This window comes from Mixophyes fleayi, chromosome 7 (assembly GCF_038048845.1).
Source record: "Mixophyes fleayi isolate aMixFle1 chromosome 7, aMixFle1.hap1, whole genome shotgun sequence".
Taxonomy (NCBI): domain Eukaryota; kingdom Metazoa; phylum Chordata; class Amphibia; order Anura; family Limnodynastidae; genus Mixophyes; species Mixophyes fleayi.
Window position 1 is genome coordinate 126,863,163 of NC_134408.1, and position 72,089 is coordinate 126,935,251.

General features: G+C 41.5%; 1 protein-coding gene and 1 long non-coding RNA gene across 2 annotated transcripts in view; both read left to right on the forward strand.

Annotated features, from left to right (window-relative positions):
• Window positions 1–4,371, forward strand: part of LOC142097068 (uncharacterized) — a 5,586-nt gene extending 1,215 nt beyond the window's left edge. The window contains exon 3 of the long non-coding RNA XR_012678110.1: window positions 2,993–4,371. This is a non-coding gene — a long non-coding RNA (uncharacterized LOC142097068). The remainder of the gene's footprint in view (window positions 1–2,992) is intronic.
• A 26,796-nt stretch (window positions 4,372–31,167) lies between these two features.
• LOC142098558 (protein kinase C delta type-like) lies at window positions 31,168–47,301 on the forward strand. Its single transcript, XM_075181394.1, has 9 exons — window positions 31,168–31,626; window positions 33,991–34,091; window positions 36,950–37,120; window positions 38,557–38,648; window positions 40,396–40,458; window positions 42,032–42,170; window positions 42,867–43,010; window positions 43,595–43,723; window positions 47,137–47,301. Exons 1-9 carry the CDS (start codon window positions 31,212–31,214, stop codon window positions 47,299–47,301), a joined length of 1,419 nt encoding a protein of 472 aa, XP_075037495.1. The 5' UTR covers window positions 31,168–31,211.
• Window positions 47,302–72,089: the final 24,788 nt, after the last annotated feature.

The following is a 72,089-nucleotide window of genomic DNA, read 5'->3' on the forward strand; positions in this document are numbered from 1 at the left end:
TAGGTCATCGCTGGTGATCTTTGGGTCTCATCCTAATTGTTTAATGTAACCCTTTTGTCCTTAAGTTGCATTTTGAGCTCCACATACTCAAAGTTGTCATATATAATATAGTATTTTAGAAGAAAAACTGAAGAAACAATGAAAGGGGTTTTAGTAGGTCGATCATGTTTACACTTTTGCACAGTGACTTCTAGAGATTAATTAGCCTCTCTGCACACAGAGATACACATCTAGTTTATGGAAGCGTCTCTCTAGAGCACAGAGTAGTGCTCCGGGTGGAACATCCATAAGAGGTGATGGAAAATCAAGGCATTTTATAGTAAGCACTGGGAGCAATTCATAAATTACCTCCACTGTGTAATTACTTTTATCTGACCAATGGCATATAATTCACATAATACACATGATTTACAGCTATACTGCATTAGCTTAATATATTTCCATACTAGAAAGACAGAAATCTCCCCACTAAATGTATTGGTTGTATCTGATGATCCCCTCACAAACCCGTGTTGTCCTACACTTTGAAAAAAACCATTTAGGAATCTGTGGTCAGAAAATAGTGATTTACAATTGTGATAGACTTTACAGTGTGTCCTTCCAACATTTCAACCTGTTTCAATATATTTTGCTGCTGTGATGTCATAACAGCTGTTGTTATTTTTTACATCACTCTGTGATACTTGTATATAAATATTAGAGATGCTCAGGCTCGGTTCCCCGAGAACCGAACACACCCGAACTTAGCATATCCGAGTACTGAGCCGAGCCGGCTCGGTACTTTCGCGCTTTTTCGGAATCGAAAACGAGGCAAAACGTCATCGTTATGTCGTTGGATCTCGGATATCAAGATTTTTGAATTCTATAAGTACCGCCCTCAACTGCGATCTAGCGCCATTTCACAGAGAGACACAGAAGGGGTAGCACAGTCTGTAGAGCAGTTGGGAGCAACACAGATAGAATAGAAAGAGGAGGGGTAGCAGTGTTCAACAAAGTCTACAGTGACATTCAGGATAGCTCCATTGATCCATTGCTAATTGTCATTGCTGAAATACAAATACTAGGGCTGGAAGGCTTTCTTCTGAGTTTGCAGTCAAATTGTCTGGTGTTATATAGGTTACACACAAAAAGGAGCGCTCCACTGCTAATTGTCATTGCTGAAATAGAAATAATATGGCTGACAGTCTTGGTCTTCTAAATCTGCAGTTACAGTGTTATACAGGTAACCCTGAATTTGTCTGGGTCTGATAAATGCATACATCCTTGGGGAGGGGGGGGGGGGGGTGGCCAGCGCTAGTCGCCATGTATTAGCTGTAGAAATACCTCAGTTATCCAAGAAACGGTTGGAGTGATCAAATGGACCATAACTGGTTTCATGATCCAAGGACAATTCCATCTTGCAGCACTTTTCTATTCTGCCACTGCTGTGTGCCAATGTTTCCTAGATGTGCTAGGAACTGCTGTGTGTTTGAGTCATTGCTCTGTTGCTTAGCTTCAGCCAGGTCGCTGCAGTATTTGTCCGAAAGTGTATGAAAATAATATTATGACCTGTGAGGTGGTCAAATTTGACTGCAAATGACTTGAAATTAGTGTTATTGAGGTTAATAGTAATGTAGGAACAAAAAAAGAGCAAAACTATGTGATTTTAATATATTTTAGCAATTTTTCTAAAAAATACAGATCCATAACCAAAACCAAAACACACAAGGGCGGTGTTGCCAAAAGCAAAACACAAACCTAATCCAGATCGATCCAAAACCAAAGCCAAAACCAGTTCACGGGGTCAGTGAGCATCTCTAATAAATATATGCTGCTTTCCTCTAAATAAACTCTTCTGACCTGAGTCATTAAGGGCAAAGCATAAAAAAGGAGTAACGTTGCACCTGGGCAAATCCATGTTGCGTTGGAGGGGGAGGTAAATTTAAAATGTGGGGACAGATTTATAGTTGGGGAAGGGCATGTCCTAGATCAACTTTAAATTTCAGTGTAAAAATAAGCTAGCGAGTATTTGTGTACTAGATGAAAAAACACCTAGTATTTAACTTATGTGCAAAATAATAAACTAGTTTGCACCACTTGCATTGTAACATGGCTTGTCCCGGAGAACATTTACCCCTTTTTTTGCCTTACTTTCCTTAATGACTCAGGCCCTTCTTATTCTTCCAGTACCACTGTAATAGTGTACGAGGCCAGAAAGCTCACATGACACAATTGGATGATTTGTGCAATAATATAGAGACCTCTGTAAAACTGTTATTCTGAGCGATAACTTTCTATATTTGCGCCACTTTTCTGATATCTCATTCAGCGATCTGCAGAAATGTTGCAAGAGCCAAAAATTTGCACCAACATGCATAAGGAGCCTGATTCATCTTTAGACGTAATTCCCTTTGTGCGCCCTATCTTGTGTGAAATAGCTCTGAGCATGCTCAGAAGTGTACCTTGCAACAGTGAAAGCAATTGCATGCAATTACTCTCTGAACACAAATGATCTCTGAACACAAACGTTCATTCACCCCTTCCTTATCCTATTCCGCCCCTCAAGTCGTAGGCAGTATAAATGCCTACGACTTGAGGGGCAGAATAGGATAGGGAAGGGGTGAATGAACGTAAGCAATGCACAGTAAGGCCATGCTGTGGGAGTGACAACACAGATGTGGTTGATTCAAGTCCTGGTTTTCTCTTCAGTACGTGTTTTTTAGCCACATCATTTGCACTAGCTACAGAATAGGTGTAAGTGCTGACTGATACTGACGACTAAGATACAGCAGTCTACATACAGCTAGTAATGTGAGATACGCTTGTATTTGAATAAGGTCAGAACTATGATCATGTTATGTGACCGTTATATAAACACAAGATGCCTCCGATGATGAGTCAGGCCCAAACTGCTCAAAAAGCAGAACAATTGGCAGCATCATAAATGATTTCTGTATCTCCTAAAAAAAATACAGTTATAGCTAAAGTACACTTTTGTTTTGCTTTTCTATAGGTAACGATCACACACTCACCCTCCAGAGAGATGGATTTAAACTGGATGGAGAAAGCAGAGGCCCAGAGACCATCAATAGCAGCCAAGGACCAGGCCATATTTAGAGGGTTCACATTTGTGACCTCCAAGTGGAAAACTCTCCCAACAGCAACGAGCCCGAGATGAGAGCAATGCTGGTTAGAGCAATGGTTTCTCAAATGTATATATTTTATGTGTTTGAATGTTCATGTCTATATGTCTTAACCCATGAACTTAATCTTAACAGAAAGTAATTCCGATAGACTGGTGTTAAATTTGGGCTGATGAGGCGGCTGCGCCCCTCCTGGACTCGACATTGGCGACCGCTCAAAGCCAGCCAAGGGGTCCTTGGCAGGGGATGATGCAACAGGCAAAATTAAAGGAGCCTTAAAGGGACTGAACGCGACGAAGAGGCCTCAAAGGGGCTGAAAGTACCTCCCCAGTTAAATCCGATAGCTTCTTGACCTTATCCATAGGTAACCTGCAGCACCCGGCATCTGTGTCAATCTGAATGCCCACATAAGACAAGCGGGTTGCCAATCAGGAATATACGGTACCAAGGGGAATCCGAAGGAATAGTCGCCAAGCCGGGGTCGCAGTACAATATGGGTCACTCAGATAACGGGATAGTCGCCAAGCCAGGGTCAGAACGGGAAGCAGGAACTGTAGAAACACACAGGAGAGACTGGAGCAATGGAACCAGGAACACAGGCTAGTAGACCTGTTACTCTGGCACCCTAATGGCGCCAGAGCCAGGTTTAAATAATGGTCAGAAGGAGCTGATTGGCAGGCACAGGGAGGCGGTGATCAGCGCCTGACAGCAGCAGAAGAGATCCGGAAGCGAGAGGACTGCAAAGGAACTCCGGAGAGCAGCCGCAGCGGGAGGTCAGACGTCCGTTCCCCGTCTGACAGGGAATCAGCGGGGACGGCGTCTGACAGTACCCCCTCCCCTCCTCCCTCTCGGAGAAGGATTAGCTCTCTTCAGAAATTTAGCAAGGAGATGAGGAGCATGAAGATCGACCTCCGGAACCCAGGATCTTTCCTCAGGACCGTAGCCCTTCCAATGTACCAGATACTGGGGTTTGCGCTGGAAAAAACGTCTCTTCAAAATCCTCTCAACCTCGAATTCAGCACCTAGAGAGGTCTTGACAGGTGGAGGAGAAACAGGTTCCTTGAAGAATTGGTTGAGGATTAGAGGCTTCAACAAGGAAATGTGGAAGGCGTTATGGATCTTGAGGGAAGGAGGTAAAGAAAGCTTGTAGGAAACAGGATTGATGACTTGTGAGATAGCAAAAGGACCTATAAACTTAGGGAGCCAATTTCATTGATGGAGCTTGAAGTCGGAGGTTGCGAGTAGCCAACCAAACATGGTCTCCCACTTACAAGACTGGAAAATTTCTCCTATGATGGTCAGCCGCTCTCTTATGTCGTTGCACAGAAGTAGAAAGTGCTGTTTTAGTCTGAGTCCAGATTTGAGAAAGGTCATGGATGAGGAAGTCAGCAGCTGGTACTTGAGAAGAAAGAGCCTCGGATAGGAGAGGAGGCGTGGGATGTCTCCCATAGATAACGAAGAATGGTGAATGGCCTGAGGAGGAATGCAGGAGATTGTTGTGGGCAAATTCAGCCCAGTAAAGAAGATCACTCCAGGAAGTCTGATGATCAGAGGCGAAGCACCGCAGGAGACATTCTAGGTCCTGATTCACTCGTTCTGTTTGTCCATTCGTCCGAGGGTGATAGCCGGAGGAGAATTTGAGTTTAACTCCAATCTTAGTGCAAAAGGCTCTCCAGAACCTAGCGACAAATTGTACCCCATGATCGGAGATGATCTCCTGGGGACACCCATGGAGACGAAAAATATTCTTTAAAAACAGGTCTGCGAGTTTAGGAGCTGAGGGGAGACCTTTACAAGGGATGAAGTGAGACAACTTGGAAAAGCGATCTACCACGACCCAGATGGTATTGTAGTTGTGTTTCCGAGGGAGATTGGTGATGAAATCCATTGTGATGCTGATCCAGGGAGAGTCAGGAATGGGAAGAGAAAGGAGAATACCAGGTGGACTTTGTCTAAGAATCTTGTGGCGTGCACAAACACAACATGCTGATACAAATTTACGAACATGAGAACCTAGAGTAGGCCTCCAGTATTATCTGGAAAGGAATTCCTTTGTCCTCTTGTAGCCAGCATGACCTGCAAATTTAGACTCGTGGGCCCAGCATAGTAATTTAGGGCAAAGATGTGGTTCCACGAAAGAGCGTCCAGGAGGGGGAGAGAGAGATGAAGAATTGGTAATGGCCACCACCTGCATAGGATTCAGAATCATTTTGTTGTCTGAGAAGGCAAAAGAATCCGTATTATCAAAGGACCTGGATAGTGCATCAGCCTTAGAGTTCTTGGAACCAGGACGAAAAGTAAGGATAAGTTAAAACCAGGAAAAGAAAAGAGACCAGCGAGCCTGGCGGGGGTTTGGACATTGTGCCTCCTGGAGGTAGGTAAGGTTCTTGTGGTCTGTCATCACGGTCACAGGATGTAAAGCACCTTCAAGCAGGTGGCGCCACTCTTCTAGTGCCATCTTGATGGCCAATAGCTCCTTGTCGCCGATTCCATAATTAAATTCACAACCGGAATTTTATTTAGACAGGAATCCACAGGTCTCTAAGATGCCGGAAGAGGATCTCTGGGACAGGACAGCCCCAATTCCTACAGACGAAGCGTCAACCTCAAGAAAAAACGGTCTCTTCTAGTCTGGCTGTTTGAGTATGGGAGCCGAAAGAAATGCCTCCTTAAGAGTCTTGAAGGCCAATATTGCTTCGGTAGGCCATGATTTGCAGCAGACACCTTTGCGGGTTAAAGCTGTGATGGGACAGATGATGGAAGAAAATCCTTTAATGAACTGATGGTAATAGTTGGCAAACCCGATGAAACGCTGCATAGCTTTGAGGCCAGTGGGGAGTGGCCAGTTGATAATGGCTTCTACTTTTGTGGGGTCCATTTGGAGGCCGGTGCCAGAAACTAAATAACCAAGAAAAGGGACTTGAGAACATTCGAAAATACATTTTTCCAGTTTACAATATAAAGAATGTCTCTTGAAACGAGAGAGGACTGTCTTAACATGAAGACGATGAGAGAATATATCGGATGAGAATATTAAAATATCATCCAGGTAGACAATCATGAATTGATACAGAAGATCCCTGAAGATCTCGTTGATGAAATCTTGAAAGACGGCCGGGGATTGCATAACCCAAAAGGCATCACTAGATACTCTTAGTGCCCGTCACGGGTGTTGAATGCCATTTTCCACTCGTCACCTTTCCGAATGCGTATCAAGTTGTAAGCCCCTCTGAGATCCAGTTTGGAGAAGATCTTAGCACCCCTAATACGATCGAACAGCTCTGTGATAAGGGGGAGAGGATAACGATTATTGATAGTAATAGCATTTAGGCGACGGTAGTCTATGCAAGGTCTTAATGAGCCATCTTACTTCTTTACAAAAAAGAATCCAGCCCCTGCAGGAGAAGTAGACTTCCTGATGAATCCTCTTTGAAGGTTGTCAGAGATGTACAGGCACATAGCCTTCGTCTCTGGTAGGGAAAGTGGATAGACTCTACCCTTAGGAATAGTTTTGCCGGGTATCAGCTCGATGGGACAATCCCACGCACGATGTGGAGGAAGACTCTCAGCGGCAGTTTTGCTGAAGACGTCAAGGAACTCTAAGTACGGGTTTGGAAGCCTGACCTGGGAGTCAAGAGAGAGACAAGGTAGGCGGGTGGGTGGGAGTACCTTTGAGAGACACTGGTTAAAGTATGAAGTACCCCAGGAAGATACTTGGGCATGTAGCCAATCAAATTGCGGTGAATGCGTCCTAAGCCAGGGTAACCCTAAGATGAGAGAGTTGACAGACTGCGGAATGACCAGGAACCTAATCCACTCATGGTGAAGAACCCCTACCTGCAACCGAACTGGAGAGGGGATACAGGTGATGGAACCGTTGCTGACTCGGTTACCGTCAACTGCGGTTGGGACCAATGGTTGCGGCAAAAGAGAACAGGGTATGTGAATCTTGGACACCAGAGTGGCGGAGATGAATTTCCCTGCGGATCCAGAATCCACAAAGGCAGAACATTCCAGTCGGTATCTTTAGGAGGACAGGGAGTATGGGGACTGGATCCTAGGACAACCTCCCTTTCATTGCCTAGGAGGTGGAGATTCCCGGCCTCTTTAGACAGAAAGACAAAAGTTGACCGGATTCTCCGCAATACAGACACAAACGGTTCCTAATCCGACATTCCCTTTCATCCCGGGACAAGCGAGAGCGCCCAATTTGCATCGGCTCTTCAGCTGGAGGAACTGGAGACTGAAAGCGGGGAGCCAAACGAACAGAACGGCGATCCTGGTTCCTTTCAGCAGAGCGCTCTTGATGGCGGATGTCCACTTTGATACTAAGAGAAACCAACTCGTCGAGTTTGGTAGGAAGATCTCGGGAGGCAAGAGCGTCCTTAATGGGATCAGACAAACCTTGCCAATAGGTAGCCGTTAGAGCCTCATCATTCCATCCTAATTCAGAGGCAAAGGTACGGAATTAAACAGCGTATTGACCCGCTGTAAGGGAACCTTGACGAAGAGCTAGAAGACTTGATGCGGCAGAGGACACACGGCCGGGCTCGTCAAATACCTTTCGGAAGTTCTCGATAAAGGTGTCAGAATTATAGAGGGACCCATCTTTCCTCTCCCAAAGCGGGGAGGCCCAGGCCAGGGCTTGTCCAGTAAGGAGGGAAATAATGTAGGCTACTTTAGCTCTCTCGGACGAGAAATTTTCCGGTGCCAATTTCAAATTGGATGGAGAACTGGTTAAGAAATCCGCGGCATCCCTTGCGATTACCGTCATTCTTCTCAGGTGTGGGGATCCGTAGAGTCCTGGAAGTAGGGACATTCCCACTGGGAGGAGCAGAAGAAGCAGGAGCAGCTGCCTGAGGGATGTTCAGGGAATCCAGACGTGAAATAACCCCTTGTATACACTGTAGGAGTTGCGCCTGGTTGGATTCTTGCTGTTCCACCCGCAGTCCTAAATGGAGGAGGAGGTCTCGAGCCGAGGGTTCTCCAGTACCGTCGGTCATGGCCAGAGTTAACTGTCAGGCCGTAGGCCTTCTGAGGAATGTAATAGAGCAAAACACTAACTGGTATTAGCACTACTGAACTAGTAGGTGCGGAGTCTATCATACCCCTGGAACCAGGAACACAGGCTAGTAGACCTGTTACCTGTTATGCACCCTAATGGAGCCAGGTTTAAAAAAATGGTCAGAAGGCGCTGATTGGAAGGCACAGGGAGGCGGTGATCAGTGGAGAAAGCAGCGTCCCGTTGCCCAGCAACGGGACGGAGGAAGGGTGCATGCGCCCGACAGCAGCAGAAGAGATCCGGAAGCGAGAGGACTGCACAGGAACTCCGGAGAGCAGCCGCAGCGGGAGGTCAGACGTCCCTTCCCCGTTTGACAGGGAATCAGCAGGGACGGCGTCTGACACGTCTATGTTGGCCTGTGTTCTGGTCTCTAAGTAGCGTACCGCAAACATACAAAAACCTATTAACCAGTTAGGGAAACAACGAAACGCCTCTAAGCCTATGCTTCCTTTGGAGCATGTTGCTATGGCTTCCTTTCTCGTCTTTTCTGTGAGAGAGAACATATCCACATAATAACTTTTACGAATCTTATCCTTTACGCTAGGGCGAATTAAAGTGAGAAGTGTTTTCACATTTAACTAGGGGTCCGCCTAACATTACCGGACTAACAGTTTCCGGATCTGCGTTTCTATATGAACTCTTCGCTCTCTTAAAGTGCTGGCTTAAAATTCTTACAAGCTTTCACGCTCCCTGCTTTGAGCCTGAAGAGCCATCACTCGTTGTTGATCTAGGTGGACTGAGTGTTTGCGTTGACTGCGTGGTGCAAATTTCATGCTCATCCACTTGCCCCGCTTGCTTTTCCGTGTTTTCTTCTTGTGCTGCCAAAGTTGCTGCCACTGCGGACTCCTGATTACTCTCCTCCGACTGTTCCTGACTGGGCCCGGGTCTGACTTCTGTATTGATGGCATCTTGAGAAAGTGAGACAGAGGAAACATTCAGCATATCTTGAGAAATAGTTAGAGAGGTAACTCCTCTATCCTGACCTGGCGATAGTGACAATGTCTATAAAGCAGATTGTAACTGCATGTGCCTGTGGCGGCTAATCGGATTGCGGGTGCTTTATCTAGGTTTGATTGGCAGAAGTTTTGCTTGCTAGCCCAATGCTAATGATGTTGGTGTTTCATTCCCTGATTTTGTCTGGCAGATTATAAGGCCGGTATAAAGGACCTTGCTAAACATTCGGTAGCACCGGGCACCGTGAAGAAATATCAGCACGCTTCATAGTCCTGGGAAAGGTTTTGTGAATCAAGGGAGGTTCGAGGTAAGACTGAGTAGCAGTGCATTCTGTCTTTTGTGTGGCATTGTTTTCAGGCGGGTAAATCTAAGCCCTGTATGGTGTTCGCTCTGTCAGGTGTTTCCTTTTTGCTTCAGCTTAACGGTAGTCGTGATGTTACTAAGCATGTTTTGGTTTGTAAAGGTTTAAGAGGTTGGGCTAGAATCTCCCCTGCGGTGGAAGACATGCGTAGACCTATTGACAAGGGATTGTTAGTAGGTCTGATGAATGTGATTTTGTTAGTTGCTAACGATGAGTTTGTGGCTGCTTTGTTTCGGGTGGCTTTTGCAATGGCTTTTTTCGGTTCTTTTAGAATAGGTGAGTTGTTAGCTTTCTCTAGATTGGCAATTGGTTCGGGGTTGCTTCACAAGATTGTTGTGTATTAAAGAATGACAGCATAGCTTGTAATATCCATAGATCAAAGACTGATCCATTGGGTAGGGGGTGGAGGATTAGCTTGAATCGTAGTCAGGATATTGTAGTTTGCCCGGTTGAGTTAACAAGGTTGTATAGAGATATGGCCCCTGCCTCTGGTGGTAATTGGCTTAGGCATCGTGATGGGTACCCCCTTACGAAGTTCCAGTTTTCCGCTGTCTATAAGAATTGTGCTGCTAAGCTCGGTTTGAATAAAGCAGATTATGGGACTCATTATTTTAGAATAGGAGCTGCTACAGTAGCGACAGGGGAGCAGAATATCATGGCCTTGGCTAGATGGAGATCAAAGTGTTTTAGACAGTATGTTAGGCCATCCTTTGCGCTCTAGGCTTAATAGATGCGAATTGGTAAGGCTGACCCATGACATGTGTTGCTTGTCTTGTTAAAAGGAGGCGCGGAGGGATTTTTCCATTTCTTTTCCTCGGGGCCTGATTGGCTGGTGGCACCCCGGGGTTTCCGGTTTTACCTCCGCATGGGTCACCCTGAGTTGCGCGCGACTGTAGTAGTGTTTTTCCTTCATTATTATGTATTATTACTATTAATAAATTTGTGACCTTTTATTTTGTAAAAAAAAAAGTCTCTGTGTCTTTATTTTATGTTGATAAGTTAACTCTTGCAGAGGTAAAGGTAAAAGAAGTCAACAGATAAGCGGTTTAGATTAACAGAGGGCTGGAATTAGACCAAAGTAATATAAATGGTGAGGGTGCATGTTGGTCAAAAATATGAGGTGTGAAGATACCGTGTTTATCTGGCCCAATACACCCACGGATGCCTTCCTATGCCAGGAAAGTCTACCCAGTACCTTCTAGGATTCGTATAGTCACTCAGGCAAATGCAGTTATAAAAATACAACAGTATATTTATTGTCATACAAACAACAATAGAATATTATGTACACACAGTAAATAAATGCCAGGCAGGTTTACCACATCATCTATCCCTTACCCCACTAGCTTAAGGAGTTATAGTCACCTGGCTGTCCAAACTTAATGACTCATGGATCTCTCTCAGCTGCAAATATAGACTCTAGTAGAGAATGACAACTCAAAACCCAGACCCTGGGCAAACCCCTGGGTCTATTCTTCTTAACCATTGGTCAGTGCAGGACTAGGGGGTGTTGGAGAGGGCAGTGAAAATAAGCTGTCCTTCCACAGAAGCCCCCTGCTGGGATGCAGACAAAACATCTGGACTAGCCCTAAGGAGAACAATTGATACTATTTGGCTTCCCCTACTTCCAAGGATAAGGTAGCAGTGAGCCTCTCCTAAAATTAACCACTTACACTACTTTGTGATGTTACAGTGTTCCCAGCATTTCCATGCTTCCTATACAGGAAGGCGGGGGGGGGGGGAGAATGAATGCAGATCCAGCCCTCTCACCTGTATCCTGGACACCACCTGATCTTTACCCATAACCCTCCTGGCTTCACTTTAAGGACAATGAATAACATACTCACTGCCACATCTTCAATAAACAATACACAACATACATATTTACACTGAGCTACAATGTCCCCTTAGCCACATGTAATTAGACAATGCAGTTGTAGTCTGGTGAGCTGGGGAACAAAAGCAAGGGCTATAAAATTACTTGATATAATCCACATTATGTGAGCAACGAGAAACAGAATGGTTACAGGGTTATCACACTCGTTTCGTCACATGAGGTATAGCAAGAGTTAACTTAGCTGGGTGTAGTGGGAAGTAAGTCAGCCAATCAGAAGGGATGTAGGGGGAAGGCTTATATGCAGGAAGGCTTATAACGTATGGGAAGAACAGTTTACTTCCTCTTGCCATCCGGAGAGTTTACCCTCCCGCCCAGTCGATATTTTTAGTCTCAGGGTGTGTATTTGTTTGTCTTGTATGTCGAGTGATTTTCATAATTAAAGGTTAGTAGTGGCAGTAAGCAACCCAATCAGTGGCCAATTTGGTTACATTCGAGGCGTGGTAAGCGCTCTCCCCTAAAGGGATTGGGCAATTAGTCAGAATAACCCTTCAGGTTATGGGGCTCCGCTTAGGTGGGCGGGTCTCAGCTTATGTGCCAAATGGGGAAGATTGGCATTTAACGCCTAGATTTATCCAAATAATTTTGGACAGAGATTGCAAGTTACAGGTATGGCCTGAGGGCTGATTGGTCTGCTTATAATTGCCACCTCTTTTCAGCATATTTATCTTTCAATAAATTTTGATCTTTCATTTTGTCAAAACAAGTCTCTGTGTCTTTATTTTATGTTGGTAAGTTAACTCTTGCAGAGGTAACCATGGTAAAGGTAAAAGTAGTCAACCGATAAGCGGTTTATGGAAAATATATATTCACCAATAGAAATAAACTAGGAGGGCATAAAATCACAGATAGAGCTTTATTACCAATATGACAACTGGATAAAAATACAGACAAACAAAATACATTCCTTAAAAATCAATCCCGGATATCGGTACACATGGATCCTTACCACATATAGATGGTAAAACAGCATATAATCAAATACATGAATCCCCGCTAGGTGACTCCGGGATGCCGGCTTACTGTATCTGAGAATATCTATGCGGTAAGTAATCTCCGAACCTGACGTCAACATTTCAATTGTCACAATCTTTTTCAAGAAATGGAAAGAAGCATTCCTCTAGGTATTTAAACCTTTCTTAACCAATCCTCTACTTCAATCAGCAGGATTCAGGTGTAATCGGAATTAGAATAAATCACATAAACGTTCTTAAAACATACAGAAATAACATAAAACAACCTGCATCTAACCTTCTAATAGTATGTATACCATCTTTCAAACAAAACTGTGCATTTCAATTGATAAATAAATGGTATACGTGTTCTTTCACCAGCGCCGATGTTCATCAGATGTGTGTGAATAGCAAGATCAGTGCTGTCTTACATTTCAAACACTGATCTTCTATCAAGCTGTTTCACACCACTTATGTATATCCAAATGAATATTACTGAAGTACAAATGCTAATAATGAAATAAAAGATATAAACCAATTAAGCAGATGCCCCCCTGTCCCCCAGCCCATCCTGCATCTGCTGGCGACTGTCATCACCATCATCAGAATGTATTTGCACCAGCCCTCAGCCATCCACAATGTATGTAGTTACTGACAAGCATATCTGCGTCTCCGTGTGGGTCCTTAGTTCATAATAATGTGAACACGCCCTTAGTGTCCTCGGTCTACATTCTGCCTCTCCAGATGTAAGGAGGAGCAAGTACCACAATTGTATATGGACGACGGAGAGCACTTTATTGTGAGCATGTGCAGGTTTGTGTATTTTATGCTAAGCAAAAGGGGCATACACCCCACTCACAATGAGCCCCATAGTTGATAATGTTTTAAGATAATTTCCCAGGGCACATTGCTGCTGAGCAGTTTCACTTATACCGGTTACACAGAATGCAGTATAAGCTCACCTCGCTGCACTACAATCCCAATCATGACAAGTCTGCTAAATACTCTTCTTTACTAAATACTAACATTTCACGTTCCTAAATTAAGAATAGATGGTAAAGATAGCATCTTATATCTAGAATAGGATACATTTTAAAAGAAAAATAATACTCCGCCTCTAATGACCGTTTATATTCCCTCAACCTCCTCCTATTGTTGCCTGACACAATTGGTGGGAAAGGGAAGATTTCCTGTCTGTATTAATCCATACTCACTGATAGAGATGCTCTGTGGATTATGCAACTTCAAACAAGCTTGATCTTGTTCTCCTTTTTTCAAATTTAGCTGCAATTTAAAGTTGTAGAATTTTTGAACTCTAGAAGAGGTCTGATGAACCAATTTCGAGCATCTCTACCCACCAACAAAATACAGCTTAGTATGATAAAAGTCTCCTGTGCTATTAACACAATAATGGTGGAAAATAAAATGTCTAACAGACTGCATTGGACTACAGGTATCTTAGTAAGATCCCAATTAGGATACCACTAACTAAAAGGATAAACCACAAATGTAACCGGCCATTAGGTGAATTATACACAGAATAGTACCATGCTGTACAGCATCGGAATAAAGAGAATGAGCGACTAAGTGTTTTACACCTGTTTGGAACTTGAGGACTCCCAGGACTAGGAAGAGTCTGTGTGTTCCACAATAGGCATCCCACTGCCTTGTGACTCCCCGAGCAACTGGCGGTGGGCACCAATGTCACAATTTGGGGCATGGCTTGAAACAGATCTGTGTATGACCTGATGATCAGGTGGCCTACTTTGCAGTAACACTGAGGCTTCCACACATGTATCATGAATAGGCCATGATCAATTTCAATTTCCCGTAGAATCTTTTATTTCATACATAAGTGACAAGGTTTCCATCTGATGTTGGCGAAGGCTGCAAATGTATTATATGTGTGTGTGTGTGTGTGTGTGTGTGTATATATATATGGATGTCATTTTTGACACACACAATGGTTTGTCACAATATCCTCTTTGGTGATGTGCATATGGAAATGATCAGAAATTTATAATGGCCAATGGGAGCAGTTGGACAGAGTAGCACAGCCCTTCTTCAACACAACATTATTTTGGAATGTGCTTATCAAGATAACACCTTCCCTGCTGCCTAAACTAAAGGCTAATTACCATGAGCATTCCATCTGTGTGCAGATTATCTTTTATAAAATACCTCAATATAATTACTGCATTACAATACTAAAAATAGGAATAAAGTTATATTTACGAACCCACCTGGCATCCTTTAAGAATTGAACAATGGACAGTTTTGGATGAGAAGGGTTGTCCAGCACGATCAACCCCTAGTTTTAATGACCTGACTCACCATCTCATCCCACATAGACTTATACACACATACATATATAAATACGGGGAGAGGCCAGCCATGTGGTTTTAATCAGGCAAAGCGTGTGCAGGACCCAGAGCTAAAGTATTCATATATTCCTAGAGTAGGGAGCAGACTAGGAGACTGATCTATAAGATATATCTATAAGAAATACCTCTACTTAACCACTTTCCATTGCCATGGCAAAAGAGGACACAACTGCCCAAACATGAATTGGGTGATAACTTCTGCCACGGCAATAATGCTGGGTGGAATTTATCTCTACTGGAGAAAGACAACCAGTTTTCTTAATTAGTGGCAAAAATATATTATCTTTTGCCAGAATGGTGCTCTGAATGATAATTACGCCTGAAAGAGCTGCAACTATTTGCTCAAATGTGCTGTAACACAAATCAACAAATTTTGCATTGGCTTCGAACAGTCTAGTGTAGGCTTCTATAATTGTGGGTTCAACAATGCAGCACTATTATACAGACATATCAAATCTCCTATGATAAGAATGCAGTAACATACAGGTAATGATTTTTACACAGTACACATTGTATGTGTGTGTTGTGTTTGTGTGTGGGGGTTAGGGACTGGGGATTTTAAATGATCAGAAATTAACCTTTTATTAATTAAAACAAAGTATAAAACTTTAATACGCATTCATGAATTCATTATGGAGCAGTGTGCCTGAAACTGTTTAGTTAGCTCTGTGAATCGAGGCCACTGGAAGTAGAAGAGAGAGGCATTTTAAATCTTTCAAAAACGCATGAACATTTTTAAAAAGCAATCCTTTCTATAATTCTACAGTAAGGAATGCAAGTTTAGCTATACGTGTAATTAACCCTTTCAGTAGATAAAATTGCCTTCCCTGCTGGAGCAAAGATGGCAACCTGTGACTCTTCAGCTGTTGTGGAACGCCAAGGGTCATCCTGGACCGGTCTTCGCAGGGCTGAACCAAGACATGGCCGTACCGAGCTGTTTGGGTGGCTCAGACATTGCTTTGCTTCCTGGAGACCGGCCTCACCCTTCAGTCACGCCAGCCTGAGACATTTGTTCCTTCCCTCCGTCTTCTCATCCTCTCTCTTCCCTCCTAACCTCCGTGTCCGTGGAGAGTTCACTGCTGCACCAGTCCCGTGTGGCAGACTCTGCCCCCCAATAATATGTAGAGCAGGACTGTCTAACAACTATCCCAATTTTTGGAGACTTTATGATCTGTCAACACTTTGTCCTGCAGGGGCAGTCCGGAGGTGTGTCCCGATTCATGCTGCTCTGCTAATGAAGGGGAACCTAACAGTGTCTGATCAGCTTGAATATTAATCTGTAATTATTTCTCTCTTCCACCACACAGCTTGCATCATCGGTCTGGCCATAGACCTGGGGATAAACGTACCAAGTTGCGAGTTTCTGGTGATTCTAGCTGTCATTTATTTAGTACATTCTACAAAATAATAGCTAGAATCTGATTGGTTGCTATAGGCAACATCACCACTTTCAAATCCGCCGGAAACACGCAGCTTGATACATTTACCCCTTGGACTTATTATACCAAGATAAGACCACACTCATATATCGTCATTTACAGACTCCTTACTATTGACTTGATGAGTAAGGATATTTTCTGAAAGCGTGCAACGGCGGGACTGCAGTGCAAATTAGGTTTTGACTTGATATGTGACCTTTTTAAACAAATGTGCTCCACATGAATATGAAGCATGATGGGGTGCAGCATTTAGCATGTTCTAATGCGAGGAGCTGGGAGGACTGTGCCTCATGTTACATCCACATGCAAAAATAATTATTTATTTCAGAAAGAGATATTAGAATTATATTAAACAGGTGGGATGATGGATTTATGAATGTATTGCCTGGTTTTTGAGTGGTCACAGATCAGGGGGCGAATAGAGAGGAAGATGTTTGAAGCCTTGTCATTCATTTTCTGGAGCTGGCACACATAGGACTACTTGATTGTATTATATGCCACAGCTAACATCTGTTAGCCAGCCCCTGTTTCCCAGGCAATAAACTTTGAACTCTAAGCTATTAAAAATGTTCCACATATCTTATGGGCTGAATGGGACCCTATAACGCTGCTCTTCTTAGCAGAAATTCAATAAGCAACACAAAAAGATTTGCAGCGCTACAAATTGTTCATTCAAGAAACGATCCACCTATTATTCTTCTAGATCTTCTAAAGCTAATATATCTCGATCTCCAAACAGATGAGAGGATTTGTCTAATCAGAGAGAATCTAAGACTCACAATATGGGGCAACTCCATACAGGAGCTCGTCCTAAAGATAGATCTTTTCAAAAGAAAGGTTGTTTAGACCGGAACTACCCATGGGAGAAAAAACTTCGACATCCAAACCCCTTTCAACCACTGTATTCTCTGACTCCAAAGAGATCCAGAGATGTTACAGAGGTAAGAGAGGAGGAAGAAGATTGGGGCTTCATAAAGAAAAGGAGACCACGTTAGCTACAAAGGAGTATTTAATCTTTCTGATAGACAACTTTCATTTGCTGAAATTTCATTACTCAGTAAAGGGTTAAATTTTGCACCTTTAAATACCCCAAATATTTTTTAACTTTTTGATGAGCTGAATAGATTCACGAGAACTCTTGGCCGCAAGAAATATTTTGCGTTTAAAGAACAAAAGAAAAAAAATGAATACCATACTTGTATACTGTTAGATAAAGAAGATAACAAAGCTCTCACTATCTTAGAAGATTTATCGGAAGAAAATCAAGTGTTGGAGGGTACCACCATTCGTATTTTTGACATCAATGTTACCAGTGGCCCTTGTTTGAGTAATATTGATACCCACAAATTCAAAAATAAATCTGAATTTTTCCCTACACAAGTTCGGGACTCAGTATTGATATTTTTTATAAATTGACATATAATAGCTTTAATTCAGGAAAAAAACACTCAAATTTATCTAGGGGAGAGAAAAAAGCATTAAAGGATTTGATGGAAGATTCCTCTATTGTTATTAAGTCAGCAGACAAGGGTGGAGGTGCAGTTGTTCAGAATTTAGCTGACTACAGACAGGAGGCTTTGCGCCAGCTCTTGGATAAAAAGTTTTATAATAATATAATTATAATATTCTGCCACATAACCCTACTCTAAAGTATCAGGCTCTACTAAAAAATCTTTTAGATGTTGCCCTAGAACAAGGGACTATTACTAGAGAAATATGGAGATTTTTATTTATTTCTTTTACAGTTGTTCCCATTTATTATCTCTTACCTAAAATCCATACCCGCACCTCCCGGGAGACCTATTATTTGAGGTTTGGGTTGTCTTACTTCTAGTTTATCCTTTTATATAGATTATTATTTACAACCTTTAGTTTGCACTTTAAAATCATACATACACGACCCTTTACATCTCATACATTTAATCAAAGATATAATTTGGCAAGAAGATTATTGTTTTCTCTCTTTAGATGTTCAGGCCCTTTACACTATTATACCACATAATTTAGGAATTAATATTATGCGTAAGACACTCAGTTTGACAAAAAATTTACCAGAAAATCATCAAAATTTCATTATTGATGTAAGTACATACATTTTGACTCATTTGAGGGGGTTCACTATCTCCAAGTTATGGGCACGGCCATGGGGACCAGGTTTGGCCTGAGTTACACCAACCTCTACATGGGTGCATTCGAAGATGAGCGCATTTAGGGTGGTGGTCTCGGGCCGAACCTGGTCTTCTATGGTCGTTATGTAGAAGATTTGTTCATTGCATGGCGCGGCACTGATCAATCAGTCATTGATTTTGTTTTACAACTGAATTATAACACTTATAATTTGAAATTTTCCCATACACTAAGTAGGACTTCCATAGATTTTTTGGATTTTACTCTGTTTGTTGACGAAGCCAAGATTGTTACACGCAATTTTAAGAAAAAGGTAGATACTAACAACTTTCTACATTTTCATAGTGCTCATTACACACCTTGGAAGAAAAACATTCCGAAAAGCCAATTTTTGAGATTAAGGCGCAATTGTTCCAAGGTAAAAGATTTTGAACAACAAGCACATATGGTGCTTATGTCCTTCAAAGATAGAGGATATCTTTTGATAGATCTATATACTGCTTTAGATGAAGTGAAAGAAATAGACAGGACTAAGTTGTTGATGAATAAATGTAACAAGATATCTACCAAATCACAATCTATGGAGATAGCATTTATTTCTAAATTTAATAATGCGTCTTATACAATTAAGAAGATCATTTCTAATTTTTATCCTCTTCTACAACAAGATCCCACTCTTAGTTCCATACTTCCAGAGAGACCGAAAGTGGTATTCAAAAATAATTGTAATTTAAGAAATCTATTGGCTCCTAGTTTTTTGAGGAAATCTTCTTATTGTTGAGGTAATGATGATTCTGTTTCAACATGGTTACCACAACCACTCAATAGGGTATATAGATGTACTAAGTCTAATTGTATTACTTGTAGGTTTGTACAACATGGTACTAAAGAAGTTATATCTGCAACGACAAAAAACAGGTTTAAAATATCTGGTATTATTAATTGCAATACAGAATATGTTATCTATTTATTACAATGTAGTTGCAATTTACAATATGGCAGAAGAACAACAAGACCTTTGAAAAGAAGAATTGTTGAACATAGACGCAACATTTTGAACAACTATTCAAATCATAGTGTCTCACGACATTTTACTACGGTACATAAGAGTGATCTCTCCCATCTGTCAGTTTATGGCTTAGAACATGTTAAGATGACAGATAGGGGAGGAGATAGGTATATTAAGCTTTGTAAACAAGAAGTAGTTTGGATGCATAAAATGAATTCTATTTATCCAGAAGGTTTAAATAAATCTATGGAACTCAATAATATTTTGTGAATGTGGAGAGAAAAATATATGTTTACTGTAACATTGTACGATATATCCGAATTTATAACATGTCTGTATTGTATTTATTAATATTATTATATCACTCACATTTATTTTTGGTAGCTTACATTCTAGTTTTGGTTCACATTTTTATTATTCTTTTATTTATTTTTCATATTTATTTATTTTTATTTTATTTTATTTTCATTTTCATTTATTGTTTATTTTTATTTTTATATTTATTTTTATTTTATAAATTTTTTATTATGTATATTTTATTATTATTATTTTTAGGGTTTTATTAATATTTTTACATCACTTGGTTACTTATAATGGATAACAACGTTAATTGTTACTTATCACACATTCTTACTTAGGTTATTATTATTCGTTATATTTAGACTTTCAGCATTATAGAGATATTAGGATATGTTATATGTTATTATAACAGTATTTTCTATCAAACGATATATGTGTTTTAGTTTCAGATCACAAATAGCATGTATTGTTGTGGCAAGTCTCCTTTATAGCAGGATCCACCTAATTTATTTGGCGATATGGTCACTTATCATTTACAATTAAGTGTTAATTGGTTAATTGAATTTTTAGGTACATATAAGGGTCTTGTGAGCCCTGTGTGATTACCACTATTCCTTCTAAGGAAGTTACTGTTGTAATGAAACGCGTTAGTGGCAATAGGGATACTATTTAATTTCCCTTGTGTTTTTTCACCATCATATTTTTCTTTTTTATGATTGTTCATCTGTTTACTTCACCATGGAATATGTATGTTGGTGCCACTCTTTCCACTCATAGTTCCAAGAGCGGGTAATACACGGTGATTGCTATTCTTGGATCCAGTGAGAAATCTCTTCTCTCATGGTGCATACATCCACATCTATCCCTCTGGAGCGGGAGTATATTTCCAGATTACACTAAAGAGATCACATCGGGTCTGCTTTCACACGGAGCTGTGAGTAATAGTTATTTTTCCCGCTGCTCGACATTCAGTCCGGTTTACTCATTGATGTGGCTCGCATATATAGGAGAGTGTTAACACACTCAATCGGCTTCATTATAGCTCCTGACAGCAAACACGGCTAAGAAGCGTATCGAGCTATTCCTACCCAGTCAGCTGAAAGCACTCAAATGGGACAAGCTGATGTGTATCTGCACCTTGTTAAAGACTGCGAGACATGGTAACGGTATATATATTTTTCTTGCACCGTTATATGGTTAAAGAGTAACATTTTACACTAAATAAGAATCTTAGTGAATATAACTTTCTTGGAGATCTCTATGAGAAATGGACTAACTGCGATCACTTGAGAGGATATTGATGATGATGGTGTTGGGGGTGTAGATTGCAGGTGCTGGGATCTAGATGAGAGAAGGGAGGTAGCTGATGCTGGACTGCTTGTTGTTATTTTTTTAGCATAAGTTTCTGATTTTCCCAAGTGCTTTCCATGAACTTGCTTCAAATGGCGTAACATGGATGAAGATCCTAAATGATTAAGGTCCCTACCTCTACTGACTGTGGCTTTACAAAACTACAAATGGCTAGACAACTGTTGCCAGAATGTGGGTAAAAATAATTCCACACATAAGAGGTGGATTTTTTGGTCTTATGCCTAGACTGTTAAGGCTCACGCCCCAGGCATCAACTCCTAGAACTGCTTCAGAGGTCTTCGCCTATAGGAACCGCTTTTCCCGTAGAGCTAGATGAGCTCACAGGTACTCTGATGCCCCCAGGTCTTGTACTCTGGTAGTAGGAGCTGATACCTGAGAACGTAGCGCAGGTGTTCACACAGAGGTGGAGTGAAGATCCCGGCAAAGGTATTGAGGGTCGCCGGCAAAGAGTAGCGTCTAGGTCCAGGCCAGAGGTCAAAAGATCACAGGCAATACGGCAGTGTCGAAGTCGAAGTAAAGGGGTCAGGGTCACAGGAAAATCAGCAGCGTCTAATTCAAGCAGGGGGTCAAGGTCACAGGCAATCAATCAGTGTCAAACTCCAGGTAAAGGTCGGCAACAGAAGAGAGGAAATATCAGGAACAGCAACACAATAGGAAAGTTTGCTAAGTAGCAGGGACTATAGACCAGCAGGGAGGCTTTTCCCCTTCCTGCCTAATATACTGGTGTGAACCAATGAAAAACGTTTAGAGGAATAATTAGCCACCTGGTTATTTCATATATTGCGCCCGTGCCTGGCTGTCCTAGATGCCTGGGCGCGGTGCTACAAACTGAGAGGCAACGACCGGGACAAACCGGAAATGACGTCCCAGTCGTCATGACGACGGCCGGGGCGCTGTGGCAGAGAGTCACGGCGGTACTCGGAGCCGCCGCGGCTCGTGACATAGACATGACAATGGCCTTCTTATCACTGGCAAGAACTGCTGCAGTCTTTGTTTGAAATTGGATGAAAATAATATTGTGACCTGTGAGGTGGTCAAAATTAACTGCAAATGACTTGAAATGACTGTTATTGAGGTTAATAATAATAATGTAGGAACAAAATATGATCAAAATTATGTGATTTTAGCATATTTTAGCTATTTTTCTAAAAAATTCAAAACCAAAACCAGAACACGGGGTCAGTGAACATCTCTAATGATAATATGAAAAGCTATCTCACATTTATCTGTATAACTTTATTGATAAATCATTTGAGGAAACATCAACAAAGAGAACTGATTGCTGTTTGAATGTTTAGGGTCATGTGATTTATATAACTTTATTGCTAAATCATTTGCAAACATGAACAAAGAGAACTGATTGCCCATTGGACATTCGGAGTCATGTGATTTGTATAACTTTATTGATGTATAACTATATAATGAACCATGAACAATGAACTGATTGCTGATTGGAAGGTCAGGGTCCTGTTATTACCCGATCATTCTTTAAATGGTGTTTGTATTATAATAAGAAATGCTCACTGACCTCCGTGAACTGATTTTGGTTTGGTTTTGGATCTGGATTAGCTTCTTGTTTCGGTTTTGGAAAAACCATCCTCGTGTGTTTTGGTTTTGGTTTTGGATCTGTATTTTTTTTGGGAAAATTGCTAAAATCACATATTTTTGCTCTTATTTTGTTCCTACATTATTACTAACCTCACTAACACTAATTTAAAGTATTTTGTAGAAAATTTTGACCACCTCACAGGTCACATTAATATTTTTATACACTTTTGGACAAATTCTGCAGCGACCTGGCTATATGCTAAGCAACAAAGCAATGACTCAAACACACAGCAGTTCCTAGCACATCTAGGACACATTGGCAAACAGCAGTGGCAGAAAAGAAAAGTTGTGCAAGATGGAATTGTCCTTGGGCCCTCCCATCCACCCTTAGTTTGGATCTTAATAAGGACATGCACACTTTAACAAACCAAGCACTTCAGCCACAAAAGTGCCACTCCTTGTGGCTGAGGTCCTTAATTCGTTTGCCCCCCCCCAAAAACTAGGTAACAATGGCCTTAAGCCACCTAAGGTAACAGTGCTGTTAATTAACTCTACTGTGGAAAGATGTTGTTATCATCAGCCTCATCCTCATCCTCATCAGTGTGTACATCATCCTCACACATTGTTAATTAATCACCGCTGGAATCCACCGTTACAAAAGTCTCAGTAGTTTGAACTAATTGTCGTAAAAGGCCTTTCTCGTGGAATTTGAAGTTCATTTTTATGAACATCATCTTTTCACACATTTTGAGGAAGTAGCCTTCTATGCCGATCACTGACAAGGTTCCCAGGTGTGCTGAAAACTTTTTCCGAATACACACTGGAAGGTGGGCAGCTTAGGCAGTGCAAAGCGAGTTGGTACATGGGTCTCCAAATTCCCCTTTTTTCTACCCACTTTGTAAAGGGACTTTCTGATGTGTCTATTTCTATGCCGTCAGGAAAATAATCTTCCACCATCCTTTGGATGTTGATAGTAGGATAAGGTGGAGTTACGGCAGAAGTTTCACGATTTTTGGTCAATTCTTTTAGACCAGACCAGATGTAAAAATTTGGTGCAGAGTCATCTGTATCATCCCTGGGTCTCTTGAGAAAGTTACGTTTTTTCCTAGCAGCAGTTGAGTGAGAAACTGAAGGAGGAGACGCCGTACTGTCACGTAACACTTGAGCTGTCATCTTGCTCACCAGGAGCTCCTTGCATCTCTTCAGATCTGGGTCACTTGGAAACAAAGAGAAAACATAGGTCTTCAACCGAGGATCAAGCAAAGTCGCCAAAATGTAGTGATCTGATTTCAAGATTTTGATAACTCTTGGATCCTGGCGAAGCGAATAAAGTACTTGATCTACAAGTCCATCATACTTAGCGGAATTGCTTTGTTTAATCTCCTCCTTCAGTTTCTCAAGCTGCTTTTTCAATAGTCTTATTAAGGGAATAATTTGACTCAAGCTCGCAGTGTCTGAACTCACTTCACATGGGACTACTTCAAATGGTTTCAGCACCTTGCACAACATGGAAGGATTTCTCCACTGCACTTCACTAAAATACATCCCACTCCTTTCTCAATGTCATGGCTTGTGGAGTAAGCGTGGATGGCTTTTCGCTGTTCCTCCATTCTCAGATACAGGGTGGAATTCCACCTTGTTACCACCTCTTGCTTCAGTTGGTGGCAAGGCAAATTAAATTGCTCTTGCAGCTGCTGCAATCTCCTAAACGCTGTTGTCAAATGACGGAAATGTACAGATATTTTACGGGTCACAGACAGCATCTTCTGCACGTCCCTGTCATTTTTTAAAAATCTCTGCACCACCAAGTTTATTGTGTGAGCAAAACAGGGAATGTGACGAAATTCACCCAGCTGTAATGCTCTGACAATATTGGTGGCGTTATCAGAAATGACATATCCTGAGGAGAGTCCAAGCAGGATAAGCCATGTTGAAATGACATCCCTTAGTTTTTGTAACAGATTGTCAGCTGTATGCCTCTTAGTGAAGCCGGTGATACAGAGTAGCCTGCCTCTGACAAATGTGAAATACTTGGGTACATGCTGTTGCTGTTCCTGCTGGTGAAGGCGAATTACCAACCCAGTGGGCTGTCAGTCGTATAATCTTTAGTTTGCCCAGTTCCACTTGTCCACATATCTGTGGTTAAGTGTAGAGTGGGTAGAATGGCATTTTGCAGCCCAAAAATAAAATTTATGCGGACCTTCTGATAGAGGTGAGGAATAGCTTTTCTACTGAAATGGTGTCGTGATGGAATTTGGTGTATCACCGGCTACACTCGGGCTGTTCAGGCACACATCAGCAGAAATGCTGAAAGGGGCCTTCTTTAGGGATACACTATCTGAATGGTCACGATTACACAGGGATTGGTGTCATTTCTGAATCTGAGTATACATTTTCCTCTAATGCCTTACTGTTTTCCTCTAGCTCGGCATTTAAACACGTAACAGTATTTGTGCATCAATTTTGGAGTCCGAATTACCGTATTTCCCCATGTATAAGACGCACCTTTTTCCCAAAAAATTTGGGTCTAAAACCTGGGTGTGTCTTATACAGGGGTAGCGGTGATGCAGGGGAGGGCAGCGTTATAGGTGCAGCGGGGGGGGATCAAGGGGAGCAGGGCAGCGTTACAGTGGCAGTGGGGGGGGAGCTTTTTTGAACAGTGCTACCACTCTCCTCTTTCACTTCTGTAAGTTTGCCTGCCCAACTGCTCTACACTCTATCCTAACCCTTCTGTATCCCTCTCTGAAATGGCGCTAGATCGCCGTGGAGGGCGGTATTTATAGATTCCAAAACTCGCAAGATCCGACGACGTCACAATGACGTTTTGGAATCCGAAAAAACTCGTCTTGGTACTCTGATCCCCTAAATTCGAGTGGGCTCGGTTTTTGGGAAACCGAGCCCGCCCATCTCTATTTATAATTCTTATTTATATTTCTGATGAAACCGCCAGTGATGAAAGTGGGCGGAGAAACTCGTCAACTGGTTCTGGAGTTTTTACTCTTTTTTTTTTAACCCTGTGATTTTTTTTTTGTAAAAATAGCAATAAACCCTAGTACTCCTCATGCTCACTGCCTAGATGTCATTCTTCCTACATCCAATCTCTAATCATATCCTGTTACATACATCTAAGACATCTTCTTATCCTGAAAGAATGCAAAGTATAATTGTGTCAAGATGACACTTTTGCAGTAGCAATTCCTGTATAATAGAATGAAGCATTCTGGGAAGCTAGAAAGGAGATTTTACTAGATAACTACATTTAGTTTAAAAATTTACATGAAAATTCACTTTATAAAATTCAAGTAGTAAGTGAATAATTCACACGCCCTGGCAGAATTTAAATATTTTGCATTTTATTTAATTTGGCTAGATGGGAAATGCAATACATCGCACTCTGTACTTTTCTATTCTAGGTTCAAGTATCTCTGTGCATTGTTTGATAACTAATTTACAGAGAGTCTAGTTTCCATTGAAAAAATGTTCAATCTAATTTGCCGTAAAATATTTAGTTCTGGCACGTTTCTAAAACTATTGCATACGTGTTTGTGAATTATTAGTACATTACTCTGTGTGTATATTTACTATTTATATTATTTTTCTCATGTTCTGCTTTGTAATTACACTTTTTCTTCTTTCACAAATCGTGAATCGTCAATCAAGAAATAAAGAAGGTAATTAAAATACCAAAAGACAAAATCTAACCTATTGCCCCTGGCTTTGATGTGTGTTATAAGTTCTTACATTTTATGGTTGTAAATATCGATGGAAATAACCTATCATGGAATCCAGCAATGCAGCAACTAAAGAAACCTGCGGCCACAGGTGGTGAAAGGGACAAGAACAGGTAAGAGAGAGCAGGACAGTCTGTCAAATCATCTGATTCTAGTGGGACAATCTCAATTTTTGGTGACTGTTCTGCCCAATGTAAGGGGCAGGCTGTCTGTGAACTCTCTGGGCCTGAGTCATTAAGGAGAGCAAAGCATAAGAAAGGAGTAACTTTGTACCTGGGCAAAACCATGTTTCATTGGAGGCGGAGGTAAAGTTAAAATGTGGGGACATATTTATAGATGGGGTAGGTCATGTCCTAGATCAACTTTACATTTCAGTGTAAAAATAAAGCTATCAAGTATTTCTGTGCTAGATGAAAAAACAGCCAGTATTTAACTTATGTGCAAAATAATAAATTAATTTGCACCTCTTGCATTATAACATGGTTTGTCCTGGAGAACATTTACTCCTTTTTTTGCCTTACTTTCATTAATGACTCAGGCCCTCTATGTACACACTGCATTCCTTATATACTACACTATAGTGCTAGATGTCCTTTGTGGGCTGACCACACCCCCTCTGGTGGTTTGGTTATGCCTCTCTAGTGGTTGGACGCACCCCATCTGGTGGGCCTCTTCCATTGTATTTCCCCTGTGAATATGAATTGGGGGCACTTATGTGAGGCATAATGTGATTGTGGGCACTTATGTGAGGCATAATATGAATTGGGGCACTTATGTGTGGCATAAAAGGAATTGGGGTCATTACTGTGCTATAATATGAACTGGAGACTTTACTATGTGGTATGTTATAAATTGTGGGCAGGACTATTTACCACAGTATTTACTGGGCCTCTACTATGAGGGCACAACTAAGAGACTGCTGGGACATATGTCACGCTCCGGTGAGTGGGCCCTGCACACTTCTGCCAATTGTGTACACAGCAATGCAGGGTTTTTCTGTAGGAGGGTGGCCTAGCGCTTTTCACCTGCTAGACACACCGCAATGAAGCACAGCCACGCCCCCGAAGGCACAAAATTTATTGCCCTGCTCAACTATAAGAGGGGCCCCATGAAGTTGCTGTACCAGGGCCCTGAATTCCTCTTGGCAGCCCTGACATTACCCGCTTGGACCAATGACAACCACTCATATTGGATAACACTGCTGCACATCAACCTGAGCATTGAGCAAGAATAGTCCCTCCTTTTATTGAAGTTTTACTAAATGATTGGTCCAGATCACTTTACATGCCGCTGACTACTTGAGAATTGGGTTAGCCATGAACAAGCTCGTAGGAAAGAAATGCGAGTTGGCTATTTACTGAGACCAACGGTTGATATCATATTATGTCTATTGTATGATACTTATTATTTCATCCCCTATTAGGTTTGATTTAAATAAAAAAAGGTATGATCTTACTTTTTATGTATGAATGATAGTAGCAAAACTTCTAAAATATGCCCACAAATTCATATAATATATGCACGACCAATGATCAAAACACTATCAGCTTCAGAGCTGAATCCACAATCAGCCAATCAGAAGCAGTTAAATAGTGCTTGGAAACTGACATCACCATCTGTGGGTATTTGCTCCAGCCATTGGGTACCCACAAGAGAGATGGCTATTAGGAGATATATCTGTGTCTCCATGTGGGTCTCCCTTAGTTCACAATTAGGCAAATACCTTCTAACTGTGCTCGGACTGAGTCTATGAGCCCCTCACTTCATTCTACCTCTGCAAGAGTAAGGAGTCACAAGTGTTAGATCTGCATACAGATGTAGGCGTACACATATTTTTGCAGACATGCTCACTACAAATTTGCATAATTTCCACTAAGTACGTGGGTGCATGTCCTTATCAGCACAAACCCATTTATATCTGCCCACATATATATACAAATATCTGACATCTACTAATTATGTGCTCCTGTGTCATGGTACATTTCAATTCTAAAATATGAACATAAATCTACATAGCAGTCCTGCTAAAATACTAACACAAGAAAAGCAACATGTATCACAGTATTGTGCATTTTCTAACTGCCACTTTGATTATAATAGTAACTTTCTAGCAATTTGATAGATGTTTTCTCAATTTATGACATTGGTATTGGTGAATCAAAACTCTCAGGGACCTGAATGGTGATATTTACGTAACATTACAACTAGAGATGGGCGGGCTCAGTTCCCCGAGATCCGAACCCACCCAAACTTTGCCTATCCGAGTACCGAGCCGAGCAGGCTCAGTACTCTCCCGACCGTTCGGAATCGAAATCGAGGTAAAACGTCATTGTGACGTCGTCAGATCTCACGATATTTGAAATGCTTAAATACCCGCCTCCACAGCAATCCATCGCCATTTGACAGAGGGAGAGAGCAGGGTTAGGTCACAGGCTGTATTAGAGCAGGGACAGAGCAATAATTGTACACCTTATTCTTTCCATTATTATTTCAATTCTATTCTATTCCATTCTATTATTATTACCAATTCTATCAGCAATTGTTAGAGCAGGAAGAAAGGAGGATAGAGGAGTCTTTTTTCTCAATATTTTGCTCTACAAGTGCTTTGGGGTGTCCCACATTCCCCAGTGTGAAACAATAATTTTTCTGGCTGCTAAAAGTCATATTTAGCAGCAGAATCTATCTATACAATATTTTGCACTACCAGTGCTTTGGGGTGTCCCACATTCCCCAGTGTGAAACAATAATTTTTCTGGCTGCCAAAAGTCATATTTAGCAGAAGTATTTATACAATATTTTGCACTACAAGTGCTTTGGGGTGTCCCATATTCCCCAGTGTGAAACACTAATTTTTCTGGCTGTCAAACGTCCTATTTATCAGCAGTATCTATACAATATTTTGCACTACAAGTGCTTTGGGCTCATTAAAATGGATTCAAAGCAGTCCACATATGAGCAGAATCAGCAAGCATTTGCTGGCATCAGTCCTGATGGTAGTGTTCCCAGTACGTCATCTGGTAAAGCCTATGTAAAAGTACATAGTCTTTTTAAAGCAGAGAAAAAAACACACACCAAAAATGTTTTTACCGTGTTGAAGCGAAAAAGAAGTGTAACTGAGGAAAAGTTAAGTGACCGATAAAAAAATAATTGCCAACATGCCATTCTACACATGCAGTGGCAAAGAAAGAATGAGGCCTTCACCTTTCTCTATTAGTGGCAGATAAAAAAATGTTGCTGAGCCTTCTTCTTGTACGGTCACTAGTGACCAAGCAAGACCAAGTAATTTGGAGTCTAAAAGTGGTGCACAACTACTGTTGCGCGTGAAAGCCGAGCTGCAAGAAAACAGTAAGGCTTTAGAGGATAATGTAAGCTCAGAATCAGAAATGACACCAATCCCTGTGGAGAGTCCATCCACCAGTGGTATGTCTAATCGTGAGCATTCTGTTAGTGTAGCCATAAAGAAGGGCCCTTTCAGCAGTTCTGCTGATGTGTGCCTTAACAGCCCGAGTGTAGTCGGTGATACACCAATTGAGGATGCCACTTTGGAATTAGAAGAGGATGAGGGGAAGATTTGTGTAGGCGGCGAGGGCGCTAATGATGATGTTGATGAGGATGATGCAGACAGATACCAAATTGCCTTTCCCAATTTCTATTTATATTCTACAGTCTATAACGGCTGAATAGTTTTCTATTTGACTCCTAGTGGAGAGGGGGTCTGATGCAGACAGATACCAAACTGCCTTTGTCCATTTCTTTTAATATTCTAATTCTACAGTCTATGCCGGCTGCTTTTTTTCTATTTAACTACAAGTGGAGGGGGGTCATAGACAGCCACCAAACTACCTTGGTCCATTTATTCTTTATATTGTTCAGTCTATGCAGGCTGCTTTTTGTCTATTTAACTATAAGTGGAGGGTGTAATATACACCCAAAGACAATGGCTACATTGACAATAGTCAAAGATGGAGGGGGAAGACAATCAGTTTTGTCTGTATAATTTGCAGGCAAGTGTTAGAATTAAGGACAGCCTACCAGGGATTAAACTGTTTTTTCATAATTTATTAGCTTTAGAATTACCTCAGTTATCCAAGAAACTGGTGGAGCACTAAATTAGGTTATTTTAGACCAAAATTTTTTTATTTTTTCAAAAAAAGCAAAACAAAACCAAAACCAAAACACGCAAGGGCGGTTTGGCAAAACCAAAACCAAAACACGACGGTAATCCAGATCCAAAACCAAAATCAAAACAAGGGGATCAGTGAGCATCTCTAATTACAACGCATCTAAGTTACGACCATTCTGCGCCTGGTTTATGAAATGTGTACATAGATTCAATTAGAACGGTAATATAAATTACAAGGCACAGTACAGGATCCAGAGGAAAGCAGCCATTATATCTCAAGAAGGATGATAGTATTTGTGAGAGGTGACACATCCATGACTGACTAGGTTCCTGAATGGTATCTTGTCAGTCATGGAAAGTTCACCTCTCACAAGAGACTAAACTGTAAGACTCATGTTCTATGTTCACCTGTTCAATAAACATCATAATTTGCACTAACTGTGTGTTCTGAGTATAATCTTCCAATAACTAATTGGTATTGTTATAAATTTAAAAAAAGGGTATTGAAATAAGTGGTAAACAAAATTCCATATGTAATTTAACATAAATCAATTTTAATCTTCATTGATGAACTCAACTTAATCCCTTAAATTAGGAAACCTCTATTGTATGCAGTGTCAATATCACCCATACCTCCCAACTTATGTTAAATGCACATAAACACATACAGGATAACCCTATATATCACAGTGATATTGGCAGTTAAATGGTCCCTCACTGCAAGAATCTATGATGCTGTTGCCGGGGCAACCAAGGTGTTTACTTTCAGACCAGTGGACGACCACAGCGACAGTTGGAAGCAACCTACCTGCATTGCAGTTGTCTCAGAGAAAATGTTGGATCCAGAGCGGAGAACAAGCGCCAAGGAGGAAGATAAAAAAGAGGAGGAAGAGATGAAGAAGGCAGCCATGAAGAAAAGAAGAATTTCAGACTCATCGGATGAAGACCAGAAGAAAGTATCCATGAAGAGAAAGCACAGGAAGAAAAAAAGACTTTCAGACACATCGGATGAAGACCAGAAGAAAGTATCCATGAAGAAAAAGCACAGGAAGAAAAGAAGACTTTTAGACTCATCGGATGTAGACCAGAAGAAAGTCTCCATGAAGAGAAAGCACAGGAAGAAAAGAAGACTTTTAGACTCATCGGATGTAGACCAGAAGAAAGTGTCCATGAAGAGAAAGCACGGGAAGAAAAGGAGAAAGGTCACATCTGGGTCAGAGATGGAGAAACATATTCAGGATGGAGCAGGTAGATACTGAAGGTTCATTTACACCTGTGGACTCGTACATAGAAATTATTCTCATACAACCAATTTACATTGATTTTGCTGTGCTGTCCTATTGTAGACAGGTGTTGAATAACATTGCTCCAATCCAGATGTCTCATTTGACATTTTTGTGATTGAATAGAACATCTCCATAGCAAAGACAAATTGCACAGTAAGAACAGATGATTTAAATGAAACCTTACAAATTACTGATACTTCTTGTACAAAACATACAATATGTAAAATGTTGGTTTAGTCCAAGGGGTACAATATTTCAGTCCAGCTATAACTCAACCCTTATTCTCAATAAATACAAAGATTGTCATTTATAAGCATTATTGAGTCTACCAGTAAGGCAATACCACCAATTTATGTTTTGCTGTAAGTAACTTAGCATAATTTTATTAAACCATTACTCATGTTAAATATATATATATATATATATATATATATATATATATATATTATAAATTATGCACACCACTGTATTACAAACATATGTATTTATATATATATATATACATATATATATATATATATATATATATATATATATATATATATATATGTATATACACACATATATATACACACACACACACATTTATATATACATATATATATACACACACATATATATATATATATATATATATATATATATATATATATATATAGTACTGTACATAATTTAACATACAGGAATTAATATTTCAATCATTGACGTGTCAACTCTTAAACTAGAGTAATGGAGCAATATAAAAAGCATTTTACTTGTATTTCATCTCTTACTATGTCCCAAGACCTACTTCCTGAGAGATGGGCAATTCTGAATGTAGGCTGAAGTTTTTTTTTGTGTCCCAAACCTACTTTCAGATTAATGATTATATCCCCCAAATCATACCCATATTGACAATTGACACTTTCAACAATTTATCTGCTTAAGTACCTGGGTTATTAACTTTTGCAAATGCTTTTTCATGACAATGTTATAAAATATTACTGACTACTAACATTTTTTACTGACACATTATCAGGAAAACTTGTCTAGATCTAAAAGTAATATCTGCATCCAATATACAATGGGGTAAGTAAGGGTCTCACAGTTCTAGACAATTTCAGAATCACTGGGGGGTCTATACATCAATTTGATGCTGTACAACTATATATGTATCGCTGCACATCGCAGTGATGTTTATTTATGTAGCGCTAGGATGCATCATGCCGGGGCTACTCTGGGAGCCCCGGTGAAGTGACCCCTCTGTAACAGAGTTATTTTCCTGGTTACCGGCAGCTTACCGCTGCTGGTGACAGAAAGGAGTGCTATGCACTTGCACACAGCATTAACCTTGTATCAGATTCTGCGAAGCAGAGTGGCTTCAGCAGAATCCCATAGGAAATAACAGGTAACGCCATCCTGAGATGGCATTACCTGTCCGTGCAATGCGAAGCTTAGCAAAGCTTTAAGCATTGCAGAACATCGTAGTCCCTATAATAATCTATAGGGACTGTGATGCCGCACGTTATTAGCCTAAACGGGGGAGATTTCACAGAGGCAGTTAATGCATAACAAATACAGCCATGGAAATTAGCTTGATGCATAGACCCCTGGGTGTCTCTTCTAAGTGTATTCTTGTTGTGTCTGAAGAGGGATGGTTATTACTCACATTTCTCTTGAACAATATAGCTTCTTTCTTACTGTCAGTAACCCTGGTAAGTTCTATACTGAAGTCTAGACCTCTCTGCAGGGCTTTGCACATTTGAATATGGCAATTCCCGGTGCTGCTGGTTAGGCGCTGATAAGTGATTGGTTTATAGTAAGAGCATTGTCATGTGACCACACACATTTGGCAGATGTAATGCAAATACAAATGTTGTAGACTGTCCTGTTTTTCACAGAAAGGAAATCAACCAAAATGAAGGGAGGAATTCAGTTGAGCCTATGGTCCTGTAGGAGCCTTGAGCGATGCATCTCCACAGGAAGTTCAGGCAGTAAAACATCACTGACATTTGCTTGCACTTCATAGAGGGTTTTACTTACTGTAATAATACGTGTAGGCGCACATTGCACAAAGCTCCTTCGGTGAAGTTAGACACACACACAGATATGTATGTGTGCTTTTGTGTGTGTATGTTATTATTATGAATAGTATTACTCCATATTATTCAACTGCACTTAGCACTCAATAATAAGTAGAATTCCTCAGTATAGAAATGGGAATCTTCATATCACATAGTTGTCCCAGTTTTAGGAATTAATAGAACTGTTGGCTCAACCTATAGTCTATAATATAGTCTATAATATAAAGCAAATGTTGATGTAATCTATTTTATCACTCCATTAGGAACCAGCATTGCTCAGCCCATCTGCCTCGGAGATAAAGTCTCTGACAACATCCAGAGACTATCGTTTTGCCGTGAGCTCGGACGGGGCAGTTTTGGGAAGGTAAGTAATGAGTGTTCAATAGTCACAAGGTATTTATGTCTGAAGGCGGATGTTATTAGACATGAGCTTCATCCCAGTTTCACATATATCATATCTTGCAGTGGAAAAGGCCTCTCTGCAGATATAATCTTTCAGTTTCAGTTTTGCTCGTCATTCAATGGAATAATAATCTGCAATGTATGTGAATTCTGTTTTGTGCAAATTTCTAAAGTTGGGAGGACAATATTGTCAATTCATTGTGTTCTGCAGTGCAGTTATGGTATAATAAGGAGATGGTTTGCATGCAGGCAGAAGAATTGTAAAGTTCATCGTCCAAACCTTTTATTAACTTAGACGTTTACCTACTTCTTTCAAAATAAGATTCGGTGCAGCAGCATTTACAACTGAAATTAACCTTGAGAGTGATAGGATATCATCTCTGTCTTTACTATAAATTTCAATTTTGTGTGTGTGATTTTTTATTTTATTTTATACATTGTGTAAAGAAATGTATATATATAGTATATAGTGGTTGAAGTGGAAATTTAGAAGTGGGGGCATTAAAAATGTAAGTGAGTGGAATTGAATAGTTTTACAATGAAGGTAAGTAAAGGTAGGTAAGAGAAGTGGCGGTACGGCATACCTCTGAATACACCCCCGCTTTGACCAAAATATATAGATAGATATATAGATAGATATATAGATAGATTGATAGATAGATAGATAGATAGATAGATAGATAGATAGATAGATATGCGTCTGATTATAAAAATAGAGGTGAAGACTTCAGGAGTAGCAATTATTATAACTCTATGTGATAAAAGCAGGCAATGGTCCTGTAAATAACCCTCTTCCTGGCCTAATCTTATTTAACTAATCCTGTATTAAGAAATAAAAACTGATTTTTGCACCTCAGTGCAAACTAATTACACTTCTACATTTAATACACACTTAACAAATACCAACCACTGTACTTTTCAGTGCTGCAAACTTTTGCCCACAAGACAGGGTAGTTGAAAGAGCGCAGGGGGCATGTACAAAGTACCCTTCCTGGACATCACTTAGAGGCTTGGCGTTGGCAATCTGAGCTTTAGATCCTTAGAGCCAAAGAACACAGGTTGAGCATATATACACTGATCAGTGACATCATTGAAAACACTGACAAATGAGGTGAATTACATTTATTATCATGTTACAATGGCACCTGTCAAGGTGTAGGATATAATAGGTAGTTCTTGAAGTTGATGTGTTGGTTGCAGGAGAATGGGCAAGTAAGGATCTAAACAACTTTCACAAGGGCCAAATTGTGATGGCTAGACACATGGCTCACAGCATCTCCAGAACTGCAGGTCTTGTGGAATGTTCCTGCAGTGGTTATATTACCTACCAAATGTGGTACAAGGAAGGACAACCGGTGAACTGGCGACAGGGTCATGGATGCCCAAGGCTCATTGATGCGCATGGGTAGTGAAGACTAGTTCATCTGGTCCAATCCTACACTGTCCCACACTATCCTACTGTAGCAGAAGTTGCTGAAAAAGTTAATGCTGGCTATGATAGAAAGATGTCAGAACACACAGTGCATGGCAGCCTCAGACAAGTAAGAGTGCCCATGCTGACCCTTGTCTACCGCCGACAGCACCTACAATGGGCATGTGGGTGCCCGAACTGGACCTTGGAGCAATGGAAGAAGGTGGCCTGGTCTGATGAATCACGTTGTAGTTTACATCATTTAGATGGCTGGGTGCGCGTGTGTCATTTAGCTGGCATAGAGATGGCACCAGGATGCACTATGGGAAGAAGGCAAGCTGGCAAAGGCAGTGTGATACTCTGGGCAATGTTCTGCTGGGAAACTGTGGGTCCTAGCATTCATGTGGATGTTACTTTGACACGAAAAATCTACATTAACATTGCTGCTTACCAAGTACACCCCTTCATGGTATTGGTATTCCCTAATGGCAATGGCCTCTTTCAGCAGGATAATACACCCTGTCACACTGCAAAAACAATCAAGGGGGTATATTTACTCAACTGCGGGTTTGAAAGAGTGGGGATGTTGCCTATAGAAACCAATCAGATTCTTGCTGTCATTTTGTAGAATGCACTAAATAAATGAAAGCTAGAATCTGATTGGTTGCTATAGTCAACATCTCCACTGTTTCAAACCTGCAGTTTAGTAAATATACACCCCAGGAATGGTTTGAGAAACGTGACAGATAGTTCAAAGTGTTGACTTGGCCTCCAAATTCCCCAGATCTCAATCCAATCAAGCACGGGAAGTGCTGGAAAAACATGTCCGAGCCATGGAGGCCCCATCTCACAACTTACAGGGCTTAAAGGATCAGCTGCTAACATCTTGGTGCCAAATACAACAGGACACCTTCAGAGGTCTTGTGGAGTTCATGCTTCAACGGGTCTGAGCTGTGTTGGTGGCACAAATGGGACCTACACAATATTAGACAGGTGGTTTTAATGTTGTGACATGAGTTGGGCAGACAAGTGATAAGGGTAGATTTTGAAATACACCCAGTATGACAGGCATCATAGGTAAAATTCCATGGACATATATTTGTATATATATGTGTGTATGTATGTGCATTGGGTGTTATTATTCAACGGGAATGTGATGGGGTCCCCATTAATATTTTACACTAGTGGTTAGGGACATTTAGATAAACCATGACAACACATAGTTAAATGTTATAAAATATGAATTCTCCATTATATAACATGTAACATCAATAATAGATAATGTCACAATTTCAGAAGATATCTATAAACCTTTGCACACATACTTTATTTGTCCTCTAATGTTACATATGCTTTTGTCTTTATGTTTTTCTGCTCTTGTGAGGCTGACCCTGTAATGTCTCCTCTAGGTCCTGCTGGCAAAAGATTCTTATACAAGTCAGCATTTGGCTGTGAAAGTCATCAGCAAGAGGGATCTGCTAGTTGAGGGCAGTGAGCATGTGATGGTGGAGAGGACAGTGTTACAACTTGCATCTGGAAGCGCCTTCCTCGTTCATGGCTGCTTTGCTTTCCAGACCAAGGTACCACTGGGACCACCTCCTTATTGCCAAATATCCACACATATGCAATATAACCTCACTTGTTTCTACTGGAAATTATGTTTCTTTTCTAAACAGCAAATCTTATCTCCTACATTCCAGATACATCCGGAATCTTTCGGGCTCATTCGCATCACAATTAAGTTCCACATCCAGTTTTATATTCCTCTCCACAGCAGTTTTGAATCTCCTGCCCTGTCCACTACTTCCATACTGGTCATTTAGTCATTTCATTTTTGGGTTATCTGGGTATGGGCACTCACTGGACTGATATAAGGGACAAGGTAGTGGATCATGAGGATGAAATGTCCTACATTGAAAATTCATATATGAACCAGCTGACCATGACTCCTTTTATCATATAGTTGGTGATATATCATCCGCCATCGCTGCTGTAAAACATTCTCCCCATTACCACTGTAGCAACACATTTCGTGTCTCCCACCTGTTGTATCACATTTCTTTCCCATCCCTCCTACCTCTGTGGTAACACATTCTCTCCCCCTCACCTATCTAGTAACACATCCTATCCCCTTATCTCTAAAGTAACACATTTATTCCCCATCCCTCGCCTGTAGAACATCCAATCCCCTCTGTTGCAACACACTTGTTTCCTGCACTCCTCCTGTCATGCTGTTCCCTTCATATAATTTACCTGCTTTCCAAGGCAGCGGAACTTAGTCTCAAATGCAAGACTGTGCTCAACTGTAATACAGCAATAGTGGTAGCTCATTCATTCTGATTCACTGCCACACTGACTTCACTAACAAATGGATGTGATTCACTGCATCACAGTGGGCAAACCCCTACAACTACACTGAGACTCGGTGCAATGTGGGACAGGACTAATACAGGGGAAGAGTTATATTTCTTAGGTATAATAATAATAATAATAATAATAATAATAATAATAATAATATAATAATAATAATAATAATAATATTATTATTATTAATAATAATAATAATAATAATAATATAATAATAATAATAATATAATAATATTAATAGGTACCCCTGCATCTTTCGTGCTACATGTACGCTGCAAGAAATGGCGTGGGGTCCTCATGTGGCCCACGGGTTGTGTATGGCTGCTACCAATAACAGCTTGTAGTGCTAATACAGCCTCTGGAATAATGACTGCATTTCCTCAAGTCTGTTCTGCTATTGTCTCCTAAAAGCATATTCTCTAACTTCCTTCTTGCTGAAAGTCTGACTAGTATTACTCCATGTTCTTTATGCCTCCAATTACCTCATCTTTCACTCCCAATGTCTGTCTGTTATAATCCCAAAAGGAAACAGGAAGGGAGGGACATTTTTTAAAATACATAACATATATATTTCTTAATTATTGGTTTATATTTTCCTCCTGGCTAACCCCACATATTTAATTATACTTCTGCTTCTACCACAAAACAGGAGCTTGTGCTACTTGGAATGGAATATGCAAGAGGAGGAGATTTCCACGACTTGCTGTGCAGGAAAGGTCCCCTTAACATCCCCAGTGCAAGGTAAATATAAGAATAATACATTATAAAAGCCACTGGATATAGGAAGGACTAAATGCATTGATCAGGAACATAGATGGCATATTATAAATAACTATTTACACTATATTTTGCAGAAAGAGTGCTTCCAATAGAAATAGATGTTCTAAAGCATGACTCATATCTGAGTTATATCTTATAAGTAGGATACAAAAATATAAGCAGTGATAAACAGGTCGCAGTCTCAACATTAACTGGCTCCTGGGTAAAGTCATCAGCATAGCCATGGTAGCTCTCTGAATTTTATAAGTTCTGGGTCCCAGATAAAAAACTTAGCAATGTCACCATGATTGATAAGACCAGCAATATATAAAGTTAGAGCTATGGGGCCAGTTAGTCTCTATGGTCAGACACTAAACCTGGAACACCTGCATTCTCTCAAAACTAGATGCATTGAAGTGCCTGGATGAACTAAGCTAGGAATGCCCCAATCTGCCCATCTACTCCTATTAATAGTTGTGACACTCTTCAGCCTCTGCAGTCTAAAACTTCACCCTCTAAATTTTGTGTGTTAAGCTGAACAGGTGGATTTACAAAAATCATGTGTGGCACCAGCAGGATATTTGTTAGAATGTCCTTCAGTGTATCAGAATTACCATCAGAAGACTAAAAGTAACAATCTCAGAACATCTGAGAAATATAACCAACAAATTGGAAAACCCATCGCCTTCAAAATCACTTCCTGACAGACCATCGACCCCACTGCTCTCAGATTTATTTGCATCTAAAAATGTCTCAAACTATGGAGGAGTAGGGATGATTTATTGGCCTGATCATGAAAGAGGAAGAAAGATGGATATATCAGCTGAACACAAAATCCCCAAAAGGTCTCCCTTCAAATCTGCATATATGTGATACCTGTCTTTGACAGCGTTAAGTTATCAGTCATAGGGGCCTATTTATCAAACCCTTACTGCCCTTAAATCCACCATCATTCTTTAACATATGATTTCTGTTATTCATGCATGTTGCTACTGTTGCGTTTATGTACTATAGATATATCGTTTAATGGTATTACCATTATTGGCATCTACTGGTATTTCCAATACTGGATGCTTCGTATTTTTCCTTACAAGCCTTTTATTTAATGTTTATTTAATTGTTGATTGAGGCAGAGATACATCAATGTCCTCTCCCCCTATAGCAGCATCACACAAGACACATCACTGGGGCAAAGGAACAGTCTCTCTCCCTATATCAAACAACATATGTGTCACATACATGACTCGATCATGGATTATTACACTTTTGAGCATGCAGGATAAAGATATAATGTTGTTCTTGTTGTGGCTGATTGTTATAGGTTGCGGGAGCTAATACACTAAACAATTCCAGGCAGTTTATCAACTCTAAATAAGCCAAAGAAATTGTCTTGCATGTGGCTACCTTTTATGCCGATCTTAGAAGTGGTCAGATGGGTTCCATACTATAGTTTGTAACAACTCCTCTGTTAATGGACATAATCATTGTCTGATTGTATTCTAGTTATTTTTTTAATTTATATACTTATTTTCTATAAATCCTTATAAGGAATATATTGAATAAAAAAATGTGAGACTTTTATCTAGCGCACAGAACAAGAAACATCATATTAGACAGTTGGTCAGTGCAGAAAAAAAACCAGGGGACTTTTAAAGGATTTTGGGGAGTTTTCTTATCCATAAATGTACCATTACACCAATGCAAAATTAACTTATTTTCTTTCCACCAGGTTCTACGGTGCAGAAATTGTATGCGGGGTACAATTCCTCCATTCTAAGGGCATAGTCCATCGGTAATTATAATCTATGGTTTTACAGTAGTTTAATAAAGTTATATTACAATGGATTCTAATTTCCAGATAATAATATATTTAATAAGAGGTCTGCTCTCTACTTTCTGATTGTCATACTTTTATCCATTGCAAATATTTCCCTCTACAACTGATTGATAGCAGCTCTACTTCCTTTATGCCATGAAAATTTAGCAGTAGAGTTTAGTACAAGCCAGGAAACTGAACATAAGCTATGTTTGGCTAGTGTTAAATTTCTTCTCATGTTCTTAAAGTCCAATCCGTTACCAGAGTTCAGTATGGGAGTTTTACAAGATGTGATTTAGCAAATAATAGTAAAGGTTAGCAGCAGCTCAGAGATGCAGTGATACAATATTATTATTATTATTATAATTTATTTGTTAGGCGCCACAAGGTTTCCGCAGCGCCGCACATAGTACAAACAGTAGACTATACAGGGTATAACAGTACAGAACAATAAACAAAAGTACCAATACTACAGAAACTCCAGACAGGCAGATGCAATAGACACGGAGCAGAAGAACGGGTAAGGAGACAGGAGGGAAGAGGGCCCTGCTCAAGCGAGCTTACATCCTAAGGGAGGGTTAAACAGACCAGGCACAAGAGGAGCCAGTTGAGGGAATGGGAGAGAGGGGAGAATGAGTGGAGGGGATGGGGGTTAAGTGGATGGTTGGTAGGTGGATGGTTTCTAACTCAATATATGAGTTAGAAAGTTCTAAACTGGATACCAAGCAACATAGGCCCGGCCTAGGACAGAAGAGGGTACTAGGCAGGCCACGCTTTCATCATCACATCACATTTGTAACTTATTTTACATATATGTACTTTTACTGGGTGCAAGGGCTCTGATGCCATAAGTCACCCATGTCTGCCACCATTAAAAACATCACTGAGCATTTTAATTACTGGTAAATAAAAACATTTATTTATTATAAACCAATGGGAGTTGATTGAGTTTGGGCCTGTTAATAAATCAGGTTATCAGGAAGCAGCACAGAAAATGTGGTCTAGGGGAAAGGTAATCCTGTATACTAGTCACTGGAAAGGGCTCTGCACAGGGTATCTAAGCTGTGTGGGGTCACTGTGCAGGAATAATGTTCTGGTATAATGTGTGAGGACACGACTGAGTATAATGTGTGGGGGTATAAACAGTAATGGTGAGATTAGTAAATTGGGTTTGTTTATGGCATTATGCTAAATCCGCTTTGAATATCAAAATGGCCCTAAATGCAATCATTCTCAGAGCATCAAAAGTGATCAAAGGATTCTTAACTTTCTGATTAGGACTCTATTTATGAAATATAATAGAATACTTCTAAACACATAAATAACAAACATACAAAAGTGAGAAAACCGATATCACTAATGTGAAAATGATTATAATAGGCGCTGTCAATCCAGAGTGACACTGCTATTAAACCTACATTCAAAACTACTAATGTTTACAGTGTACATAATTAAAGTGTAATTTCATTTTACACAACAAAATAAATCTTGTTTGTATGAAAGCGTCGCTTTATGGCAAAGTGCAGACAAAGGTTTTGTTTCTTCACAGAGACCTCAAGCCTGAGAACATCCTAGTGACTGAAACGGGCCATGTAAAGATCGCAGACTTCGGTCTTGCAATTGAGAACATCTATGGAGACCGAACAGCCACTGAATATGCTGGAACGCCTGGCTATGTTGCTCCTGAGGTGAGGTGCACAGGATTTTCCTACAGTTTACTTATGTAACTATAGATATTTTGTATAGAAGCCTAGAGAAAAGCAATGTGGCTACAAAGGGGACACTTTAGAAGAAGCCTGCACATGAACTGCATCTGCAAGTATCCAATAATGAGTAAAGCAATGTGCCGTTTCACACAAGACCTTCCAACAGAGATTATCAGTCATTGTCATTATCCGTTACATAAATAGATAATTTTGCATATTTATCATTCTCACTTCATAGTGAGACTTCAGGTCAACCCTGTTTAAGTTGTACAGTTGATTTGTCTGCAGAAGACCACTGATGATCCAACAATGGAAAGAGATAGACCCCATGCTCATTGTGCCCTGCTTTACTGGTGGGGAGTCCTGGCTATAATACTGGTGCTAGATACCTATTTTGGGGGGAAAGGTTACGCTGTATTTTATTATATGTTTTAAATGATATGTCTTTTAATGTCACTATTGGGCACTTTAGAAAAAAAAGTACTATATAAATAAATAAAAGTATTATTATCAGTAAATAGGAAGAAAGTGTGGGGAAAGGTAAATGAATAGTATCTATCTATTTTCATATAAAATATTATATAGAGAGTGATGGACTTGGGCAATGGGATTAAAGAACAAGAAGGAAAAATTGATTGCTAAAAACAAATGTAATAACTATTATCTCTCTGCCGGTAGATGCTGTCTGGTGAGGAGTATAATGCCGGTGCTGATTGGTACTCATTTGGCGTCATTATGACCCAAATGGTTACTGGAAGACATAAGTACCACACCACACTATTTAAAGCACTTGGCGCGGATGTAAAGGACATCGTGAAAAAGGTAAAATACATTTTAAATTTAATATTAGTAGTTATCACAGTAAATGATGCAATTTTAATATCTATAGGCAGAAAAGTTGCTTCAGCACTTTACTTGTGTGAGCTATGTACAAAAATCATTATCTTTCAAGAGCATGTACACAACATAAACTAGACCATGTGACACTGCGCTAACAGAGACCGTTCCTGAAATGTGAGATAAATGATGTCTACTCATAGATTTCCTGACCAGAGATATTCTCCTTTCATACACAATAGGATACAGTAAAATACATAAAGATAAAGTACATTCCAGTGAAGTTGCATAGAACACCAGTAGTTGCATAGAGAGATCAATATTAGGACAAATATAAGGAATGATTTGTGGTTAGATGTTCTGATTGTAGAAATGTGAGATATACTACAGACACCAGATCTGATCTCCTTATCGGCCTCCTGTAGCCATGGACAAATCACGCTATATGTTTCTGGCAGCAAAATGTTTGTAAATTGATTGTATTGTGTAGAAATGCAATGTCTGAAAAAGTTTGTGCTCCGTGCTGAGTAAATCAAAGTCCCGAAATTAAAATCAAATTTCTCTTTCAGCTCCTCTGTAAAGATCAAGGCATGCGATTAGGAGTTCATGGAAACATCCGCCAGCATCCATTCTTTAAGCATATTGACTGGGTCTCGTTGGAAGCCCTTAAGGTTGAACCCCCATACATACCTGCACCTGTAAGTACACAGCAGAACTTGTACAAACACTTGGAGAGCCTGTAAATAAATGCTGTTCAGCATATGGTACATAAGCATAAGGCACATAGACCTACTGAGATGTTGATATGTGTACATATGTATCAGATGTCATGCAACCATTTCACATTTCTTTTTATGCAAAAAAACATGTCTGCTTTACAATTATGACAGTGAAATTTAAAATGCATGTTCAGGGCTAAAGAAAGATTACAACAAGGCACATTTGATTTCCATCACTATACCTAGATTTCCATCTAGGCGCATGGGCTTGCAGAGCAAGATGATGATGTTAGTGGAAAACCACTAGTTTGCACAGTCAGAGGACTTGTGTAGAATAAGGGAGATCTGTACACATCAGGTAGTAGGCACCAGCACACCTACATTTCCAGATCATTGCAGAAACCAGGTTTTCTTTTGCACCAGGTCATCGCTGGTGATCTTTGGGTCTCATCCTAATTGTTTAATGTAACCCTTTTGTCCTTAAGTTGCATTTTGAGCTCCACATACTCAAAGTTGTCATATATAATATAGTATTTTAGTAGAAAAACTGAAGAAACAATGAAAGGGGTTTTTAGTAGGTCGATCATGTTTACACTTTTGCACAGTGACTTCTAGAGATTAATTAGCCTCTCTGCACACAGAGATACACATCTAGTTTATGGAAGCGTCTCTCTAGAGCACAGAGTAATGCTCTGGGTGGAACATCCATAAGAGGTGATGGAAAATCAAGGCATTTTATAGTAAGCACTGGGAGCAATTCATAAATTACCTCCACTGTGTAATTACTTTTATCTGACCAATGGCATATAATTCACATAATACACATGATTTACAGCTATACTGCATTAGCTTAATATATTTCCATACTAGAAAGACAGAAATCTCCCCACTAAATTTATTGGTTGTATCTGATGATCCCCTCACAAACCTGTGTTGTCCTACACTTTGAAAAAAACCATTTAGGAATGTGTCGTCAGAAAATAGTGATTTACAATTGTGATAGACTTTACAGTGTGTCCTTCCAACATTTCAACCTGTTTCAATATATTTTGCTGCTGTGATGTCATAACAGCTGTTGTTATTTTTTACATCACTCTGTGATACTTGTATATAAATATTAGAGATGCTCAGGCTCGGTTCCCCGAGAACCGAACACACCCGAACTTAGCATATCCGAGTACTGAGCCGAGCCGGCTCGGTACTTTTGCGCTTTTTTCGGAATCGAAAACGAGGCAAAACGTCATCGTTATGTCGTTGGATCTCAGATATCAAGATTTTTGAATTCTATAAGTACCGCCCTCAACTGCGATCTAGCGCCATTTCACAGAGAGACACAGAAGGGGTAGCACAGTCTGTAGAGCAGTTGGGAGCAACACAGATAGAATAGAAAGAGGAGGGGTAGCAGTGTTCAACAAACTCTACAGTGACATTCAGGATAGCTCCATTGATCCATTGCTAATTATCATTGCTGAAATAGAAATACTAGGGCTGGAAGGCTTTCTTCTGAGTTTGCAGTCAAATTGTCTGGTGTTATATAGGTTACACACAAAAAGGAGCGCTCCACTGCTAATTGTCTGACAGTCTTGGTCTTCTAAATCTGCAGTTACATTGTTATACAGGTAACCCTGGATTTGTCTGGGTCTGATAAATGCATACATCCTGGGGGAGGGGGGGGTGGCCAGCGCTAGTCGCCATGTATTAGCTGTAGAAATACCTCAGTTATCCAAGAAACGGTTGGAGTGATCAAATGGACCATAACTGGTTTCATGATCCAAGGACAATTCCATCTTGCAGCACTTTTCTATTCTGCCACTGCTGTGTGCCAATGTTTCCTAGATGCGCTAGGAACTGCTGTGTGTTTGAGTCATTGCTCTGTTGCTTAGCTTCAGCCAGGTCGCTGCAGTATTTGTCCGAAAGTGTATGAAAATAATATTATGACCTGTGAGGTGGTCAAATTTGACTGCAAATGACTTGAAATTAGTGTTATTGAGGTTAATAGTAATGTAGGAACAAAAAAAGAGCAAAACTATGTGATTTTAATATATTTTAGCAATTTTTCTAAAAAATACAGATCCATAACCAAAACCAAAACACACAAGGGCGATGTTGCCAAAAGCAAAACACAAACCTAATCCAGATCGATCCAAAACCAAAGCCAAAACCAGTTCACGGGGTCAGTGAGCATCTCTAATAAATATATGCTGCTTTCCTCTAAATAAACTCTTCTGACCTGAGTCATTAAGAGCAAAGCGTAAAAAAGGAGTAACGTTGCACCTGGGCAAACCCATGTTGCGTAGGAGGGGGAGGTAAATTTAAAAGGTAAATTTAAAATGTGGGGACAGATATAAAGTTGGGGAAGGGCATGTCCTAGATCAACTTTAAATTTCAGTGTAAAAATAAGCTAGCGAGTATTTGTGTACTAGATGAAAAAACACCCAGTATTTAACTTATGTGCAAAATAATAACCTAGTTTGCACCCCTTGCATTGTAACATGGCTTGTCCTGGAGAACATTTACCCCTTTTTTTGCCTTACTTTCCTTAATGACTCAGGCCCTTCTTATTCTTCCAGTACCACTGTAATAGTGTACGAGGCCAGAAAGCTCACATGACACAATTGGATGATTTGTGCAATAATATAGAGACCTCTGTAAAACTGTTATTCTGAGCGATATATATATTTGCGCCACTTTTCTGATATCTCATTCAGCGATCTGCAGAAATGTTGCAAGAGCCAAAATTTTGCACCAACATGCATAAGGAGCCTGATTCATCTTTAGACGTAATTCCCTTTGTGCGCCCTATCTTGTGTGAAATAGCTCTGAGCATGCTCAGAAGTGTACCTTGCAACAGTGAATGCAATTGCATGCAATTCCTCTCTGAACACAAATGATCTCTGAACACAAACGTTCATTCACCCCTTCCTTATCCTATTCCGCCCCTCAAGTCATAGGCAGTGTAAATGTCTACGACTTGAGGGGCGGAATAGGATAAGGAAGGGGTGAATGAACGTAGGCAATGTACAGTAAGGCCATGCTGTGGGAGTGACAACACAGATGTGGTTGATTCAAGTCCTGGTTTTCTCTTCAGTACATGTTTTTTAGCCACATCATTTGCACTAGCTACAGAATAGGTGTAAGTGCTGACTGATACTGACGACTAAGATACAGCAGTCTACATACAGCTAGTAATGTGAGATACGCTTGTATTTGAATAAGGTCAGAACTATGATCATGTTATGTGACCGTTATATAAACACAAGATGCCTCCGATGATGAGTCAGGCCCAAACTGCTCAAAAAGAAGAACAATTGGCAGCATCATAAATGATTTCTGTATCTCCTAAAAAAAATACAGTTATAGCTAAAGTACACTTTTGTTTTGCTTTTCTATAGGTAACGATCACACACTCACCCTCCAGAGAGATGGATTTAAGCTGGATGGAGAAAGCAGAGGCCCAGAGACCATCAATAGCAGCCAAGGACCAGGCCATATTTAGAGGGTTCACATTTGTGACCTCCAAGTGGAAAACACTCCCAACAGCAACGAGCCCGAGATGAGAGCAATGCTGGTTAGAGTGATGGTTTCTCAAATGTATATATTTTATGTGTTTGAATGTTCATGTCTATATGTCTTAACCCATGAACTTAATCTTAACAGAAAGTAATTCCGATAGACTGGTGTTAAATTTGGGCTGATGAGGCGGCTGCGCCCCTCCTGGACTCGACATTGGCGACCGCTCAAAGCCAGCCAAGGGGTCCTTGGCAGGGGATGATGCAACAGGCAAAATTAAAGGAGCCTTAAAGGGACTAAACGCGACGAAGAGGCCTCAAAGGGGCTGAAAGTACCTCCCCAGTTAAATCCGATAGCTTCTTGACCTTATCCATAGGTAACCTGCAGCACCCGGCATCTGTGTCAATCTGAATGCCCACATAAGACAAGCTGGTTGCCAATCAGGAATATACGGTACCAAGGGGAATCCGAAGGAATAGTCGCCAAGCCGGGGTCGCAGTACAATATGGGTCACTCAGATAACGGGATAGTCGCCAAGCCGGGGTCAGAACGGGAAGCAGGAACTGTAGAAACACACAGGAGAGACTGGAGCAAGGGAACCAGGAACACAGGCTAGTAGACCTGTTACTCTGGCACCCTAATGGCGCCAGAGCCAGGTTTAAATGATGGTCAGAAGGCGCTGATTGGCAGGCACAGGGAGGCGGTGATCAGCGCCCGACAGCAGCAGAAGAGATCCGGAAGCGAGAGGACTGCAAAGGAACTCCGGAGAGCAGCCGCAGCGGGAGGTCAGACGTCCGTTCCCCGTCTGACAGGGAATCAGCGGGGACGGCGTCTGATAGTACCCCCTCCCCTCCTCCCTCTCGGAGAAGGATTAGCTCTCTTCAGGAATTTAGCAAGGAGATGAGGAGCATGAAGATCGACCTCCGGAACCCAGGAGGGTCCTCAGGACCGTAGCCCTTCCAATGTACCAGATACTGGGGTTTGCGCTGGAAAAAACGTCTCTTCAAAATCCTCTCAACCTCGAATTCAGCACCTAGAGAAGTCTTGACAGGTGGAGGAGAAACAGGTTCCTTGAAGAATTGGTTGAGGATTAGAGGCTTCAACAAGGAAATGTGGAAGGCGTTATGGATCTTGAGGGAAGGAGGTAAAGAAAGCTTGTAGGAAACAGGATTGATGACTTGTGAGATAGCAAAAGGACCTATAAACTTAGGGAGCCAATTTCATTGATGGAGCTTGAAGTCGGAGGTTGCGAGTAGCCAACCAAACACGGTCTCCCACCTTCAAGACTGGAAAATTTCTCCTATGACGGTCAGCCGCTCTCTTATGTCGTTGCACAGAAGTAGAAAGTGCTGTTTTAGTCTGAGTCCAGATTTGAGAAAGGTCATGGATGAGGAAGTCAGCAGCCGGTACTTGGGAAGAAAGAGCCTCGGATAGGAGAAGAGGCGTGGGATGTCTCCCATAGATAACGAAGAATGGTGAATGGCCTGAGGAGGAATGCAGGAGATTGTTGTGGGCAAATTCAGCCCAGTAAAGAAGATCACTCCAGGAAGTCTGATGATCAGAGGCGAAGCACCACAGGAAACATTCTAGGTCCTGATTCACTCGTTCTGTTTGTCCATTCGTCTGAGGGTGATAGCCGGAGGAGAATTTGAGTTTAACTCCAATCTTAGTGCAAAAGGCTCTCCAGAACCTAGCGACAAATTGTACACCACGATCGGAGATGATCTCCTGGGGACACCCATGGAGACGAAAAATATTCTTTAAAAACAGGTCTGCGAGTTTAGGAGCTGAGGGGAGACCTTTACAAGGGATGAAGTGAGACATCTTGGAAAAGCGATCTACCACGACCCAGATGGTATTGTAGTCGTGGCTCCGAGGGAGATTGGTGATGAAATCCATTGTGATGCTGATCCAGGGAGAGTCAGGAATGGGAAGAGGAAGGAGAAGACCAGGTGGACTTTGTCTAGGAATCTTGTGGCGTGCACAAACACAACATGCTGATACAAATTAACGAACATCAGAACCTAGAGTAGGCTACCAGTATTATCTGGAAAGGAATTCCTTCGTTCTCTTGTAGCCGGCATGACCTGCAAATTTAGACTCGTGGGCCCAGCATAGTAATTTAGGGCGAAGATGTGGTTCCACGAAAGAGCGTCCAGGAGGGGGAGAGAGAGATGAAGAATTGGTAATGGCCACCACCTGCATAGGATTCAGAATCATTTTGTTGTCTGAGAAGGCAAGAGAATCCGTATTATCAAAGGACCTGGATAGTGCATCAGCCTTAGAGTTCTTGGAACCAGGACGAAAAGTAAGGATAAGTTGAAACCGGGAAAAGAAAAGAGACCAGCGAGCCTGGCGGGGGTTTAGACATTGTGCCTCCTGGAGGTAGGTAAGGTTCTTGTGGTCTGTCATCACGGTCACAGGATGTAAAGCACCTTCAAGCAGGTGGCGCCACTCTTCTAGTGCCATCTTGATGGCCAATAGCTCCTTGTCGCCGATTCCATAATTTAATTCACAACCGGAATTTTTTTTAACAGGAATCCACAGGTCTCCAAGATGCCGGAAGAGGATCTCTGGGACAGGACAGCCCCAATTCCTACAGACGAAGCGTCAACCTCAAGAAAAAACGATCTCTTCTAGTCTGGCTGTTTGAGTATGGGAGCCGAAAGAAATGCCTCCTTAAGAGTCTTGAAAGCCAATATTGCTTCGGTAGGCCATGGTTTGCAGCAGACACCTTTGCGGGTTAAAGCTGTGATGGGACAGATGATGGAAGAAAATCCTTTAATGAACTGACGGTAATAGTTGGCAAACCCGATGAAACGCTGCATAGCTTTGAGGCCAGTGGGGAGTGGCCAGTTGATAATGGCTTCTACTTTTGTGGGGTCCATTTGGAGGCCGGTGCCAGAAACTAAATAACCAAGAAAAGGGACTTGAGAACATTCGAAAATACATTTTTCCAGTTTACAATATAAAGAATGTCTCCTAAGACGAGAGAGGACTGTCTTAACATGAAGATGATGAGAGAATATATCGGATGAGAATATTAAAATATCGTCCAGGTAGACAATCATGAATTGATACAGAAGATCCCTGAAGATCTCGTTGATGAAATCTTGAAAGACGGCCGGGGCATTGCATAACCCAAAAGGCATCACTAGATACTCTTAGTGCCCGTCACGGGTGTTGAATGCCGTTTTCCACTCGTCACCTTTCCGAATGCGTATCAAGTTGTAAGCCCCTCTGAGATCCAGTTTGGAGAAGATCTTAGCACCCCTAATACGATCGAACAGCTCTGTGATAAGGGGGAGAGGATAACGATTATTGATAGTAATAGCATTTAGGCGACGGTAGTCTATGCAAGGTCTTAATGAGCCATCTTTCTTCTTTACAAAAAAGAATCCAGCCCCTGCAGGAGAAGTAGACTTCCTGATGAATCCTCTTTGAAGGTTGTCAGAGATGTACAGGCACATAGCCTTCGTCTCTGGTAGGGAAAGTGGATAGACTCTACCCTTAGGAATAGTTTTGCCGGGTATCAGCTTGATGGGACAATCCCACGCACGATGTTGAGGAAGACTCTCAGCGGCAGTTTTGCTGAAGACGTCAAGGAACTCTAAGTACGGGTTTGGAAGCTTGACCTGGGAGTCAAGAGAGAGACAAGGTAGGCGGGTGGGTGGGAGTACCTTTGAGAGACACTGGTTAAAGTATGAAGTACCCCAGGAAGATACTTGGGCATGTAGCCAATCAAATTGCGGTGAATGCGTCCTAAGCCAGGGTAACCCTAAGATGATAGAGTTGACAGACTGCGGAATGACCAGGAACCTAATCCACTCATGGTGAAGAACCCCTACCTGCAACCAAACTGGAGAGGGGATACAGGTGATGGAACCGTTGCTGACTCGGTTACCGTCAACTGCGGTAAGGACCAATGGTTGCTGCAAAAGAAAACAGGGTATGTGAATCTTGGACACCAGAGTGGCGGAGATGAATTTCCTTGCGGATCCAGAATCCACGAAGGCGGAACATTCCAGTCGGTATCTTTAGGAGGACAGGGAGTATGGAGACTGGATCCTAGGACAACCTCCCTTTCATTGCCTAGGAGGTGGAGATTCCCGGCCTCTTTGGACAGAAAGACAAAAGTTGACCGGATTCTCCGCAATACAGACACAAACGGTTCCTAATCCGACGTTCCCTTACATCCTGGGACAAGCGAGAGCGCCCAATTTGCATTGGCTCTTCAGCTGGAGGAACTGGAGACTGAAAGCGGGGAGGCAAACGAACAGAACGGCGATCCTGGTTCCTTTCAGCAGAACGCTCTTGATGGCAGATGTCCACTTTGATACTAAGAGAAATCAACTCGTCGAGTTTGGTAGGAAGATCTCGGGAGGCAAGAGCGTCCTTAATGGGATCAGACAAACCTTGCCAATAGGTAGCCATTAGAGCCTCATCATTCCATCCTAATTCAGAGGCAAAGGTACGGAACTAAACAGCGTATTGACCCGCTGTAAGGGAACCTTGACGAAGAGCTAGAAGACTTGATGCGGCAGAGGACACACGGCCGGGCTCGTCAAATACCTTTCGGAAGTTCTCGATAAAGGTGTCAGATTAATAGAGGGACCCATCTTTCCGCTCCCAAAGCGGGGAGGCCCAGGCCAGGGCTTGTCCAGTAAGGAGGGAAATAATGTAGGCTACTTTAGCTCTTTTGGACGAGAAATTTTCCGGTGCCAGTTCAAATTGGATGGAGCACTGGTTAAGAAATCCGCGGCATCCCTTGGGATTACCGTCATACTTCTCAGGTGTGGGGATCCGTAGAGTCCTGGAAGTAGGGATATTCCCACTGGGAGGAGCAGAAGGAGCAGGAGCAGCCGCCTGAGGGATGTTCAGGGAATCCAGATGGGAAATCACCCCTTGTATACACTGTAGGAGTTGCGCCTGGTTGGATTCTTGCTGTTCCACCCGCAGTCCTAAATGGAGGAGGAGGTCTCGAGCCGAGGGTTCTCCAGTACCGTCGGTCATGGCCAGAGTAAACTGTCAGGCCGTAGGCCTTCTGAGGAATGTAATAGAGCAAAACACTAACTGGTATTAGCACTACTGAACTAGTAGGTGCGGAGTCTATCATACCCCTGGTGTTCGCCAGGGACCCCCGCAAGGAGGTTTGGACTTCGCTGCACAGGGTACACAGGTCGCGGTCCTATTAGCCAGTTGCTGGTATAGTGTAGAAGGGTCAGACGGTCCGGGTCACGCCAATCAGGAATATACAGTACCAAGGGGAATCCGAAGGAATAGTCGCCAAGCCGGGGTCGCAGTACAATATGGGTCACTCAGATAACGGGATAATCTCCAAGCCGGGGTCACAACGGGAAGCAGGAACTCTAGAAACACACAGGAGAGACTGGAGCAAGGGAACCAGGAACACAGGCTAGTAGACCTGTTACCTGTTATGCACCCTAATGGAGCCAGGTTTAAATAATGGTCAGAAGGCGCTGATTGGCAGGCACAGGGAGGCGATGATCAGTGGAGAAAGCAGCGTCCCGTTGCCTAGCATGCGCCCGACAACAGCAGAAGAGATCCGGAAGCGAGAGGACTGCACAGGAACCCTGGAGAGCAGCCGCAGCGGGAGGTCAGACGTCCGTTCCCCGTTTGACAGGGAATCAGCGGGGACGGCGTCTGACACGTCTATGTTGGCCTGTGTTCTGGTCTCTAAGTAGCATCCCGCAAACATACAAAAACCTATTAACCAGTTAGGGAAACAACGAAACGCCTCTAAGCCTATGCTTCCTTTGGAGCATGTTGCTATGGCTTCCTTTCTCGTCTTTTCTGTGAGAGAGAACATATCCACATAATAACTTTTATGAATCTTATCCTTTACGCTAGGGAAACTGAAGTGAGAAGTGTTTTCACATTTAACTAGGGGTCCGCCTAACATTACCGGACTAACAGTTTCCGAATCTGCGTTTCTATATGAACTCTTCACTCTTTTAAAGTGCTGGCTTAAAATTCTTATAAGCTTTCACGCTCCCTGCTTTGAACCTGAAGAGCCATCACTTGTTGTTGATCAAGGTGGACTGAGTGTTTGCGTTGACTGCGTAGTGCAAATTTCATGCTCACCCACTTGCCCTGCTCGCTTTTCCGTGTTTTCTTCTTGCGCTGCCAAAGTTGCTGCCACTGCGGACTCCTGATTACTCTCTTCCGACTGTTCCTGACTGGGCCCGGGACTGACTTCTGTATTGATGGCATCTTGAGAAAGGAGACAGAGGAAACATTCAGCATATCTTGAGAAACAGTTAGAGAGGTAACTCCTCTATCCTGACCTGGCGATAGTGACAATGTCTATAAAGCAGATTGTAACTGCATGTGCCTGTGGCGGCTAATCGGATTGCGGGTGCTTTATCTAGGTTTGATTGGCAGAAGTTTTGCTTGCTAGCCCAATGCTAATGATGTTGGTGTTTCATTCCCTGATTTTGTCTGGCAGATTATAAGGCCAGTATAAAGGACCTTGCTAAACATTCGGTAGCACCGGGCACCGTGAAGAAATATCTGGAGGCTTTGTAGTCCTGGGAAAGGTTTTCTGAATCAAGGGAGTTTCGAGGTAAGACTGAGTAGCAGCGCATTCTGTCTTTTGTGTGGCATTGTTTTCAGGCGGGTAAATCTAAGCCCTGTATGGTGTTGGCTCTGTCAGGTGTTTCCTTTTTGCATCAGCTTAACGGTAGTCGTGATGTTACTAAGCATGTTTTGGTTTGTAAAGGTTTAAGAGGTTGGGCTAGAATCTCCCCTGCGGTGGAAGACATGCGTAGACCTATTGACAAGGGATTGTTAGTAGGTCTGATGAATGTGGTTTTGTTAGTTGCTAACGATGAGTTTGTGGCTGCTTTGTTTCGGGTGGCTTTTGCAATGGCTTTTTTCGGTTCTTTTAGAATAGGTGAGTTGTTAGCTTTCTCTAGATTGGCAATTGGTTCGGGGTTGCTTCACAAGAATGTTGTGGTAAAGAATGACAGCATAGCTTGTAATATCCATAGATCAAAGACTGATCCATTGGGTAGGGGGTGGAGGATTAGCTTGAATCGTAGTCAGGATATTGTAGTTTGCCCAGTTGAGTTAACAAGGTTGTATAGAGTAATGGCCGCTGCCTCTGGTGGTAATTGGCTTAGGCATCGTGATGGGTACCCCCTTACGAAGTTCCAGTTTCCCGCTGTCTTTAAGAATTGTGCTGCTAAGCTCGGTTTGAATAAAGTAGATTATGGGACTCATTCTTTTAGAATAGGAGCGGCTACAGTAGCGACAGGGGAGCAGAATATCATGGCCTTGGCTAGGTGGAGATCAAAGTGTTTTAGACAGTATGTTAGGCCATACTTTGCGCTCTAGGCTTAATAGATGCGAATTGGTAAGGCTGACCCATGACATGCGTTGCTTGTCTTGTTAAAAGGAGGCGCGGAGGGATTTTTCCATTTCTTTTCCTCGGGGCCTGATTGGCTGGTGGCACCCCGGGGTTTCCGGTTTTACCTCCGCATGGGTCACCCTGCGTTGCACGTGACTGTAGTAGTGTTTTTCCTTCATTATTATGTATTATTACTATTAATAAATTTGTGACCTTTTATTTCGTAAAAAAAAAAGTCTCTGTGTCTTTATTTTATGTTGATAAGTTAACTCTTGCAGAGGTAAAGGTAAAAGAAGTCAACCGATGAGCGGTTTAGATTAACAGAGGGCTGGAATTAGCCCAAAGTAATATAAATGGTGAGGGTGCATGTTGGTCAAAAATATGAGGTGTGAAGATACCGTGTTTATCTGGCCCAATGCACCCACGGATGCCTTCCTATGCCAGGGAAGTCTACCCAGTACCTTCTAGGATTCGTATAGTCACTCAGGCAAATGCACTTATAAAAATACAACAGTATATTTATTGTCATACAAACAACAATAGAATATTATGTACACACAGTAAATAAATGCCAGGCAGGTTTACCACATCATATATCCCTTACCCCACTAGCTTAAGGAGTTATAGTCACCTGGCTGTCCAAACTTAATGACTCATGGATCTCTCTCAGCTGCAAATATAGACTCTAGTAGAGAATGACAACTCAAAACCCAGATCTTGCACCTTTCATGAATGAAATTCCAGAATGACCACCCCTCCCCCCTGGAGTGGCTCCTTATATCTCATTTCTAATTTCCACCGTCTTTTCCCTCCCTGGGCAAACCCCTGGGTCTATTCTTCTTAACCATTGGTCAGTGCAGGACTAGGGGGTGTTGGAGAGGGCAGTGGAAATAAGCTGTCCTTCCACAGAAGCCCCCTGCTGGGATGCAGACAAAACGTCTGACAGTGTTCCCAGCATTTCCATGCTTCCTGTAGAGGAAGGAGGGGGGGAGAGAATGAATGCAGATCCAGCCCTCTCACCTGTATCCTGGACACCACCTGATCTTTACCCATAACCCTCCTGGCTTCACTTTAAGGACAATGAGTAACATACTCACTGCCACATCTTCAATAAACAATACACAACATACATATTTACACTGAGATACAATGTCCCCTTTGCCACATGTAATTAGACAATGCAGTTGTAGTCTGGTGAGCTGGGGAACAAAAGCAAGGGCTATAAAATTACTTGATATAATCCACATTATGTGAGCAACGAGAAACAGAATGGTTACAGGGTTATCACACTCGTTTCGTCACATGAGGTATAGCAAGAGTTAACTTAGCTGGGTGTAGTGGGAAGTAAGTCAGCAAATCAGAAGGGATGTAGGGGGAAGGCTTATATGCAGGAAGGCTTATAACGTATGGGAAGAACAGTTAACTTCCTCTTGCCATCCGGAGAGTTTACCCTCCCACCCAGTCGATATTTTTAGTCTCAGGGTGTGTATTTGTTTGTCTTGTATGTCGAGTGATTTTCATAATTAAAGGTTAGTAGTGGCAGTAAGCAACCCAATCAGTGGCCAGTTTGGTTACATTCGAGGCGTGGTAGGCACTCTCCCCTAAAGGGATTGGGCAATAAGTCAGAATAACCCATTAAAATATGGGGCTCGGCTTAGGCGGGCAGGCCTCAGCTAATGTGCCAAATGGGGAAGATTGGCATTTGATGCCTAGACTTCTCCAAATAATTTTGGACAGAGATTACAAGTTACAGGTGTGGCCTGAGGGCTGATTGGTCTGCTTATAATTGCCACCTCTTTTCAGCATATTTATCTTTCAATAAATTTTTGACCTTTCATTTTGTCAAAACAAGTCTCTGTGTCTTTATTTTATGTTGGTAAATTAACTCTTGCTGAGGTAACCATGGTAAAGGTAAAAGAAGTCAACCGATAAGAGGTTTATGGAAAATATATATTCACCAATAGAAATAAACTAGGAGGGTATAAAATCACCGATAGAGCTTTATTACCAGTATGACAACTGTACAAAAATACAGACAAACAAAATACATTCCTTAAAAATCAATCCCGGATATCGGTACACATGGATCCTTACCACATATAGATGGTAAAACAGCATATAATCAAATACATGAATCCCCGCTAGGTGACTCCGGGATGCCGGCTTACTGTATCTGAGAATATCTATGCGGTAAGTAATCTCCGAACCTGACGTCAACGTTTCAATTGTCACAATCTTTTTCAAGAAATGGAAAGAAGCATTCCTCTGGGTATTTAAACCTCTCTTAACCAATCCTCTACTTCAATCAGCGGGATTCAGGTGTAATCGGAATTAGAATAAATCACATAAACGTTCTTAAAACATACAGAAATAACATAAAACAACCTGCATCTAACCTTCTAATAGTATGTATAACCTCTTTCAAACAAAACTGTGCATTTCAATTGATAAATAAATGGTATACGTGTTCTTTCACCAGCTCCGATGTTCATCAGATGTGTGTGAATAGCAAGATCAGTGCTGTCTTACATTTCAAACACTGATCTTCTATCAAGCTGTTTCACACCACTTATGTATATCCAAATGAATATTACTGCAATACAAACGCTACTAATGAAAAAGATATAAACCAATTATGTCTTAACCCCTCACTTTGTTATTAATGGCTGTACAGCAGCTATATGTAGATTTTATTTGGTCACAATTAATTGTGGTGTGTTACAGCTTGATATTACAGTAGATAGAAGATGTGTCTGAAATGTAGGAAAGCGCTGATACTCACACGTATCCGATTAATATTGGAGTAGATGAAAGTACAGCACACCATTTATTTATTAATTTAAAGGGATCATATGTAATGTATAATTACTACAGATATAGGATCGTTTTTTTAAATGATAAACAGTGCAGATATAATTGGTTTATATCTTTTATTTAATTAGAAGTGGCTGTACTGCAGTAATATTCATCAGGCCCGAATAGGCACCCACCTCCGCCTGAATAGGCGGTGGAGGTGGGTGTCGAACGCAGCCCCCCACCTCGTACCGGGTGCCGGCAGGGGGAGGTGTCAGTGTGGTGCTGGGTGGCTCGTCCCTCCTCCGGGACCAGCCACCTTCTCTCTCTACTGTGGCCGCCGATCAATATATCCGCTCCTCCTTCCCTCCTCCAATCCCCGTAGTGTTAGATGTCACATGGAACGTGCACCATGTGACAGGTGCCATCCTATGTGAGCAGAAAGAGGAATCTCCAGCAGCTCCTATAAACAGGTAAGTGTGAGAGAGGATGGGGGCCTGCTGGTGTGTGTGTGAAGGGGGGGAGGCCCTGCTATACTGTGTGTGTGTGAGAGAGGAGGGCCCTGCTATACTGTATGTGTGTGAGAGAAGGGGGCCTGCTATACTAAGTGTGTGATTGAACGTCGGGGGCCTGCTATGCTGTGTGAGGGAATGAGGGGAGTTCTTAATATAATATGTGATATAATGGAAGGGAGGGGTGCTGTCTTAATAGTGCAATGGTGGGAGGTAGGCTATTAATTTCATTGTTGAGTTTAGGTGGGGGCTAATGGGTGCTCTTTTATTTGTGGGGTGATGGTGATGCAATTTAATTTATTGGTGGGCTATTTAATTTAATAGTGGGGCCTATTAAATTAGGATGGGGTGACGGGACCTAATTTAATGCTGGGGCGGTATTGGGCTATTAATTGAATGTGGGGCTGAGTTTGGGGAGGAGGGCTCTTTATTAAATGTAAATAAGAATTATTTAATGTTGGGGATGGTTCTGGGAAATGGTAATTTTAAACGTAAATGATATTAATTTTTGCTGGGGTTAATTGTAGGGAAATGGGTCTATTTATTAAATGTGTATGCTATTAATTTAATGTTAGGGCAGGCTGGAGGGAAATAGATCTATTTATTTAACGTGAGTACTATTATTTTAATGTTGAGGGTGTAATGAGGGTGTTGATGTCCCAGTGTCTGAAGCTTAAAGAGTTCTGTAGAGAGAAGAGAGGGAGAGGGGCTCACCTTGTGGGGGTCTGTAGTTAGTAAATTGTCACACATTGATACTATATAAGGCTGGGTACACACAACGGAAAAATTCCACCGATGCGATATAGTTAACGATTTTACCAACATCTAAAAAAAATTAAAAGCCCCGATCAGCAGCCGATTCATGTGTACACACTATACACGTTTTACAAGATTTACCTTCAGATCTGTGCTCTTTATCTGTCATAAACATCGGCTGAAAAGATCGTGACTCTGCATACTCCATAGAGATCTATGGACACTGCCGGTCGTAAGTGCATACACACTGCAGGATTGGAACAACGTCGTCCCATCGTTGAACAAGATTTTTTAGTTCTGTTTAAAAATCAAATGAAACGATACGATGTGCTTTGAAACGATAATCGGTCATCATTGGAGCGTACACACTAATGTGATATTGACCCGAATGGTCGTTTATCGTGTGATTAGCCCAATAATCGTCTGAAAACACTGTAGTGTGTACCCAGCCTAAGTACTGTTCTCTTGGTAGATAATTTCTTTAACTATATAATTGTCTTCGGGATAGCAGCTCCCTACACATAGCCTCCATATGCAGGAGTAAGGGGGCAAATTCCCCTAACACCTCAATCATTCAACACTTATAAGAGAGGAGAAGACTGATGAAAGAGGACAGCATGCAGGAGGTAACACAGAGCTAAATCCATCACACATTTCTGACACTGTCTGTACCTTCCGCCCTGTCACCAGGTTGTACATCCTTCCCCTCCTTGTGACCGACATGCTGGCATCAAGCAGTACTGTGCTCAGTCTGCGGGCTGCCTAAGAAGATAGATTGCTGGGAGGAGAACAGACCCTCCTCGATTTCATGAATTTACACAAGCAGAGCTGGAAGATCCATTAGGCAGCGTTGGGTCTCACCTAGGGCCCAGTGGACACTAAGGGGCTCTGATTAATCTGAACCATTTCTCTGTAGGAATTTTTTTTTTTTTTATAAAAGAAGGAATTGGGCCCAAACCAGTATCTTGTCTAGGGCCCTATGGGCTCTTAATATGTCAGGTATCATTGTGGTGCGCTCCCCTTCTTACATTTTGCAGTGGAATATTCCATTTATATGTAGGATGAGCAGGGCTTACATTGCAATGATTGAATTACCAGAAATATCACCAGGGAGGGAGGAGGAAAGTTACAAGAAATAGCAGATTGGTTTCTGAGCTACATATTGGGATGTATGCAGATGGGAATCCTAAAAAATGGAATAGGCCAGAAGTAACATGGTAAAAATTAGAGATGCTCACTGACCCCCGTGAAGTGGTTTTGGTTTTGGATCTGGATTAGCTTCGTGTTTTGGTTTTGGTTTTGGCAAAAACACCCTTGTGTGTTTTGGTTTTGGTTTTGGTTTTGGATCTGTTTTTTTTTTTTAGACAAATTGCTAAAATATGCTAAAATCACATAATTTTGCTCTTTTTTTGATCCTACATTATTATTAACCTCACTAACACTAATTTAAAGTCACTTGCAGTAAATTTTGACCACCTCACAGGTCACAATATTATTTTCATACACTTTCAAACAAAGACTGCAGCAGTTCTTGCCAGTGATAAGAAGGCCATTGTCATGCCTGGGCATAAGACCAAAAATCCACCTCTAAGTGTGGAATTATTTTTACACAAATCCTGACAACAGTTGTCTAGCCATTTGTAGTGTTTGTAAAGCTACAATCAGTAGAGGTAGGGACCTTAACCATCTAGGATCCTCATCCATGTTATGGCATTTGAAGCGAGTTCATGGAAAGCTGTTTTGGGAAAATCAGAAACTTATGTTAAAAAAATAACAACAAGCAGTCCAGCATCATCTACCTCCCTTCTCTCATCTACATCCCAGCACCTGCAATCTACACCCCCAACACCATCATCATCAATATCCTCATAAGTGATGGGAGTTAGTCCTGCATCCAAGTTGCTAAGGCTAGATGACTCCTTCACTAACCATGATTGTTCTGAAGAATTATTGAGTGTTAGTCCCTCTGCTGCTGCTGCTGGTGCTGGGGGTGGATCTTCAACCCAGAAGAATACTACTAGTAGTTTACAACAATTGACTGTTAAACAATCCTTTGCTAGAGGAAGCAAGCATGAAAGCTGTCACCCAGTTGCGAAGTGGATCACAGACGCCATGGGGACTATGCTAGTATTAGATCTGCTTTCAATATCCACTATTAATGTAGCTGGTTTTAGACAGTTACTTGAGGTCTTTTGTCCCTATTACCAAATTCCATCACAACACCATTTTAATAGAAAAGCTATTCCTCACCTGTACCAGAAAGTTCGTAAAAATTTAATTATTGGGCTACAAAATGCCATTCTACCCACTGTACACTTAACCACAGATATGGGAACAAGTGGAACTGGGCAATGTAAAGATTATATGACTGTGACAGCCCGCTGGGTTGGTGATTCGCCTTCACCAGCAGGAACAGCAGCAGCATGTACCAAAGTACGTCACATTTTTCAGAAGTAGGCTACTCTGTGTATCAGTGGCTTCATTAAGAGGCATACAGCTGACAATCTGTTACAAAAAGAAAGGTATGTCATTACACATAGCTAATCCTGCTTGGACTCTCCTCAGGATATGTGATTTCTGATAACGCCACCAATATTGTTAGAGCATTACAGCGGGGGGAATTCCATCACATTTCCTGTTTTGCTCACACAATCAACTTGGTGTTACAGAACTTTTAAAAAAATGACAATGACATGCAGGAGATGCTGTCTGTGTCCAAAAAATTTAGGGTCATTTTCGGGATTCTGCAACTGCATGTAGGAGAATGCAGCAGCTGCAAAAAGACTAGAATTTGAGGGGGGATGTAGTGTAGTCCAGAGAAGTAGTCACCTGTAAAGAGAGTGCAGACACAGTTAGCTTGAGTCAAGTGATTGCCTTAATTATACTTTTTGAGAAACAGCTAGAGAAATTGAAGGATGAAATTAAACTAAGCAAATCCGCTAACTATATTGTAATTGTAGATCTAGGACTTAATTCGCTTTGCCAGGATCCAAGAGCTATAAACATCTTGTAATGACATCGCCTCCTTCAGTTTCTCTGGCAACTGCTTCTCGAAAAAATTTAGCTTTCCCAAGACACCCAGTGGTGGTGCAGATGAGTCAGCACAACATTTTGACATTTGCTCTGCTCTAAAAGAGTTGCCCATAAATAGTGACATCTCTGCCATAAAATGAACTACAAATTCCATGAGGAAGGCCATTATCGGCAATTACATCAAAGTACACAGACTTCTGTGATGGTGGATTCCAGCGGGGATGAATTAGTATTGTTGGATCCTAGAGAGCATTTGAACCATACACACAAAGTCTTGGATTTAAGTAGCCGAGTTCATGACCGGAGTAAAGTAATGTAGATATACAGGGGTAACAATCCATACAAGTACAAAAATAGAAAACGTCTCTTACCAGACTCCTGGAGTATAAATCATACCGATTCACTTGTACTTTCACGCTGGCTCTTCCGAGCTATCCACTGGGTGTAATGTTGAAAAAATTCCCCCAGGTATACCTATTCCTGTAATAGCAGGGTCAAACGCAGGATTTGTAGAGGGGAGTTTCCACACCACGCCAATGGGCGTGGAAAGCATGCATAGGGGTGTGGCTATAATTTTAGACAGTGCTTGGCTGCTCTCCAACTCTTCCTATCCCCATAATATACATGGGCAATGCTGAGTGCACTACTGTTAGGTCCACGTAGCTCTCCCTTTTCAAGCAGAGCTGTGTAAAGCGGGGGCAGGGTCCAGCCACCTCAATTACACAGTGCCCCAGGCTTGGAGGGGGGTTTGGTTGATGCTGGGACTTCCTGGTTGCCTGGCGGAAGTCATACTCACTGCTCCTTCTTCACCACCATATTTAAATAAAGTTATATATTTTGCTACACTCAGGTCTTATGTCAATTATTCTAAGTAGTTAAAGGTATAGAAGAGGTTAAGTGAGGTAAGAGATATCATCCATTAAGCATTTTATTAATTAATAATATCAATAATCTATAACGTTAATTGTAACCATGATAAAAAAACGAAGTGAAAAGATAAAAACAGTAACTGATTCAAATTTCAGAAACCAACAGTCCCAGTTGTATAGCAATTAAAGACCTCTGATGAAACTGCTGATAAGAGTGTGCAGAGAAACGCGTCAGCCTGGAGACACTGATGTGCTGACTGATTTAAGATTGTTTGTGCAGCCTTGGGATTTGCTCCACATGTATATCGGTATTGCAAGTGAGAGTGTAGGCAAGCTTGCCATTGGATTCCAGGCAGCTTTCTACATACAATTTTATGGAAAAATAGAGTTTTATCCTGGAGTTAAGTATTTTCCCATACAAGCTATAGGATCGGCTTTTCAATCCTTTTATGCTGTTATTGTTCTCCTATGATGGAGGGTTATGCTTACAGCTAAAAGTTACTTTGGAGTTTGGCTCTATTCTTCGATTGGATAGCCTATTAATAAATGGAATCTCTGATTACTACCAAATTGAGAATTGAAAACTGTTGTCTTATATAAGGTTCTGGACAGTCTAACTGGAAAAAATTCTATTGCCGGTAACACACTAAGAACCTGCGTTATCTGGACTAACTAAATGTGGACTAAGAGCTATGATATAATCCCCGATTAATATTGGATATAAAGATTGTATTTTATGTAAGATCTAGTACCCGGATATCACAATTGATTGGCATGATATGGGATACTGTATTCAAGGGCAGTTTTTTAATGTCAGATTCATTTAGCAATATAATTAATTCAATGTATTTTAATAACCTTGTATTATCTGTATAGAGCACTCCCTTAATTTCTTAATTTCTATTTATTGTGTATGCAGGTTCCAGATTCCTGTAAAGGAAGTAGGTGACCTAAGCACTCTAGCCAGTAGTTTTCCCAGCTTGCTACCCCACTGGAAGAACCAGTTACGGCATCTACGGGCATCAACTTTGGTCCTTTCTGATAATAATTTGTTTAATGCCGCCCCTGTTTCAATCAGTTCATTAAGGATTTCATTGGCCAAAAAAGTGTTATGGCTGGTTTCTAAGATCGTAAGTTTTTGGAGAAGTGCATCTTTCTGAGCCTCTTTTTCTTTTTTCATGAAAGTTCCAAGTTGTATGAGTTTACCTCTGATAACGCATTTGTGATCCTCTCATACTAAGAACTTAGAGATATTTGGAAGGCCATGTAATGTTATGTATTCATCCAATGCAGCTACCAACCGAGTTTTACAATAAGAGTCTTGGAGGAGAAGTTCATTAAGTCTCCAAGTGTAGAGCTTGGTACATTCTGGGCTAAGTGGAGTGAAAAAAACTGTCGTGATCGGACAAAGTAGCCTGTGTCGCTAATCATTAGTAAATGTCTGTGGGATAAGAGTAGAGATGGTCACTGACCCCCGTGTTCTGATTTTGTATTCGATTTTGGATCTGGATTACCATCGTGTTTTGGTTTTGCAAAACCGCCATTGCGTGTTTTGGTTTTGGTTTTGTTTGGTTTTGTTTTGCTATTTTGTTGGAAAATCAATGTTTTTGGGCCTAAAATAACCCAATTTAGTGCTCCACCTGTTTCATAAATAAGTAATCTAATTGTAAAGCTAATTAATTATCCAAAAAAAACAGTTTAATTCCTGGTAGGTAGGCCTTCATTTATTCTACACACAAAACAGATTGTCTTCCTCTCCATCTATGCATATTGGCAATGCAGCCATTGTCTTTGGATGTATATTACACCCTACACTTATAGTTAAATATGTAAAGAAATGGAAAAAGGCAGTTTGCTTTCTGTCTCTATAGGCCCCCCTCCACTTGTTTAAAAAACAAAAAAATTCAGCCGTTATAGACTGTACAATATTAATTAAAATGGAAAAAGCCAGTTTGGTTTCTGGCTCTCTAGGCCCCCCTCCACTTGTCGAAAATACAAAAATATTTAGCCGTTATAGACTGTACAATATTAATTAAAATGGACAAAGCCAGTTTGGTTTCTGGCTCTCTAGGCCCCCCTCCACTAGTCAAAAATACAAAAAAATTCAGCCGTTATAGACTGTACAATATTAATTAAAATGGACAAAGCCAGTTTGGTTTCTGACTCTCTCGGCCGCCCTCCACTTGTCGAAAATACAAAAAAATTCAGCCGTTATAGACTGTACAATATTAATTGAAATGGACAAAGGCAGTTTGGGGTCACTCTGTCTATGACACCCTACCGTTAAGGAGAAATTGCCCAAACAGCAGCCTTTCAAGACGGTATGTGATATGGAAATGCCACAAGTCCCTTTCCTCTTTGGGGGTAGATTGCACCCTACACTTACATAGAAAGTTTTAAAAAAGATGTTATCGTCATCATCTTCAGCTTCATCCTCACCCTCATCAGTGTGTACGTCATCATCACAGACTATCAATTCATCGCCGCTTGAATCCGCCATTAGAGAACAGTCAGTGCTTGGATGTCTTGGATGGTGAAGGCCTTCCTTGTGGAAGATGTAGTTCATTTTTATAAACATCATTTTCTCCACATTTTTGGGATGTAACCTTCTACGGCGATCACTGACTAAGTTCCCTGCTGTGCTGAACACTCGTTCAGAGTACACACTGGAGGGTGGGCAGCTTAAGTATTGCAAAGCAAGTTTGTACATGGGTTTCCAAATGGCCTGCTTTTCTTCCCAGTAAGGAAAGGGACTGTCTGACATTTCCATATCAACTACCTCTTGAAAGTAATTCTCCACCATCCTTTGCATGTTTATACTCGTATTGGATGGAGTTGTGGGCAAGGTGACACCTTTTTTTGAAAAATCCTTCGAACCAGCCTAGATGTTAAATTGTTCTGGTCTGCCATCTGCGTCTTCCCTGCTTCTTTTTGGGAAATTAAATTTTTTACGAGCAGCAGCAGCTTGAGAAAGTGAAGGAGGACACATCGTCAAGCCGAGGCCCAGTTCAGCGGCCAACTTGCTGAGCAATAGCTCCTTGCAAAAGTTCACATCTAGCTCATTTACAAGTAAAGACTCAATGTAAGTCTTAAACCTTGGATCAAGCACAGTGGCCAAAACTTACTGATCCGAGTTCAAGATCTTAATAACTCGAGGATCATTGTGAAGCGAATGAAGTACTTGATCGACAAGGCCAACATACTTTGCTGAATTGCTTGCTTTCAGCTCCTCCTTCATTTTCTCAAGCTGCTTTTCCAATAGTCTAATTAAAGGAATGACTTGGCTCAAACTAGCAGAGTCTACACTCACCTCACACGTCACAACTTCAAATGGTTTCAGCACCTTGCAGAGCACTGAAAGGATTCCCCACTGTGCAAGAGTGAAATACATCCCCCCTCCTTTCCCAATGTCATGGCTTGTGCAATACGCTTGGGTGGCTTTGCACTGTTCCTCCATCCTCTGAAGTATGTACAGGGTGGAATTCCACCTAGTTACCACCTCTTGCTTAAGTTGGTGGCAGAGCAAGTTAAACTGCTCTTGAATCTGCTCTAATCTCCTACATGCTGTGGCTGAATGCCTGAAATGGCCTGAAATTTTACGGGCCACCGAAAGCATCTCCTGCACCTCACGGTTATTTTGTAGGAAGCTCTGCACCACCAAGTTGATGGTGTGAGCAAAACAGGGAATGTGTTGGAAATCACCCAGCTGTAATGCTCGCACTATATTGTTGGCGTTATCAGAAATGACATACCCTGGGGAGAGTCCAAGTGGTATAAGCCATGTATCAATCACATCTCTCAGTTTGCGTAGCAAATTGTCAGCTGTATGCCTGTTAGTGAAGTCGGTGATACAAAGAGTGGCCTGCCTGTGACAAATGTTACGTAGTGGTGTAAATGCTGCTGCTGTTCCTGCTGGTGAAGGTGAATGACCAACCCAGTGGGCTGTCACAGTTTATATAGTCTTTGGTTTGGCCACTTCCACTTGTCCACATATCTGTGGTTAAGTGGACAGTGGGCAGAATGGCATTTTTCAGCGCAATCTCTACATTTTTACACACTTTTTGGTATAGTTGTGGAATTGCTTTAGGGGAGAAATGGTGTCGCGATGGAATTCTGTAATGCGGACACAAAACCTCAATTAACTGTGAAAAACCAGCTGCGTTTATTGTGGAGATTGGACGCAGATCTAACACTAACATTGCAGCCATGGCGTCAGTGATTCGCTTGGCGACTGGGTGGCTTGCTTCCCCTAGCAAATGATTGTTTCACAGTTAATTGCTGAAATGTAGGACTGCTCATTTTTTTGACCTGCTTCTGGGCTAACGATTCACCCCCAGCAGCAGCAACAGCAGCAGTGGGACTAACGCTTTCTTCAGAGGAATCAATAATAGTGCAGGAGTCATCCAACCTTAATAAGTGGGATGCCGGGCTAACTCCGAGCGCTACTGAGGATATTGATGAGGATGGTGTGGTGGGTGTATTTTGTAGCTGTCGGGATGTCGGTGACCGGAGGGTCTTAGCTGATGATGGAGTGCTTGTAATTTTTTTGGAAGAACTTTCAGTTTTTCCCAACACTTTGCCATGAACTCTCGTTAAATGGCGTAACATAGACGAGGTTCCAAGATGGTTAAGGTCCCTCCCTCGACTGACTGTGGCTTGACATACACTACAAATGTCTATACAATTGTTGTCGGGATTTGGGTAGAAATAATTCCACACATAAGAAGTGGATTTTTTTGTTTTATGCCCAGGCATGACAATGGCCTTTTTCTTGTCACCTGCCAGAACTGCTGCCACTGGTGCAGGACTTACACAAACAACCTCATCCTCATCAACATCCTCATTAGCGCCCTCGTCGCCTACACAAATCTCCCCCTCATCCTCTTCTAATTCCAAAGTGGCATCCTCAATTTGTGTATCACCGGCTACACTTGGGCTATTAAGGCATACATCAGCAGAATGCTCACGATTAGACATCCCACTGTTGGATGGACTCTCAACAGGGATTGGTGTCATTTGTGAATCAGAGCAAACATTATCCTCTAATGCCTTACTGTTATCTTGCAGCTCGGCTTTGACGCGTAACAGTAGTTGTGCACCAATTGTAGGCTCGGTAACTTTTTTGGATCTGCCACTAATAGACAAAGGTGAAGGCCTCATTCTCTCTTTGCCACTGCGTGTGTAGAATGGCATGTTGGCAAAAAAAAAATTATCGGCACTTAACTTTTGCTCAGTAACACTTCTTTTTCGCTTCAACACAGTAAAAAAAATTTTGTTGTGTGTTTTTTGGACTGATTTCGAAACGCTGTGTAGTTTGACATCGCCTTGCCCAGATGACGTACTGGGAACACTAACATCAGGACTGGTGACAGAACCTGGTTGCTCATTCTGCTCATATGTGGACTGCTTTGAATCCATTCTCAGCCCAAAGCACTTGTAGTGCTAAAAATTATTTGGTAAGATACTGCTGACAGATAGTAATTTTGACAGCCAGAAATATTTATGCACAATTATGGGGGACACCCAAAAAGCACTTTGAGTTCCAAATATAGAAAGAAAAAAAACAAAAACCCTCTATCCTCCTCTCTTCTCTAGCGATTTTTGTTAGCATAATTGGAATCAGAATATTATATTCTCTGTCCCTGCTCTAATCAGCCTGTGACTACACCCTGCACTCTCCCTCTGACAAATGGCGATGGATTACTGTGGAGGCGTGTATTTATGATCTTCAAGTATCGCGAGAACCGAGCCCCGAGATCCGACGATGTCACGATGACGTTCGGCCTCGATTTGGATTCCGAGCGGGCAGGAGAGTACCGAGCCAGGCTCGGTAGTCGGATAGGCAAAGTTCGGGTGGGTTCGGTTCTCGGGGAACCGAGCCCGCCCATCTCTATGCATTAACCATTCAAACTTTAAACCATACCACATTACAATAAAAAACATTGGATGTGAGGGGGAGGTAGGTGAGAGGGGTAGGGTGTGGGAGTCACGAGCAAAAAGTTTTTATTGAGGACAGACAAAAAGGGAAGGGTGCATAAATAGACATGTGTCCATGCTGTGGATATTAATTTACCAGAACACATCAGTAATAAGCTGGAACTGCTGTACTCCTCCTAGTTTACATTTACATGAATGTCACATTCAGATTCAGATGCAGATAGGAGTATCTCATAGGTGTTTAGGGCAAGTGTAGTATCGGCTTATGGCGTGTGATCATTGTTTGAGCACCAGAGTAGGTATGATAACAAATATCTATATATATATTAAACATCTCCACATTAATTCAGTCTTTCAAGAAAATACATTCCCTCATCAATTTGGCTTAAGAGTTTTTATTAACTTTTTTACTTAGATGCAGAGCCACCACCCACTGTGGGTGACCAGTCAGAGGAGCAGGAGGAGGAGCTGCTAGGGACCCCACCCTCCTCTCCGCCTGCTGGTCCTGCACATTCTCCATCTGTGCGGTCACTGGAAGCTATAGATAAATGGGACCAGATCACCATAGAGCTCCTAAAAACCATCAATCACTGTCCCAATTCATTATTCTAAAATGTCCTAAGGTAGAACAGTCATGGCCAAAGAGAATGACACAAGAATTGGTTTTCACACAGTTTGCTACTTCAGTGTTTTTAGACCTTTTTGTCAGATGTTGCGATGGTATAGTGAACTAAAATTACAAGTATGTCATAAGTGTCAAAGGCTTTTATTGACAATTACATTAAGTTTATGCAAAGAGTCAATATTTTCAGTGTTGACCCTTCCTCTGTAATTCGCCCTGGCATGCTGTCAATCAACTTCTAAGCCACATATTGACTGATGGTCACCCATTCTTGCTTAATCAATGCTTGGAGTTTGTCAGAATTTGTGGGTTTTTGTTTGTCCACCCGCCTCTTGAGGATTGACCACAAGTTCTCAATGCGATTAAGGTCTGGGGAGTTTCCTGGCCATAATCCAAAATTTCGATGTTTTGATCGCTGAGCCATTTACTTATCACTTTTACCTTATAGCAAGGTGCTCCATCATGCTGGAAAAGTCATTGTTCTTCACCAAACTGTTCTTGGATGGTTGGGAGAAGTTGCTCTTGGAGGATGTTTTGGTACCATTCTTTATTCATGGCTGTGTTCTTAAGTAAATTTGGAGAGTTGGTACAGGGGAGGGAAAGGGCCCGAGTACTATAAGGGTGTGTTTGCACACTTGCGACTAGGACAGATATGCAGGGAGATGCAGACATAACTGTCAGTAGCCTGCAAATGAACAATGACGGTGGCCAGCACTCGCTAACTACTTCTGATTGGCTGATTCCTGATTGACCGCTGAAGATATCTTCATTGCTTGTACCTATATTATATGATTTTGTGGGTGTGTTTTAGAATTAATTTTTTAATACTTTCATTCATACACGCAAAGGAAGCGTATGGCTGTTGTGCTATAGAGGGTTTATCATTTTAATCAAACCTAATAGTGATTGTGGGTTTTTTTGCTATCAAAACATATGTTCAAAAATATTTCTTGTGCTTATACCTGGTAGGGTGTCAAGGGTAAAAAAGAATGACAAAGATTATCATCATAATTTATTTATATAGTGCCAACATACTCCGTAGCGCTTTACAATTGGGGACAAATACAGTTAGAAACAAACTGGGTAAAACAGACAAAGAGGTAAGAAGACCCTGCTCGCAAGCTTACTATTATTACTTAATATACATGAGGTTAAGTCTACATTTTGCATTTCGGTCCAGCCAGACTGCAAAGGTAAAAGGGATTCGTAAGCTAAATGATACTGTCACACAACAATGTTGGACAGGGGGTAGTTGTCTTGCGTGAAATTGTGTAACAGGGGGTAATAGGGTAATCTAGTAAGGTTAAGAGGGTGGTTGAGGAATATTATAAGCTTGTCTGAAGAGATTGCCATTACCTCTTTTGAAAAGCGAAGTAAAGCGGTTTTGAAAACACTGAAACATAAACATTGGTGGGGGGAAGGCTGAAGGAAGGCAGATTTTAAATTAAGGACAAATTCATTATCACCTAACATGTATTAGCCTGGGGTGGAAGGTACAAAATATTAGTTAATTTAGTTAAACATTTTTAGTCCATCCATGAACTCTCTTAACCTTAAATATGTCATCCCCTAATGTCCATAAAACACACAGTGATCATTCTTTTTTTTTTTTACCAAAATGCATTATAAACACTAGGAAACAGTAATATATTTCTGTTACCCATCAGCTCATGTTCTTACCCCTAATCAAACACTAGGTTATTTATCATCCCGCTTTAATCAGACGTCTGCATTCCTGATCATGGATTCCTGTATCAATGCCTGTTTCCCAGATGCTCCTTCCCTTATGAGTGCAAGGGGTACAGCTAATTTAGAGCCCGGCAATACCATGTTACCCTCCCTTTCTGAGGCTCTAACATCCACCCATGTACCTGACCTGATTCCCCCCCCCCCCCCCACTCTTCGGGAGGCTAGCGTGGCACTATCAAGCCCTTACTCAAACATAAAGTCTCCAGTTTAACTATCTACTTGTAAACTGGAGATTTCAGCTGCATCAAGTGAGTCTGAAAATATACTAGACTGGGTTTTCTCATCCTTTCTTCCCTAATTGCTACAATGATACTTGGCAGGCAGCCATACATTATTTTTACTTTGTTACAGCAATGTTGCTGCGCTCTGGACAAACAGTTAGGCCTTAGCTGTGCAGAAAAACTGGGTGTTCTAAATAATTGTTGAAAAACATTTTTTTGTAAACTGTTTTGTTCTTCATTTGGCTACAAAATATTGATTTGACAGATAAAAGTTGACCTGAAGTGTCCCCAGTCTTATGCCAACCACACAGCAGAATAAATTGACTATTATCATCCCAGCTCTGCTCATTGGTTATAAATGCGACAATGTTTGAATTTACAAATACAGTCCAGGAAATGGCTTTCTGCAGACCGGGCAGAGCAAAATCGGAACTGGAGCAGTGTATTGCTGGAACTGTACAGGGACAGTCTGACAGGAATGTGGGGCTGCTGGGACCGGGGTGATCCTCCCCTCCAGCGGGGGTGCCTGTCAGCCGCTCAGGAGGGAGAGAGGCCACCTCCGAACATTCATTGGTGGCAGTGTGCGAGATCACAGGCGCTCTGAGAGCGCCCGCATCTAAACTTGCCGCCGCCGGGTCTGGCAGCGTATGCGCATGCGCGCCAGCCTGAACCTGTGCATGCGCAGACACCTTGCAAGCCGCCGCGGCGGAACACCCTCGCTTGTCCGGGACCCGGCAAGCGAGGGAGGCATTGGATGCAGCAAGCGGCGAGTCCTGGACCTGGAGGGGAGGAAAATGAAAATGAAAAAGGGATGTGGAGTTAAGAAGCGGGATAAATGGCGCAAAGAGGGGGGATATGAAATTGAGGGGGGATGAAAGGAGTGGGGGAGGGATGTTGAGAGAAATGGGGAGAGGGGGTTGAAAGGAATGGAGATGAAAACAGGGAAAAGAAACAGCAAACTAAGAGCAAGG

Bases quoted from the DNA above. Each gene is read 5' to 3' on its own strand.
- LOC142098558 (XM_075181394.1), top strand. From the start codon at position 31,212: ATGTTGGATCCAGAGCGGAGAACAAGCGCCAAGGAGGAAGATAAAAAA. The intron at 34,092-36,949 runs GTAAGTAATGAG...TGTCTCCTCTAG, and splicing joins GACGGGGCAGTTTTGGGAAG to GTCCTGCTGGCAAAAGATTC. The intron at 43,724-47,136 runs GTAAGTACACAG...GCTTTTCTATAG, and splicing joins CCCCATACATACCTGCACCT to GTAACGATCACACACTCACC.